Source organism: Salmo trutta, chromosome 38, assembly GCF_901001165.1.
Source record: "Salmo trutta chromosome 38, fSalTru1.1, whole genome shotgun sequence".
Taxonomy (NCBI): Eukaryota; Metazoa; Chordata; class Actinopteri; order Salmoniformes; family Salmonidae; genus Salmo; species Salmo trutta.
Window position 1 is genome coordinate 34,034,076 of NC_042994.1, and position 62,159 is coordinate 34,096,234.

General features: G+C 43.5%; 2 protein-coding genes across 2 annotated transcripts; both read right to left on the reverse strand.

The window, feature by feature from the left end:
• Positions 1–20,316: 20,316 nt before the first annotated feature.
• Positions 20,317–33,990, reverse strand: LOC115178623 (gastrula zinc finger protein XlCGF57.1-like). The gene is made up of 3 exons (XM_029739876.1): positions 33,974–33,990; positions 31,435–31,484; positions 20,317–22,234 (listed from the first exon to the last, which is right to left on the reverse strand). The coding sequence occupies exons 1-3, from the start codon at positions 33,988–33,990 to the stop codon at positions 20,550–20,552; spliced, it is 1,752 nt and encodes a 583-aa protein (XP_029595736.1). The 3' UTR covers positions 20,317–20,549.
• A 3,393-nt stretch (positions 33,991–37,383) lies between these two features.
• LOC115178111 (gastrula zinc finger protein XlCGF26.1-like) lies at positions 37,384–49,085 on the reverse strand (the record flags this gene model as incomplete). The annotated part of the gene is made up of 2 exons (XM_029739140.1): positions 37,384–38,884; positions 49,067–49,085. Coding segments are annotated over 2 exons (1,500 nt in total), but the record flags the coding sequence as incomplete, so codon positions are not given.
• Between the last annotated feature and the right edge of the window lie 13,074 nt (positions 49,086–62,159).

Here is a 62,159-nt window from a genome sequence, read left to right on the forward strand (position 1 = left end):
CCATTATAATAAATCTACTGATGGATGGGGATGGTTGTCACTACCAACTCCATTATAATAAATCTACTGGTGGATGGGGATGGTTGTCACTACCAACTCCATTATAATAAATCTACTGGTGGATGGGGATGGTTGTCACTACCAACTCCATTATAATAAATCTACTGGTGGATGGGGATGGTTGTCACTATCGACTCCATTATAATAAATCTACTGGTGGATGGTTGTCACTACCAACTCCATTATAATACATCTACTGGTGGATGGGGATGGTTGTCACTATCGACTCCATTATAATAAATCTACTGGTGGATGGGGATGGTTGTCACTATTAACTCCATTATAATAAATCTACTGGTGGATGGGGATGGTTTTCACTACCGACTCCATTATAATACATCTACTGGTGGATGGGGATGGTTGTCACTACCAACTCCATTATAATGAATCTACTGGTGGATGGGGATGGTTGTCACTACCAACTCCATTATAATACATCTACTGGTGGATGGGGATGGTTGTCACTATCGACTCCATTATAATAAATCTACTGGTGGATGGGGATGGTTGTCACTATTAACTCCATTATAATAAATCTACTGGTGGATGGGGATGGTTTTCACTACCGACTCCATTATAATACATCTACTGGTGGATGGGGATGGTTGTCACTACCAACTCCATTATAATGAATCTACTGGTGGATGGGGATGGTTGTCACTACCAACTCCATTATAATACATCTACTGGTGGATGGGGATGGTTGTCACTATCGACTCCATTATAATAAATCTACTGGTGGATGGTTGTCACTACCAACTCCATTATAATACATCTACTGGTGGATGGGGATGGTTGTCACTATCGACTCCATTATAATAAATCTATTGGTGGATGGGGATGGTTGTCACTATTAACTCCATTATAATAAATCTACTGGTGGATGGGGATGGTTTTCACTACCGACTCCATTATAATACATCTACTGGTGGATGGGGATGGTTGTCACTACCAACTCCATTATAATGAATCTACTGGTGGATGGGGATGGTTGTCACTACCAACTCCATTATAATACATCTACTGGTGGATGGGGATGGTTGTCACTATCGACTCCATTATAATAAATCTACTGGTGGATGGTTGTCACTACCAACTCCATTATAATACATCTACTGGTGGATGGGGATGGTTGTCACTATCGACTCCATTATAATAAATCTACTGGTGGATGGGGATGGTTGTCACTATCAACTCCATTATAATACATCTACTGGTGGATGGGGATGGTTGTCACTATCAACCCCATTATAATGAATCTACTGGTGGATGGGGATGGTTGTCACTACCAACTCCATTATAATAAATCTACTGGTGGATGGGGATGGTTGTCACTATCGACTCCATTATAATAAATCTACTGGTGGATGGGGATGGTTGTCACTACCAACTCCATTATAATAAATCTACTGGTGGATGGGGATGGTTGTCACTATTAACTCCATTATAATAAATCTACTGGTGGATGGGGATGGTTGTCACTACCAACTCCATTATAATAAATATACTGGTGGATGGGGATGGTTGTCACTACCAACTCCATTATAATAAATCTACTGGTGGATGGGGATGGTTGTCACTATCGACTCCATTATAATAAATCTACTGGTGGATGGTTGTCACTACCAACTCCATTATAATACATCTACTGGTGGATGGGGATGGTTGTCACTATCGACTCCATTATAATAAATCTACTGGTGGATGGGGATGGTTGTCACTATTAACTCCATTATAATAAATCTACTGGTGGATGGGGATGGTTTTCACTACCGACTCCATTATAATACATCTACTGGTGGATGGGGATGGTTGTCACTACCAACTCCATTATAATGAATCTACTGGTGGATGGGGATGGTTGTCACTACCAACTCCATTATAATACATCTACTGGTGGATGGGGATGGTTGTCACTATCGACTCCATTATAATAAATCTACTGGTGGATGGTTGTCACTACCAACTCCATTATAATACATCTACTGGTGGATGGGGATGGTTGTCACTACCAACTCCATTATAATACATCTACTGGTGGATGGGGATGGTTGTCACTATCGACTCCATTATAATAAATCTACTGGTGGATGGTTGTCACTACCAACTCCATTATAATACATCTACTGGTGGATGGGGATGGTTGTCACTACCAACTCCATTATAATACATCTACTGGTGGATGGGGATGGTTGTCACTATCGACTCCATTATAATAAATCTACTGGTGGATGGTTGTCACTACCAACTCCATTATAATACATCTACTGGTGGATGGGGATGGTTATCACTACCAACTCCATTATAATAAATCTACTGGTGGATGGGGATGGTTGTTACTATCAACTCCATTATAATAAATCTACTGGTGGATGGTTGTAACTATCAACTCCATTATAATAAATCTACTGGTGGATGGGGATGGTTGTCACTACCAACTCCATTATAATAAATCTACTGGTGGATGGGGATGGTTGTCACTACCAACTCCATTATAATAAATCTACTGGTGGATGGGGATGGTTGTCACTACCAACTCCATTATAATAAATCTACTGGTGGATGGGGATGGTTGTCACTATCGACTCCATTATAATAAATCTACTGGTGGATGGTTGTCACTACCAACTCCATTATAATACATCTACTGGTGGATGGGGATGGTTGTCACTACCAACTCCATTATAATACATCTACTGGTGGATGGGGATGGTTGTTACTATCAACTCCATTATAATAAATCTACTGGTGGATGGGGATGGTTGTCACTATTAACTCCATTATAATAAATCTACTGGTGGATGGGGATGGTTTTCACTACCGACTCCATTATAATACATCTACTGGTGGATGGGGATGGTTGTCACTATCGACTCCATTATAATACATCTACTGGTGGATGGGGATGGTTGTCACTATCAACTCCATTATAATAAATCTACTGGTGGATGGGGATGGTTGTCACTACCAACTCCATTATAATGAATCTACTGGTGGATGGGGATGGTTGTCACTACCAACTCCATTATAATAAATCTACTGGTGGATGGGGATGGTTGTCACTATCGACTCCATTATAATAAATCTACTGGTGGATGGGGATGGTTGTCACTATTAACTCCATTATAATAAATCTACTGGTGGATGGGGATGGTTGTCACTATCAACTCCATTATAATAAATCTACTGGTGGAGGGGGATGGTTGTCACTTCCAACTCCATTATAATGAATCTACTGGTGGATGGGGATGGTTGTCACTACCAACCCCATTATAATAAATCTACTGGTGGATGGGGATGGTTGTCACTACCAACTCCATTATAATAAATCTACTGGTGGATGGGGATGGTTGTCACTATCGACTCCATTATAATAAATCTACTGGTGGATGGTTGTCACTACCAACTCCATTATAATACATCTACTGGTGGATGGGGATGGTTGTCACTACCAACTCCATTATAATACATCTACTGGTGGATGGGGATGGTTGTCACTATCGACTCCATTATAATAAATCTACTGGTGGATGGTTGTCACTACCAACTCCATTATAATACATCTACTGGTGGATGGGGATGGTTGTCACTACCAACTCCATTATAATACATCTACTGGTGGATGGGGATGGTTGTCACTATCGACTCCATTATAATAAATCTACTGGTGGATGGTTGTCACTACCAACTCCATTATAATACATCTACTGGTGGATGGGGATGGTTATCACTACCAACTCCATTATAATAAATCTACTGGTGGATGGGGATGGTTGTTACTATCAACTCCATTATAATAAATCTACTGGTGGATGGTTGTCACTATCAACTCCATTATAATAAATCTACTGGTGGATGGGGATGGTTGTCACTACCAACTCCATTATAATAAATCTACTGGTGGATGGGGATGGTTGTCACTACCAACTCCATTATAATAAATCTACTGGTGGATGGGGATGGTTGTCACTACCAACTCCATTATAATAAATCTACTGGTGGATGGGGATGGTTGTCACTATCGACTCCATTATAATAAATCTACTGGTGGATGGTTGTCACTACCAACTCCATTATAATACATCTACTGGTGGATGGGGATGGTTGTCACTACCAACTCCATTATAATACATCTACTGGTGGATGGGGATGGTTGTCACTATCAACTCCATTATAATAAATCTACTGGTGGATGGGGATGGTTGTCACTATTAACTCCATTATAATAAATCTACTGGTGGATGGGGATGGTTGTCACTATCAACTCCATTATAATACATCTACTGGTGGATGGGGATGGTTGTCACTATCAACTCCATTATAATAAATCTACTGGTGGATGGGGATGGTTGTCACTACCAACTCCATTATAATGAATCTACTGGTGGATGGGGATGGTTGTCACTACCAACTCCATTATAATACATCTACTGGTGGATGGGGATGGTTGTCACTATCGACTCCATTATAATAAATCTACTGGTGGATGGGGATGGTTGTCACTATTAACTCCATTATAATAAATCTACTGGTGGATGGGGATGGTTGTCACTATCAACTCCATTATAATAAATCTACTGGTGGAGGGGGATGGTTGTCACTTCCAACTCCATTATAATAAATCTACTGGTGGATGGGGATGGTTGTCACTACCAACCCCATTATAATAAATCTACTGGTGGATGGGGATGGTTGTCACTACCAACTCCATTATAATAAATCTACTGGTGGATGGGGATGGTTGTCACTATCGACTCCATTATAATAAATCTACTGGTGGATGGTTGTCACTACCAACTCCATTATAATACATCTACTGGTGGATGGGGATGGTTGTCACTACCAACTCCATTATAATACATCTACTGGTGGATGGGGATGGTTGTCACTATCGACTCCATTATAATAAATCTACTGGTGGATGGTTGTCACTACCAACTCCATTATAATACATCTACTGGTGGATGGGGATGGTTGTCACTACCAACTCCATTATAATACATCTACTGGTGGATGGGGATGGTTGTCACTATCGACTCCATTATAATAAATCTACTGGTGGATGGTTGTCACTACCAACTCCATTATAATACATCTACTGGTGGATGGGGATGGTTATCACTACCAACTCCATTATAATAAATCTACTGGTGGATGGGGATGGTTGTTACTATCAACTCCATTATAATAAATCTACTGGTGGATGGTTGTCACTATCAACTCCATTATAATAAATCTACTGATGGATGGGGATGGTTGTCACTACCAACTCCATTATAATAAATCTACTGGTGGATGGGGATGGTTGTCACTACCAACTCCATTATAATAAATCTACTGGTGGATGGGGATGGTTGTCACTACCAACTCCATTATAATAAATCTACTGGTGGATGGGGATGGTTGTCACTATCGACTCCATTATAATAAATCTACTGGTGGATGGTTGTCACTACCAACTCCATTATAATACATCTACTGGTGGATGGGGATGGTTGTCACTATCGACTCCATTATAATAAATCTACTGGTGGATGGGGATGGTTGTCACTATTAACTCCATTATAATAAATCTACTGGTGGATGGGGATGGTTTTCACTACCGACTCCATTATAATACATCTACTGGTGGATGGGGATGGTTGTCACTACCAACTCCATTATAATGAATCTACTGGTGGATGGGGATGGTTGTCACTACCAACTCCATTATAATACATCTACTGGTGGATGGGGATGGTTGTCACTATCGACTCCATTATAATAAATCTACTGGTGGATGGGGATGGTTGTCACTATTAACTCCATTATAATAAATCTACTGGTGGATGGGGATGGTTTTCACTACCGACTCCATTATAATACATCTACTGGTGGATGGGGATGGTTGTCACTACCAACTCCATTATAATAAATCTACTGGTGGATGGGGATGGTTGTCACTACCAACTCCATTATAATACATCTACTGGTGGATGGGGATGGTTGTCACTATCGACTCCATTATAATAAATCTACTGGTGGATGGTTGTCACTACCAACTCCATTATAATACATCTACTGGTGGATGGGGATGGTTGTCACTATCGACTCCATTATAATAAATCTATTGGTGGATGGGGATGGTTGTCACTATTAACTCCATTATAATAAATCTACTGGTGGATGGGGATGGTTTTCACTACCGACTCCATTATAATACATCTACTGGTGGATGGGGATGGTTGTCACTACCAACTCCATTATAATGAATCTACTGGTGGATGGGGATGGTTGTCACTACCAACTCCATTATAATACATCTACTGGTGGATGGGGATGGTTGTCACTATCGACTCCATTATAATAAATCTACTGGTGGATGGTTGTCACTACCAACTCCATTATAATACATCTACTGGTGGATGGGGATGGTTGTCACTATCGACTCCATTATAATAAATCTACTGGTGGATGGGGATGGTTGTCACTATCAACTCCATTATAATACATCTACTGGTGGATGGGGATGGTTGTCACTACCAACTCCATTATAATACATCTACTGGTGGATGGGGATGGTTGTCACTACCAACTCCATTATAATAAATCTACTGGTGGATGGGGATGGTTGTCACTATCGACTCCATTATAATAAATCTACTGGTGGATGGGGATGGTTGTCACTACCAACTCCATTATAATAAATCTACTGGTGGATGGGGATGGTTGTCACTATTAACTCCATTATAATAAATCTACTGGTGGATGGGGATGGTTGTCACTACCAACTCCATTATAATAAATATACTGGTGGATGGGGATGGTTGTCACTACCAACTCCATTATAATAAATCTACTGGTGGATGGGGATGGTTGTCACTATCGACTCCATTATAATAAATCTACTGGTGGATGGTTGTCACTACCAACTCCATTATAATACATCTACTGGTGGATGGGGATGGTTGTCACTATCGACTCCATTATAATAAATCTACTGGTGGATGGGGATGGTTGTCACTATTAACTCCATTATAATAAATCTACTGGTGGATGGGGATGGTTTTCACTACCGACTCCATTATAATACATCTACTGGTGGATGGGGATGGTTGTCACTACCAACTCCATTATAATGAATCTACTGGTGGATGGGGATGGTTGTCACTACCAACTCCATTATAATACATCTACTGGTGGATGGGGATGGTTGTCACTATCGACTCCATTATAATAAATCTACTGGTGGATGGTTGTCACTACCAACTCCATTATAATACATCTACTGGTGGATGGGGATGGTTGTCACTATCGACTCCATTATAATAAATCTACTGGTGGATGGGGATGGTTGTCACTATTAACTCCATTATAATAAATCTACTGGTGGATGGGGATGGTTTTCACTACCGACTCCATTATAATACATCTACTGGTGGATGGGGATGGTTGTCACTACCAACTCCATTATAATGAATCTACTGGTGGATGGGGATGGTTGTCACTACCAACTCCATTATAATACATCTACTGGTGGATGGGGATGGTTGTCACTATCGACTCCATTATAATAAATCTACTGGTGGATGGTTGTCACTACCAACTCCATTATAATACATCTACTGGTGGATGGGGATGGTTGTCACTACCAACTCCATTATAATGAATCTACTGGTGGATGGGGATGGTTGTCACTACCAACTCCATTATAATAAATCTACTAGTGGATGGGGATGGTTGTCACTTCCAACTCCATTATAATAAATCTACTGGTGGATGGGGATGGTTGTCACTATTAACTCCATTATAATAAATCTACTGGTGGATGGGGATGGTTGTCACTACCAACTCCATTATAATACATCTACTGGTGGATGGGGATGGTTGTCACTACCAACTCCATTATAATAAATCTACTGGTGGATGGGGATGGTTGTCACTACCGACTCCATTATAATACATCTACTGGTGGATGGGGATGGTTGTCACTATCGACTCCATTATAATAAATCTACTGGTGGATGGGGATGGTTGTCACTACCAACTCCATTATAATAAATCTACTGGTGGATGGGGATGGTTGTCACTATCAACTCCATTATAATAAATCTACTGGTGGATGGGGATGGTTGTCACTACCAACTCCATTATAATACATCTACTGGTGGATGGGGATGGTTGTCACTACCAACTCCATTATAATAAATCTACTGGTGGATGGGGATGGTTGTCACTACCAACTCCATTATAATACATCTACTGGTGGATGGGGATGGTTGTCACTACCAACTCCATTATAATAAATCTACTGGTGGATGGGGATGGTTGTCACTACCAACTCCATTATAATACATCTACTGGTGGATGGGGATGGTTGTCACTACCAACTCCATTATAATACATCTACTGGTGGATGGGGATGGTTGTCACTACCAACTCCATTATAATAAATCTACTGATGGATGGGGATGGTTGTCACTATTAACTCCATTATAATACATCTACTGGTGGATGGGGATGGTTGTCACTATTATCTCCATTATAATAAATCTCATGGTGGATGGGGATGGTTGTCACTATAAACTCCATTATAATAAATCTACTGGTGGATGGGGATGGTTGTCACTATCAACACCATTATAATACATCTACTGGTGGATGGGGATGGTTGTCACTATCGACTCCATCATAATACATCTACTGGTGGATGGGGATGGTTGTCACTACCAACTCCATTATAATACATCTACTGGTGGATGGTTGTCACTACCAACTCCATTATAATAAATCTCATGGTGGATGGGGATGGTTGTCACTACCAACTCCATTATAATAAATCTACTGGTGGATGGGGATGGTTGTCAATATCAACACCATTATAATACATCTACTGGTGGATGGGGATGGTTGTCACTATCGACTCCATCATAATACATCTACTGGTGGATGGGGATGGTTGTCACTACCAACTCCATTATAATACATCTACTGGTGGATGGTTGTCACTACCAACTCCATTATAATAAATCTCATGGTGGATGGGGATGGTTGTCACTACCAACTCCATTATAATAAATCTACTGGTGGATGGGGATGGTTGTCACTATCGACTCCATTATAATACATCTACTGGTGGATGGGGATGGTTGTCACTATCGACTCCATTATAATACATCTACTGGTGGATGGGGATGGTTGTCACTATCAACTCCATTATAATAAATCTACTGGTGGATGGGGATGGTTGTCACTACCAACTCCATTATAATACATCTACTGGTGGATGGGGATGGTTGTCACTATCGACTCCATTATAATACACCTACTGGTGGATGGGGATGGTTGTCACTATCGACTCCATTATAATAAATCTAATGGTGGATGGTTGTCACTACCAACTCCATTATAATAAATCTACTGGTGGATGGGGATGGTTGTCACTACCAACTCCATTATAATACATCTACTGGTGGATGGTTGTCACTATCAACTCCATTATAATACATCTACTGGTGGATGGGGATGGTTGTCACTATCAACTCCATTATAATAAATCTACTGGTGGATGGGGATGGTTGTCACTACCAACTCCATTATAATACATCTACTGGTGGATGGGGATGGTTGTCACTACCAACTCCATTATAATAAATCTACTGGTGGATGGGGATGGTTGTCACTACCAACCCCATTATAATACATCTACTGGTGGATGGGGATGGTTGTCACTACCAACTCCATTATAATACATCTACTGGTGGATGGGGATGGTTGTCACTACCAACTCCATTATAATACATCTACTGGTGGATGGGGATGGTTGTCACTATCGACTCCATTATAATACATCTACTGGTGGATGGGGATGGTTGTCACTACCAACTCCATTATAATACATCTACTGGTGGATGGGGATGGTTGTCACTATCGACTCCATTATAATAAATCTACTGGTGGATGGGGATGGTTGTCACTATCAACTCCATTATAATAAATCTACTGGTGGATGGTTGTCACTATCAACTCCATTATAATACATCTACTGGTGGATGGTTGTCACTATCAACTCCATTATAATACATCTACTGGTGGATGGGGATGGTTGTCACTATCAACTCCATTATAATACATCTACTGGTGGATGGTTGTCACTATCAACTCCATTATAATACATCTACTGGTGGATGGTTGTCACTATCGACTCCATTATAATACATCTACTGGTGGATGGTTGTCACTATCGACTCCATTATAATACATCTACTGGTGGATGGGGATGGTTGTCACTATCAACTCCATTATAATACATCTACTGGTGGATGGGGATGGTTGTCACTATCAACTCCATTATAATACATCTACTGGTGGATGGGGATGGTTGTCACTACCAACTCCATTATAATACATCTACTGGTGGATGGGGATGGTTGTCACTATCAACTCCATTATAATAAATCTACTGGTTGATGGGGATTGTTGTCACTACCAACTCCATTATAATACATCTACTGGTGGATGGTTGTCACTATTAACTCCATTATAATACATCTACTGGTGGATGGTTGTCACTATCAACTCCATTATAATACATCTACTGGTGGATGGTTGTCACTACCAACTCCATTATAATACATCTACTGGTGGATGGGGATGGTTGTCACTATCGACTCCATTATAATACATCTACTGGTGGATGGGGATGGTTGTCACTACCAACTCCATTATAATACATCTACTGGTGGATGGGGATGGTTGTCACTATCGACTCTATTATAATACATCTACTGGTGGATGGGGATGGTTGTCACTATCGACTCCATTATAATACATCTACTGGTGGATGGTAAATGTAAGCCAACAGTTTACCCACCGTTTGTTTTCCTAAAAGTTTAGAGAGACTGAGAGGGGGGGGTACTGTATATAGAGGGAGAGAGGGTTAGAGGGAGAGAGGGTACTGTATATAGAGGGAGAGAGGGTTAGAGGGAGAGAGGGTCAGAGGGAGAGAGGGTTAGAGGGAGAGAGGGTACTGTATATAGAGGGAGAGAGTGTTAGAGGGAGAGAGGGTTAGAGGGGGGGGTACTGTATATAGAGGGAGAGAGGGTTAGAGAGAGAGAGGGTTAGAGGGAGAGAGGGTTAGAGGGAGAGAGGGGACTGTATATAGAGGGAGAGAGGGTTAGAGAGAGAGAGGGTTAGAGGGAGAGAGGGTTAGAGGGAGAGAGGGGACTGTATATAGAGGGAGAGAGGGTTAGAGAGAGAGAGGGTTAGAGGGAGAGAGGGTTAGAGGGAGAGAGGGGACTGTAGATGGAGAGAGAGGGTACTGTATATAGAGGGAGAGAGGGTCAGAGAGAGAGGGAGAGAGGGTACTGTATATAGAGAGAGAGGGTACTGTATATAGAGAGAGAGGGTACTGTATATAGAGGGAGAGAGGGTACTGTATATAGAGAGAGAGGGTACTGTATATAGAGGGAGAGAGGGTCAGAGAGAGAGAGGGAGAGAGGGTACTGTATATAGAGAGAGAGGGTACTGTATATAGAGGGAGAGAGGGTCAGAGAGAGAGAGGGAGAGAGGGTACTGTATATATAGAGAGAGAGAGGGTACTGTATATAGAGAGAGAGAGGGTACTGTATATAGAGGGAGAGAGGGTACTGTATATAGAGAGAGAGAGGGTACTGTATGGAAAAAGTGAAGGGGTCTGAATACTTTCTGAATGTACTGTGTATACTTTTTCCACATTTTGTTACGTTACAGCATTATTCTAAAATGGATGAAATAAAATAGGGGCAGTACTCAGTGACATCACTTCCTGAAACAGGAGGTACAAATGTACTGTATATATAGGGGCAGTACTCAGTGACATCACTTCCACTTCCTGAAACAGGAAGTACAAATGTACTGCTATATATAGGGGCAGTACTCAGTGACATCACTTCCACTTCCTGAAACAGGAAGTACAAATGTACATAGAGCCATGACTACACTATTTCACATCAGGTAATTTACAGTACATTCAGAAAGTATTCAGACCCCTTCACTTTTTCCACATTTTGTTACGTTACAGCATTATTGTCACGGTTGTCGTCTGTAATGGAGGACCAAGGCGCAGTGGAAGTGTGGATACTCATATTTTATTTCCCCAACAAAAGGAGTAAAGCATCCACCTGAAAACAAAAACCCACGACAGCAGCAGCAACAGTTTGCAGGCTTAAAAAACACAGTGCAAAACAATTCCCCACAACCCCAAAGACAAACACACACACCTATATAGGACTTCCAATCAAAGGCAACTATACACACACCTGCCTTCAATTGGAAGTCCCAATCATCAACCCAACATTTAACAAACACAAACCTGCCACGTCCTGACCCCAAAATTAAAACACTAGCCCCATCTGCTGGTCAGGACGTGACAGTACCCCCCCTCAAGGTGCAGTCCCCGGAATGCACCTACCAACAGAAAACACCAACAAAAAACCCCTAAACAATAACCCCTAAACAATAAGGGAGGGAAGGGAGGGTGGCTGCCGTCACCGACGGCACTGTGCTACACCCTCCCTCCCCAACCCACCTATCCTGGAGGTGGCTCCGGTTCTGGCTGTTCCAGGCAGTCGGGCCACTCTGGCAGTTCGGGGCAGTCTGGCCAGTCTGGCAGCTCGGGGCAGTCTGGCAGCTCGGGACAGTCTGGCAGCTCGGGACAGTCTGGCAGCTCGGGACAGTCTGGGCAGTCTGGCAACTCGGGACAGTCTGGGCAGTCTGGCAGCTCGGGACAGTCTGGGCAGTCTGGCAGCTCGGGACAGTCTGGGCAGTCTGGCAGCTCGGGACAGTCTGGGCAGTCTGGCAGCTCGGGACAGTCTGGGCAGTCTGGCAGCTCCGGCAGTTCAGGGCAGTCTGGCCGCTCCGGCAGTTCAGGGCAGTCTGGCCGCTCCGGCAGTTCAGGGCAGTCTGGCCGCTCCGGCAGTTCAGGGCAGTCTGGCCACTCCGGCAGTTCAGGGCAGTCTGGCCACTCCGGCAGTTCAGGGCAGTCTGGCCACTCCGGCAGTTCAGGGCAGTCTGGCCACTCCGGCAGTTCAGCGCAGTCTGGCCACTCCGGCAGTTCAGCGCAGTCTGGCCACTCCGGCAGTTCAGGGCAGTCTGGCCACTCCGGCAGTTCAGCGCAGTCTGGCCACTCCGGCAGTTCAGGGCAGTCTGGCCACTCCGGCAGTTCAGGGCAGTCTGGCCACTCCGGCAGTTCAGGGCAGTCTGGCCACTCCGGCAGTTCAGGGCAGTCTGGCCACTCCGGCAGTTCAGCGCAGTCTGGCCACTCCGGCAGTTCAGCGCAGTCTGGCCACTCCGGCAGTTCAGCGCAGTCTGGCCACTCCGGCAGTTCAGCGCAGTCTGGCCACTCCGGCGACTGTTGACTGGCGGGCAGCTCCGACGACTGTTGACTGGCGGGCAGCTCTGACGACTGTTGACTGGCGGGCAGCTCTGGCGACTGTTGACTGGCGGGCAGCTCCTGCTCCGTCACACAGCCCTTGTGCCCCCCCCTAAAAAATTCTTGGGGGTGCTTCTCGGTCTCCCAGTCCTTGCCAGCCTTCTTCCGCTGCTTGGTCCTGTGAAGGTGGGGAATTCTGTCACGGTTGTCGTCTGTAATGGAGGACCAAGGCGCAGTGGAAGTGTGGATACTCATATTTTATTTCCCCAACAAAAGGAGTAAAGCATCCACCTGAAAACAAAAACCCGCAGCAGCAACAGTTTGCAGGCTTAAAAAACACAGTGCAAAACAATTCCCCACAACCCCAAAGACAAACACACACACCTATATAGGACTTCCAATCAAAGGCAACTATACACACCTGCCTTCAATTGGAAGTCCCAATCATCAACCCAACATTTAACAAACACAAAACTGCCACGTCCTGACCCCAAAATTAAAACACTAGCCCCATCTGCTGGTCAGGACGTGACAATTATTCTAAAATGGATGAAATAAAATGTTCTTCCTCATCAATCTACACATAATACTCCATAATGACAAAGCGAAAACACGTTTTTAGAAATGTTTGCAAATGTATAAAAAAAATGGTTTCCATTGATCATCCTTGAGATGTTTCAACAACTTGATTGTCCACCTGTGGTAAATTCAAGTGATTGGACATGATTTTGGAAAGGCACACACACCTGTCTATACAAGGTCCCACAGTTGACAGTGCATGTCAGAACAAAAACCGAGCCGTGAGGTAGAAGGAATTGTCCGTAGAGTTCCGAGACAGGATTGTGTCGCGGTACAGATCTGGGGAAGGGTACTAAAACATTTCTGCAGCATTGAAGGTCCCCAAGAACATCAGTAAAATGGCCTCAGTAAAAAACACGAGAGCCCACTTTTTCACAAGCATCTCGCTACAATTGCATTAACATCTGCTAACTATGTGACCATGTGACCAATACCATCTGCTAACCATGTGACCATGTGACCAATAACATCTGCTAACCATGTGACCAATAACATCTGCTAACCATGTGACCATGTGACCAATAACATCTGCTAACCATGTGACCAATAACATTTGATTTGATTTGAATTTTGCCAAAAGGCACCCAAAGGACTCTGACGATGAGAAACAAGATTCTCTAGTCTGATGAAACCAAGATTGAACTCTTTAGTCTGAATGCCAAGAGTCACGTCTGGAGGAAACCTGGCACCATCCCTACGGTGAAGCATGGTGGTGGCAGCATCATGCTGGGGGGATGTTTTTCAGCAGCAAGGACTGGGAAACTAGTCAGGATTGAGGGAAAGATGAACAGAGCAAAGTACATAGAGATCCTTGACGAAAACCTGCTCCAGAGAGCTCAGGACCTCCCATTTCCATTACATTTTACATTTACATTTTAGTCATTTAGCATACGCTCTTATCCAGAGCGACTTACAGTAGAGTGCATACATTTTTATTACATTACACCTTTAGTTTGAAAACTAGTACACTGTCACGATGTGGCCGTTTGGGGGTGGATATCATTCCCCGCCCCCCCCCCTCCCCCTCCTCGGACAGGGGGAATAAACCTATGGAACAAAGAGCTTCTCTTTGGGGTTTTTAACCTTTATTTAACTAGGCAAGTCAGTTAAGAACACATTCCTTTTTTCAATGACGGCCTATGAACTGTGGGTTAATTGCCTTGTTCAGGGGCAGAAAGACAGATTTCTACTTTGACAGCTCGGGGGTTTGATCTAGCAACCTTTCGGTTACGGGTCCAACGCTCTAACCACTAGGCTACCTGCCACACGATTTGTTCAACATTTTACATTTTAGTCATTTAGCAGACACTCTTGTCCAGAGCGACTTACAGTAGTGAATGCATACATTTCATGCATTTTTTTTTTTTTTTTGTACTGGCCCCCCGTGGGAATCGAACCCAAAACCACACACCATGCTGGCGTTGCAAACACCATGCTCTACCAACTGAGCAACTCTTATTCCCCAAAATTGGAGGATTAAACAATATTTCTATTTTTGAGAAGAACAATCCTGTCAAAAGTTGTTTTATTTTTTGTGACATCAGGAAGAACGGTAGCTTTGGGAAGTGTACATTTTCTCAGTGATTAGTTTTCTACCTGAATGTTGTGTAAAATATATGATTGAATATGAAACTATTTTGTGAGAAGATGTAATGGCCCTTCTAAACGAGATACTAAACCTTCAAAAGTTCCATAATGGAGCCAAAAATGTCAGCCATCTTGGTCAGGGAGAAAATCCAGAACCAGTCTAATTGGAATGAATGGCAGTCGAGGCATCGGTGATGGATTTCCTGCTTTTGCTTACGCAGGAAAATGTGTGGGTTGGACTAGCGGCCATTTTACTGGAAGTAATTGGAAGCAGAGAGGATCTATTATATTGACAAGATAGTCGAGTGACCACTCTAGCAATTTAAATACATGTCCTCAAAGACGGACAAAAATACTTGTTTAGTTCTAAAGTTTTAGCTAGTCAGTGGCCACAGCCCCGTCAGAGAACCCCGGGACAGAGTCCCGACGTTGGAACGGATACAATTCTATAGACCATTAGACAGCTGTAGTTTTGGCTACACGGCTGGAAAGGGTTAAACTCTGAGACTAATCGATCACTACAGAAGAAGGAGCAAATTCTAGACGACACGAATTACTAGTCTGAAGCTTAGAAATGACGTAAACCTAGAACGAGAATACGGACAACCGTCGAAGCATCTATTCTATGGGAACATTTCTGAATGGTACTCTGAAGTATCCATTCTAACCACCTACAACCATGAAATAAATTGTGACTTCTGGGAAAGTTAACCAGAGACTCTGATGATCTCTACAGGACGATCGAGTGTTTTCAACCGAGAGACAACAACGACGACATAAAAGCGTAAATATGTACATTGCAATTTCTTTCAGAATGAGCGGCCCGTTCACGTGCAAAGTTCTAGCATGTCCATGAGTATAATTATCCACTGTGTGTAGTGAATAGATATAGAGTCTATAGATAGTGAATCCATGTTGTCTTTCTCGCTCTTTCTAAGTCCCCACCCCTTTCCTTTGTCTACCAAGCTTGGTCCGCTAGGGACTTTTTCCTTGTATCATGTTAGTAACCCAAATATCTACTGTTTGTCTGTTATGTCATTCTGTGTGATTATTTAGTTAGTTAGTAAATAAATAATGAAACCAATTTGTATATCGCTGATTCATGATTTAGGCTAGGGTTCGAGCAGATATCCAAGGGTTTGCGACATTCAGTAATGAGAACTGATGAGGTAATAATAACAATTCATTAATAGGCAACTGTTTTGATAAGATATTAAAATACCTGATGAGTTCTATTCGGGAAATTGACATTCTATAAACAACATTTTTCCATGGTGCCCCCGACTTCCGAGTTAAAGTTTACATGATTAGTTTAATCACGTAATAATAATTACACACAGAGAATTGATTTGATAAATAAGTATTTTAATGATAGTCACAGACACGACAACACAAATTAACTCAATGAAACAAAGCAACTAAATTGACAAGTTTTTTCAAGGTTAGAATCAAGAAATACACATTCTAATACATCTATTTAATAAAATCTACAACTTTCCAAATCAAATCATGAACATCTAAGGGGTTCATACTTGTATTCAATCAAATCCAAATCCATAATCAAAATAAAATACACATTTTAAAATGCTAAATCTCGAGAGGAAAAAAACTCAAGTAGGACGATTTTTTTTTTGTAATAATGCGACATCAACAAAAACACAAATTCTCAGTCGAAAACATGTCAGAACACAGGCCCCCTCTATTATCTTATTGTAGGTCCTGTGTCCTGGAAAATGTGGAAGGTCTTATCTTCCCCTGTGTATTCTCTCTCATGTGTTTTCAGATTCCCTAACTGGGTAAAACATTCGCTGATTCTGAACATTTTGCAAATTTGGGGGATTTTCTATTGGACAAAATTCTGGTAAGTCCCTTCCCATTTCGTTCCCATTTGTTTCCGTTTAAGAAATGCTTTGGAATGAATAAACCCCAGGGGTTGGAATGAATACACCCCAGGGGTTGGAATGAATAAACCCCAGGGGTTGGAATGAATACACCCCAGGGGTTGGAATGAATACACCCCAGGGGTTGGAATGAATACACCCCAGGGGTTGGAATGAATAAACCCCAGGGGTTGGAATGAATACACCCCAGGGGTTGGAATGAATACACCCCAGGGGTTGGAATGAATACACCCCAGGGGTTGGAATGAATACACCCCAGGGGTTGGAATGAATAAACCCCAGGGGTTGGAACCAAAATGTTATTACAAATGTCTTTTGTTCTGAACAAAACCACAATTAAAAAAAAAAAGATAAAAGGTGTGAAATCATATATATATATATTTTTTACATTTAGCTCATTTAATTCCGCACCAATCAGTGTGGACAGAGCAGCTCGCTATGGAGCAAAAGCTAGTTGTTTACATGCGTGATGGACAGACAAGTGTAGAGGGGATCGGAGAGAGAGCGAGAGGGAGGAGGAAGAGAAGGAGGAGGAGAGAGAGCGAGAGAGGGGGGAGGAGCAGAGGAGGAGGAGGAAGAGAAAAGCTAGTTGTTTACATGCGTGATGGAGACACGTGTAGAGGGGATCGGAGAGAGAGCGAGGAGGAAGAAGAGAGAGAGCGAGAGAGGGAGGAGGAGGAAGAGGAGGAGGAGGAGGAGAGGAGGAGAGAGAGCGAGAGGGAGGAGGAGGAGGCTTGGCTTGAAGCGCCTAGCATCTTGTTGTAGCATATCATTATCTGAATTAGACCCACAGAATTATACCTACGGAGGAGGAGGAGGAGGAGGACAGAGGAGGAGGAAGAGGAGGAGGGAGGAGGAGGAGGAGAGGAGGAGGAGGAGAGGAGGAGGAGGAGGAGAGAGAGGAGGAGGAGGAAGGGGAGGAGGAGGAGGAGGAGAGAGGAGGAGGAGGAAGGGGAGGAGGAGGAGAGAGGAAGAGGAGGAGAGAGGAGGAAGAGGAGGAGAGAGGAGGAGGCTTGAAGACGATAATAATAAGATAATACGTTTATATGGCGTATAAAAATTTTAACAAATATTATTTCCTTTATTCTATTTTTTTTTAATACCCTTTTTTCTCCCCAATTTCATGGTATCCAATTGGTAGTTACAGTCTTGTCCCATCGCTGCAACTCCCGTACGGACTCGGGAGAGGAGGTCGAGAGCCGCGCGTCGTCCGAAACACAACCCAGCCAAGCCGCACTGCTTCTTGACACAATGCCCGCTTAACCAGGAAGTCAGCCGCACCGATGTGGTGGAGGAAACACCGTACACCTGGAGACCGTGTCAGCGTGCACTGCGCCCGGCCCGCCACAGGAGTCGCTAGTGCGACAAAACCTGGACTAGAACCAGGATCTCTAGTGGCACAGCTAGCACTGAGACAGAACCTGGACTAGAACCAGGATCTCTAGTGACACAGCTAGCACTGAGACAGAATCTGGACTAGAACCAGGATCTCTAGTGACACAGCTAGCACTGAGACAGAACCTGGACTAGAACCAGGATCTCTAGTGGCACAGCTAGCACTGAGACAGAACCTGGACTAGAACCAGCTAGCACTGAGACAGAACCTGGTCTAGAACCAGCTAGCACTGAGACAGAACCTGGACTAGAACCAGCTAGCACTGAGATAGAACCTGGACTAGAACCAGGATCTCTAGTGGCACAGCTAGCACTGAGACAGAACCTGGACTAGAACCAGGATCTCTAGTGTCACAGCTAGCACTGAGACAGAACCTGGACTAGAACCAGGATCTCTAGTGACACAGCTAGCACTGAGACAGAACCTGGACTAGAACCAGCTAGCACTGAGACAGAACCTGGACTAGAACCAGCTAGCACTGAGACAGAGCCTGGACTAGAACCAGCTAGCTAGATCTCTAGTGACACGGCTAGCAGTGCGATGCCTTAGACCGCTGCGCCACTCCGGAGGCCCTGTAACTGCCTGGAACTTAAAGTAAGTGCCCAGTGTTTCCAGATTTCTATGAAATATGACCTATAATTATTTATAATATGAGTGAAATACTTTCCTTCCAATCTTTTTTTATTTATTAAGTATGTGTTAAAAGCCGGTTCTCTGTGTTGGAAAGGTGTGGGTCGTACCCCAACAAGAGAATGGTGTGGGTCGTACCCCAACAACAGAACGGTGTGGGTCGTACCCCAACAACAGAACGGTGTGGGTCGTACCCCAACAACAGAACGGTGTGGGTCGTACCCCAACAACAGAACGGTGTGGGTCGTATCCCAACAACAGAACAGTGTGGGTCGTACCCCAACAACAGAAAGGTGTGGGTCATATCCCGACAACATAATGGTTTGGGTCGTACCCCAACAACAGAACGGTGTGGGTCGTACCCCAACAACAGAACGGTGTGGGTCGTACCCCACATTCAGAATGGTGTGGGTCACATCCCAACAACAGAATGGTGTGGGTTGTACCCCAACAACAGAATGGTGTGGGTCGTATCCCAACAACAGAATGGTGTGGACGTACCCCAACAACAGAATGGTGTGGGTCGTATCCCAACAACAGAATGGTGTGGGTCGTATCCCAACAACAGAACGGTGTGGGTCGTACCCCAACAACAGAATGGTGTGGGTCGTATCCCAACAACAGAATGGTGTGGGTCGTACCCCAACAACAGAATGGTGTGGGTCGTATCCCAGCAACAGAACGGTGTGGGTCGTACCCCAACAACAGAATGGTGTGGGTCGTACCCCAAGAACAGAATGGTGTGGGTCGTACCCCAACAACAGAATGGCCAGCTCATCCTCCGCAGGGAGATAACATGTTCTATGAGGAAATAGTATTTTTTTTAAAACAGTCTGTTTGAGATACAAGTATAGGATGTCTCAACACTATTTCGATGAGTTAACAGAATATTAAAGTTTTTTTTTAAAGTTAATAAGATTTTCCACGGGACAGTTACTTTTAAAATAACGTTATTAACCGGTTACCATACTTTTAAAATAACGGTTCTGTTCCAGAACTGTAGAGATCACTTTCTTTCCCGGTTCGGTTTCTGTTTCTTCATTTTTTTTGTTCTTACGCGGTTTTCTGTTCTGTTTTCTGAACTGGTTCCAACTCCTGGGGTTAAAACTGTGTGTGTTTTCTCATGCCTTTTCAGGTTCACTAATTGGGTAAAATCCTTTCCACACTGCGGACAATGGAAAGACTTCTCTCCTGTGTGTATTTTCTCATGCCTTTTCAGGTTCCCTATCTGGGTAAAACCCTTTCCACATTGGGAGCATTGGAAAGGTTTCTCTCTTGTGTGTGTTCTTTTATGGTCCTTCAGATTCCCTAACCGTGTAAAACCCTTTCCACACTGGGTGCATTGGAAAGGCTTCTTTCCTGTGTGTAATTTTTCATGTTTTGTTAGGTTCCCTAACTTGGTAAAATTCTTTCCACACAGAGAGCAATGGTAAGCTGTCTCCCATGTGTGTATCCTTTCATGCTCCTTCAAGCTCCCTAACCTTTTAAAACTATTTCCACACTTGGAACATTGGAAAGGCTTCTCTCCTGTGTGTGTTCTCTCATGCTTTTTCAGGTTCCCTAACCACGTAAAATTCTTTCCACACTGGGAACATTGGAATGGCTTCTCTCCTGTGTGTACTCTTTTATGATCCTTCAGGTTCCCTAACCGTGTAAAACCCTTCCCACACTGGGAGCATTGGAAAGGTTTCTCTCCTGTGTGTAATTGTTTATGTTTTTTTAGGTTCCCTAACTTGGTAAAATTCTTTCCACACAGAGAGCAATGGTAAGATCTCTCCCCTGTGTGTGCCCTTTCATGCACCTTCAAGCTCCCTAACTGCGTAAAACTCTTTCCACAGTGGGAGCATTGGAACGGCTTTTCTCCTGTGTGTGTTCTCTCATGCTTTTTCAGGCTCCCTAACAGGGTAAAACCCTTTCCACACTGGGAACATTGGAAACGTTTCTCTCCTGAGTGTACTAATTTATGTTCGTTCAGGCTCCGTAACCTTGTAAAACTCTTCCCACACTGGGAGCATTGGAAAGGCTTTTCCCCTGTGTGTATTCTTTTATGGTCCTTCAGATTCCCTAACCGTGTAAAACCCTTCCCACACTGGGAGCATTGGAAAGGCTTCTCTCCTGTGTGTAATTCTGTATGTTTTATCAGGTTCCTTAACTTGGTAAAATCCTTTCCACACAGGGAGCAATGGTAAGATGTCTCCCCTGTGTGTATCCTTTCATGCTCCTTCAAGCTCCCTAACTGTGTAAAACCCTTCCCACACTGGGAGCATTGGAACGGTTTCTCTCCTGTGTGTGTTCTCTCATGCTTTTTCAGGTTCCCTAACCACCTAAAGCCCTTTTCACACCGGGAGCATTGGAAAGGCTTCTCTCCTGTGTGTATTATTTTATGTTCTTTCAAGCTCCCTAACCGTGTGAAACTCTTTCCACATTGGGAGCATTGGAACGGTTTCTCTCCTGTGTGTATTCTCTCATGCCTTTTCAGGTTCGCTAACCGTGTAAAACTCTTCCCACATTGGGAACATTGTGAAGTCTTCTTTCCTGTGTCTGTTCTATCGTGCCTTTTCAGGTTCCATAACCACTTAAAACTCTTTTTACACTGGGACCAGTGGTGTCGTCTCGCTGGTTTGGGCGTCTCTGGGTCTGGTTCCGCTGAAGGACTCTTCCTGCCGTCAGAGTGAGAGTCTGGTATCTCTCCTGCCAAAGACAAACAGAGTATTTGGTTAAACAGAGAGACCTAAATGAAATTTCCACATGATAAAACAGTCTTCCTATGAGGTTAAATCTAGACTAGATCCCTCATTATAAAACAGTACATTTGGATCGTGGATACTGATTGGTTAATAGCCGTTAGATATTCATGATGATCCCTGGGTAATGCCTGTTAACAATTGTATTTGAATTATCCCTATACATCCACTGTCCCACAGCCAAGCCAGGCAATTTATAAACTAATCTTCACTGTCCCACAGCCCTGCCAGGCAATTTATAAACTAATCTCCACTGTCCCACAGCCCTGCCAGGCAATTTATAAATTAATCTCCACTGTCCCACAGCCCTGCCAGGCAATTTATAAACTAATCTCCACTGGACAAAATAATCTAGACATTATTACCCCCCGTGCATCTAGTCCAGCATACCATCAATATCAATTACAACCTGTTTTACCATCAATATCAATTACAACCTGTTTTACCGTCAATATCAATTACAACCTGTTTTACCATCAATATCAATTACAACCTGTTTTACCATCAATATCAATTACAACCTGTTTTACCATCAATTACAACCTGTTTTACCATCAATATCAATTACAACCTGTTTTACCATCAATTACAACCTGTTTTACCGTCAATATCAATTACAACCTGTTTTACCATCAATTACAACCTGTTTTACCATCAATATCAATTACAACCTGTTTTACCATCAATATCAATTACAACCTGTTTTACCATCAATATCAATTACAACCTGTTTTACGTCAATATCAATTACAACCTGTTTTACCATCAATATCAATTACAACCTGTTTTACCATCAATATCAATTACAACCTGTTTTACCATCAATATCAATTACAACCTGTTTTACTATCAATATCAATTACAACCTGTTTTACCATCAATATCAATTACAACCTGTTTTACCATCAATTACAACCTGTTTTACCATCAATATCAATTACAACCTGTTTTACCATCAATATCAATTACAACCTGTTTTACCATCAATTACAACCTGTTTTACCATCAATATCAATTACAACCTGTTTTACCATCAATATCAATTACAACCTGTTTTACCATCAATATCAATTACAACCTGTTTTACCATCAATATCAATTACAACTTGTTTTACCATCAATTACAACCTGTTTTACCATCAATTACAACCTGTTTTACCATCAACATCAATTACAACCTGTTTTACCATCAATATCAATTACAACCTGTTTTACCATCAATTACAACCTGTTTTACCATCAATATCAATTACAACCTGTTTTACCATCAACATCAATTACAACCTGTTTTACCATCAATATCAATTACAACCTGTTTTACCATCAATATCATCAGTGTAGATGAAGGGGAGGAGACGGGTTAAAGAAGGATTTTTAGGCCTTGAGACAACCGAGACATGGATTGTGTATGTATGTCATTCAGAATGTGAATAGGCAAGACTAAATACTTAAGTGTCTTTGAACAGGGTATGGTAGTAGGCACAAAGCACACTGGTTCGTGTCAAGAACTGCAACGCTGCAGGGTTTTTAAAAACTCAACAGTTTCCTGTGTTTATCAAGAATGGTCCACCACCCAAAAGGACATCCAGACAAATTTGACACACCTGTGGGAAGCGGGGCAGCAACCCTGTGGAACGCTTTCGACACCTTGTAGAGTCCATGCCCCGATATACAGCGCCTTCAGAAAGTATTCAGACCCCGAGACTTTTTTCCACATTTTGTTACGTTACAGCCTTATTCTAAAATTGATTAAATAAATACAAATCCATAGCAATCTAAACACAATACCCCATAATGACAAAGCAAAAACAGGTTTTTAGACATTTTTGCAAATTTATTACAAATAAAAAACAGAAATACCTTTTTACATAAGTATTCAGACCCTTTGCTACGATACTTCGAAATTGAACTCAGGTGCATCCAGTTTCCATTGATCATCCTTGAGATGTTTCTACAACTAGATTGGAGTCCACATGTGGTAAATTCAATTGATTGGACCTGATTTGGAAGGCACACACCTAGGGTTGCCCATTTTGGGGAATATTCAGAGGTGGAAACTTTCCGTGGGAATATATGGGAATTAACGGGAATATATGCAAATGTATATTAATACAGTGGCTTGCGAAAGTACTCACCCCCCTTGGCACTTTTCCTATTTTGTTGCCTTACAACCTGGATTTAAAATATATTTTGGGGGGTTTGTATCATTTGATTTACACAACATGCCTACCACTTTGAAGCAAAATATTTTTTATTTTCAAACAAACAAGAAATAACACAAAAAACTGAAAACTTGAACTTGCATAACTATTCACCCTCCCAAAGTCAACACTTTGTAGAGCCACCATTTGCAGCAATTACAGCTGCAAGTCTCTTGGGGTATGTCTCTATAAGCTTGGCACATCTAACCACTGGGATTTTTGCCCATTCTTCAAGGCAAAACTGCTCCAGCTCCTTGAAGTTGGATGGGTTCCGCTGGTGTACAGCAATCTTTAAGTTATACCACAAATTCTCAAGTGGTTTGAGGTCTGGGATTTGACTAGGTCATTCCAAGACATTTAAATGATTCCCCTTAAACCACTCAAGTGTTGCTTTAGCAGTATGCTTAGGGTCATTGTCCTGCTGGAAGGTGAACTTCCGTCCCAGTCTCAAATCTCTGGAAGACTGAAACAGGTTTCCCACAATAATTTCCCTGTATTTAGCGCCATCCATTATTCCTTAAATTCTGACCAGTTTCCCAGTCCCTGCCGATGAAAAACATCTCCACAGCATGATGCTGCCACCACCATGCTTCACTGTGGGGATGTTGTTCTCGGGGTGATGAGAGGTGTTGGGTTTGCGGCATACATAGCGTTTTCCTTGATGGCCAAAAAGCCCAATTTTAGTCTCATCTGAACAGAGTACCTTTTTCCATATGTTTGGGGAGGCTCCCACATGTCTTTTGGCGAAACACCAAACGTGTTTGCTTATTTTTTTCTTTTAGCAATGGCTTTTTCTGGCCACTCCTCCATAAAGCCCAGCTCTGTGGAGTGTACGGCTTAAAGTGATCCTATGGACAGATACTCCAATGTTCGCTGTGGAGCTTTGCAGCTCCTTCAGGGTTATCTTTGGTCTCTTTGTTGCCTCTCTGATTAATGCCCTCCTTGCCTGGTCTGTGAGTTTTGGTGGGCAGCCCTCTCTTGGCAGGTTTGTTGTGGTGCCATACTCTTTCCATTTTTTAATAATGGATTTAATGGTGCTCCGTGGGATGTTCAAAGTTTTGTATATTTTTTTTAACCCAACCCTGATCTGTACTTCTCCACAACTTTGTCCCTGACCTGTTTGGAGAGCTCCTTGGTCTTCATAGTGCTGCTTGCTTGGTGGTACCCCTTGCTTAGTGGTGTTGCAGACTCTGGGCCCTTTCAGAACAGGTGTATATACACTGAGATCATGTGACACTTAGATCGCACACAGGTGGACTTTATTTAACTAATTATGTGACTTCTGAAGGTAATTGGTTGCACCAGATCTTATTTAGGGGCTTCATAGCAAAGGGGGTGAATACATATACACACACCACTTTTTATTTTTTATAATTTTAAATAAGTTATTTTTTTTCATTTCACTTCACCAATTTGGACTATTTTGTGTTTATGTCCATTACATGAAATCCACATAGAAATCCATTTAAATTACAGGTTGTAATGCAACTAAATAGGAAAAACGCCAAGGGGGATGAATACTTTTGCAAGGCGCTGTACTATTTAAAATGTAGATGTTTTTTTGCATTGGATATATTTACCATATCATACGGAGACAGAAACATAAACTTTTACCTTTATCATAAGTACTGTAGACATAATTGCAAATTATTAAATCCTTCCAATAGAAATAAAAAAACAATTTAGTTATGAATTGAACTTTAATTAAATTAGTTGACTCTTCACATGGGATGATTTCACTGAACAACAGAAGAAAGGGAATATTGAATGATCCCCAATGATCCATCGCATCTCCCAAAAAACCCATTTTCAACAATGATCTAGAAACTAAAGCTTTGGTTGTCTTCCTCTCAGGCTTCCATGTCTTCTCCCTGGACCTCCTCAATGTCCACCTACTGAACATCAGACTCTGAAGGCCTCATCTTCACTCTCACTTTCCAACCTTGTTGAGGATGGCTCGTTGTCAGGCTCAAAAAGCCTCTAATTTGCCCGGATGGCCACCAATTTTTCGACCATTGTATTGGTATTTGGTGTGTGTGTTCCCAAACAAGGACCAGTTGAGCTCTGAGGCGGCTGATGTTGGTGGGATTTGGAGGATGATGGAGGCAACAGGGGAAAGAGCCTCAGATCCACAAAGTCCCTTCCACCAGGTGGCTGATGAGATCTGTTGGCACGACTGCCATATTGCATCTCCATCCCAAAGCCCTTGCTTGGAAGTGTACTTCGCCAGACTGCCAAGAACCTTGCCCTCATCCAGGCCAAGGTGGCGAGACACGGTATTGATGACACCATAGGCCTTGTTGATCTCTGCACCAGACAGCAGGCTCTTGCCAGCATACCTGGGGTCCAACATGTACACTGCGGCGTGTATGGGATTCAGGCAGAAGTCTTCACGCTTTCTGATGTATTTCAGAACTGCAGTTTCCTCTGCTTGGATCAACAGTGAAGTGGGCAGTGGGCAGTACGGATTTCTTCTCTTACATCTGCAAGCAGAGTCTGAACATCAGACCGGATGGCGTTGTCTCCCTCAATCTGTGCAATGGCTACTGCTATAGGTTTCAGGAGTTTCAGGCTGCTTACCACTCTCTCCCAAAATACATCATCCAGGAGGATCCTCTTGATGGGGCTGTCCATGTCGGCAGACTGTGATATGGCCATTTCTTGGAGAGACTTCTCCCCTCCAGGAGACTGTCAAACATGATGACAACACCACCTCAACAGGTGTTGCTGGGCAGCTTCAATGTGGTGCTCTTATTCTTCTCACTTTGCTTGGTGAGGTAGATTGCTGCTATAACTTGATGACCCTTCACATACCTAACCACTTCCTTGGCTCTCTTGTAGAGTGTATCCATTGTTTTCAGTGCCATGATGTCCTTAAGGAGCTGATTCAATGCATCAGCAGCACAGCCAATGGGTGTGATGTGAGGGTAAGACTCCTCCACTTTAGACCAAGCAGCCTTCATGTTCGCAGCATCGTCCGTCACCAGTGCAAATACCTTCTGTGATCCAAGGTCATTGACGACTTGCCTTCAGCTCATCTGCAATGTAGAAACCGGTGTGTCTGTTGTCCCTTGTGTCTGTGCTCTTGTAGAATACTGGTTGAGGGGTGGAGATGACGTAGTTAATTATTGCTTGCCTACGAACATTCGACCACCCATCAGAGATGATTGCAATACAGTCTGCTTTCTCTATGATTTGCTTGACCTTCACTTGAACTCTGATTTGGTGCAGTATTTGCAGATGTACACAGCTTTTCCTTCTACATTAGCTGCAGTGAAATGTCTCCACACATCAGATGGGGCCCGTGCCATTTTCCTGGAAAGATGAAGACAAAAATGAGTAAAAAAAACAACAAATACAATTCCATGTACAGATAAATAGTTAAGCAGTTAGATTAAACAACTCCTTCGTAAGATAAATGTTGTAAAATGAAACATGTATGGAAACAGGTGAATTAACACTCCTCAGTTAGCAGGCTCAAGCAAGCTAAAACCCACATGGTAGCAAAAACTAACTAGCAGAAAGTTAAAAAAATGATTTAAACACATTTTGCTGTAGGCTACTATTTACTAGTTAACAAAAAATTATGTATGTCCTATAAAATATATTCACCCCACCCAGTATAGTAATCAAAACTTACCAGAAAGCATGTAGTCCTTGGCTCAGACAGTGTAGTAGTGTGGGCTCAATAGCATCTCATTAGTGTGCAAGATCTTGAGAATCCGCTGTACATGTGATGGTAGAATGCACTGTGCATGCAGAGGGTTGCAGTTCCATTGAATTGGGGATAAATTAACCAAAATATGCCACAAGACCTAGAATTGCCTTATGTGTATCCCACAAAAAAGGTTCACTTGTTATAAGCTAACTTTTTCTTTTAATGAATTTAAGCAAAATTCCCGGGCTTAACTTACCGGAGAATATCCAGAAATGTACCGGAAAGTTTCAGACCTTTTGCAACCCTACACACACTTGTCTATACAAAATCCCACAGTCGACAGTGCATGTCAGAGCAAAAACCAAGCCATGAGGTCAAAGCAATTGTCCGTAGAGCTCCGAGACAGGATTCTGGTGGAAGCATCATGCTGTGGGGATGTTTTTCAGCAGCAGGGACTGGGAGACTAGTCAGGATCGAGGGAAATATGAAAAGAGCAAAGTACAGAGATATCCTTGATGAAAACCTACTCCAGAGCACTCAGGACCTCAGAATGGGGTGAAGACTCACCTTCCAACAGGTCAACAACCCTAAGCACACAGTCAAGACAGTGCAAGAGTGGCTTCGGGACAAGTCTCTGAATGTCCTTGAGTGGCCCAGCCAGAGCCCGGACTTGAACCCGATCGAACATCTCTGGAGAGACCTGAAAATAGCTGTGCAGCGACACTCCCCATCCAACCTGACAGAGCTTGAGAGGCTCTGCAAAGTAGAATGGGAGAAACTCCCCAAATACAGGTGTACCAAGCTTGTAGCGTCATACCCAAGAAGACTCGAGGCTGTAATCGCTGCCAAAGGTGTTTCAACAAAGTACTGAGTAAAGGGTCTGAATACTTTATGGAAATGTGACATTAACGTTTTTTATTTTAATAGATTTGGAAAAATTGTCATTATGGGGTATTGTGTGTTGATTGATGAGGGGAATTTTTTTTAAATCAATTTTAGAATAAGGCTGTAACATAACAAAATGTGGAAAACGTCAAGGGGTCTGAATACTTATCCGTACTGAATATATACAGTACCAATCAAACGTTTGGACACACCATTATATGTTTCATACAGTGACAAGGGTTTTGCCACCAAGTACTAAGTCATGTTTTGCAGAGGGGGGTCAAATACTTATTTCCCTCATTAAAATGCAAATCAATTTATAACATTTTTGACATGCGTTTTTCTGGATTTTTTGTTGTTGTTATTCTGTCTCTCACTGTTCATATAAACCTACAATTAAAATTATAGATTGATCATTTCTTTGTCAGTGGCAAACGTACAAAATCAGCAGGGGATCAAATACTTTTTTCCCTCACTGTAGTTTTGATGTCTTCACTACTATTATTCTACAATGTAGAAAATAGTAAAAAATAAAGAAAAACCCTTGAATGAGCAGGTGTGTCCAAACGTTTGATTGGTCCTGTATATATCCTGTGTGTCTCTAGGAAGGGAATCTGTCTGGGTGTCCTAAAGTTCGCAGCGCCCTAAAAAATAGTCTGTCCTCGGTTGCAACATTCACTACCGAGTTCCAAACTGCCTCTGGAAACAACGTCTCTTGTCCATCTGTCGGCCCGATCAAAACGCAACGCAATCTACAACGGTCATAGAAGGATGAATAAAATACATTTACTCAATAAAATAAAAGTTCATGACGTACATGTTGTTCATCTTTAAAACAATTAAAAAATATAAATATATAACTGTTTTATGAAGAAAGAAGACAGTCAAACCCATGTTATTGTGAAACTCTCCACGTCATCCTTAAGAACAGCCCTTAGTGTGTTAGAACATTACAGAACATTCCAGAACATTCCTCTTAGTAGTGTGTTAGAACATTAACAGAACATTCCAGAACATTAACAGATCATTCCAGAACATTCCAGATCACTCCTCTTAGTAGTGTGTTAGAACATTAACAGATCATTCCAGAACATTCCAGAACATTAACAGAACATTCCAGATCTCTCCTTGTCTTGATTCTGTCCTCTTCATCATTTGAAATCAGACATGAGATGGCTGTAATATATGATATGGTATCATAGATGTTTAAAATCAGGTCAGTCTGCCTGAAAATTATAACTGAACAACTATGGACCTAAACACTTTTTGATATTTAATCATGTTTTTTTTTTAAATAATAACTTTTATCTCATGTAATATTGAGCAAAAGCACTACAGAAAGAGATATTCAGAGACGTTTCAAAATAAATAAAAGCATTTGATCCATTAACGTTTTGTTGACTCTTTGTAGCTTTTTCAATTCCTACAGTACAGAAACAACATATCCAAGACAATAATGTCCTTTTAAAATCACACATTAGTTCAACAACTGCAGTTTGTCCCCCTGTTAAGAGAGTACTCACTGAATTTACTGGTGTTAATCAGATCAATGTCCCTGTTTTATTAGATAGTACTCACTGTATTTACTGGTGTTAATCAGATCAATGTCCCTGTTTTATTAGATAGTACTCACTGTATTTACTGGTGTTAATCAGATCAATGTCCCTGTTTTATTAGATAGTACTCACTGTATTTACTGGTGTTAATCAGATCAATGTCCCTGTTTTATTAGATAGTACTCACTGTATTTACATGTGTTAATCAGATCAATGCCCCTGTTTTATAAGATAGTACTCACTGTATTTACTGGTGTTAATCAGATCAATGCCCCTGTTTTATTAGATAGTACTCACTGTATTTACTGGTGTTAATCAGATCAATGTCCCTGTTTTATTAGATAGTACTCACTGTATTTACTGGTGTTAATCAGATCAATGTCCCTGTTTTATTAGATAGTACTCACTGTATTTACTGGTGTTAATCAGATCAATGTCCCTGTTTTATTAGATAGTACTCACTGTATTTACTGGTGTTAATCAGATCAATGTCCCTGTTTTATTAGATAGTACTCACTGTATTTACTGGTGTTAATCAGATCAATGTCCCTGTTTTATTAGATAGTACTCACTGTATTTACAGGTGTTAATCAGATCAATGCCCCTGTTTTATAAGATAGTACTCACTGTATTTACTGGTGTTAATCAGATCAATGCCCCTGTTTTATTAGATAGTACTCACTGTATTTACTGGTGTTAATCAGATCAATGTCCCTGTTTTATTAGATAGTACTCACTGTATTTACTGGTGTTAATCAGATCAATGTCCCTGTTTTATTAGGTAGTACTCACTGTATTTACTGGTGTTAATCAGATCAATGTCCCTGTTTTATAAGATAGTACTCACTGTATTTACTGGTGTTAATCAGATCTCCAGTCTTCTGTGCTTCTTCGTCCTCCTCTAATGTGACAGTAATCTCCCCCTCTTCATCCTTCTCTTCAAAAATGTCTTCCTCCTCTTTCACTGTGACAGTCATGTCCCCTTCCTCCTCCTTCATTACAAAAACGTCTTCCTCCTCTTTCACTGTGACAGTCATGTCCCCTTCCTCCTCCTTCTCTTCAAAAACGTCTCCCTCTTCTTTCACTGTGACAGTCATATCATCCTCTTCCTTTATGCCAAAACCTGCACCTTCCTCTTCTTTCACGGTAGTCAACATCCTCCTCCTCTTTCACTCTGAAAGCGTCTTTCTCGTATTCTTCTTTCACTGTAACAGCCTCCTGTTCCCTTCTCCTCTTTCACGAAACCTTCTTTCTCCGTCCAGCTGAGCTCTTCTTTAGCAGCTGGGAGAGTAGCTTAGTGAGTTTATGTTCGGGGGATGTTAGCTAGCTAGCTAGTTAGCGTTAGCCAAGTCCTACTGCTAAGTTAACCAGCTAGCTAGATGTCTAAAAACGTAAATATTACATTAAATGGGGGTGATGACCAAAAAAAATACTAATGTTTAAAACACAGTGGCTTATATATACGTCGAAAACTTCTAAAGAGCTCCAATATTTCGGCTATGTTAGCTAGTAAGCTACCGAGGTGGCTGGCTAACTGTTCTTGTTATTGTTGAAGACTCGTTCCGTCCACTAGATTATACGTCACACCGGTAGCGTCGCCTGAATGACGCACATCGCTATCTGCTGCCTGGAGTGGGGTTAACGCAGTTCAGAGAAGTTGTATTTTATTTCGATAACATTTTTTTATTTTACATTTATTTTATTAAATAATATTAATGTATTGAGACGTACAAAGGAAAGCGCGTGTTTGATTGATTGGTTCCTGATTTGTAATGAGTGGGATGATAGTGCAAAGCAAACCAAACTACATCCCCAGTCCCTGGTATATCATCAGACTGTACAAACCTAACTACATCCCCAGTCCCTGGTATATCATCAGACTGTAAAAACCTAACTACATCCCCAGTCCCTGGTATATCATCAGACTGCATACAAACCTAACTACATCCCCAGTCCCTGGTATATCATCAGACTGTACAAACCTAACTACATCCCCAGTCCCTGGTATATCATCAGACTGTACAAACCTAACTACATCCCCAGTCCCTGGTATATCACCAGACTGTAAAAACCTAACTACATCCCCAGTCCCTGGTATATCACCAGACTGCATACAAACCTAACTACATCCCCAGTCCCTGGTATATCACCAGACTGTAAAAACCTAACTACATCCCCAGTCCCTGGTATATCATCAGACTGTAAAAACCTAACTACATCCCCAGTCCCTGGTATATCACCAGACTGCATACAAACCTAACTGCATCCCCAGTCCCTGGTATATCATCAGACTGCATACAAACCTAACTGCATGTCCAGTCCCTGGTATATCATCAGACTGCATACAAACCCAACTACATCCCCAGTCCCTGGTATATCATCAGACTGTACAAACCTAACTACATCCCCAGTCCCTGGTATATCATCAGACTGTACAAACCTAACTACATCCCCAGTCCCTGGTATATCATCAGACTGTACAAACCTAACTACATCCCCAGTCCCTGGTATATCATCAGACTGTACAAACCTAACTACATCCCCAGTCCCTGGTATATCATCAGACTGTACAAACCTAACTACATCCCCAGTCCCTGGTATATCATCAGACTGTACAAACCTAACTACATCCCCAGTCCCTGGTATATCATCAGACTGCATACAAACCTAACTGCATGTCCAGTCCCTGGTATATCATCAGACTGCATACAAACCCTAACTACATCCCCAGTCCCTGGTATATCATCAGACTGTACAAACCTAACTACATCCCCAGTCCCTGGTATATCATCAGACTGTACAAACCTAACTACATCCCCAGTCCCTGGTATATCTTCAGACTGTACAAACCTAACTACATCCCCAGTCCCTGGTATATCATCAGACTGTACAAACCTAACTACATCCCCAGTCCCTGGTATATCATCAGACTGTACAAACCCAACTACATCCCCAGTCCCTGGTATATACAGTTGGGGCGGCAGGGTAGCCTAGTGGTTAGAGCGTTGGACTAGTAACCGAAAGGCTGCAAAATCGAATCCCCCGAGCTGACAAGGTAAAAAAAATCTGTCGTTCTGCCCCTAGAACAAGGCAGTTAACCCACTGTTCCTAGACCGTCAGTGAAAATAAGAATTTGTTCATAACCGACTTGCCTAGTTAAATAAAGGTTTAAGAAAAAAACAAATATATATATATATATAATAATATCATCACACTGCACACAAGTTATACTATACCCCAATAATTATATTTTCTGTTGTAATGAAAGGAACTCCTTTGATCAATGAAACAGTGTTCTAGAATGTTTCGAGAAGATTAAAGAACTGTTGTTGTGATGAAGCTCCGCCTCGAATGGGGTCCTGTTCTCCTCTGATAGGCTATCAGACCTGTTGGCCACTCCCATAGCAACAGGTAGTTACAGGTTGTGTTTGTTGCAAACTGGTATCATGAAATACACGCACCAGAAATTACTGATGTTGTGGTTCATTAGGGAAAACCCGACATTAGGGTAAGCATTGTTGGGTCGTTGAATCAATCAGACCACGGCCGTTTCAAGCTTATCAAAAATTTGTAAAAAAATATTTATGTTATTTCAGAATATTTAGGCAAGTACAGTGAGGGGAAAAAAGTATTTGATCCCCTGCTGATTTTGTACGTTTGCCCACTGACAAATCAAATCAAATTTATTTATATAGCCCTTCTTACATCAGCTGATATCTCAAAGTGCTGTTACAGAAACCCAGCCTAAAACCCCAAACAGCAAGCAATACAGGTGTAGAAGCACGAAGAAATGATCAGTCTAATTTTAATGGTACGTTTATTTGAACAGTGAGAGACAGAATAACAACAACAAAAATCCAGAAAAACGCATGTCTAAAATGTTATAAATTGATTTGCATTTTAATGAGGGAAATGTAAGCTGGCAATAGACATTGATCTTTACAGTAAAACCTTTACAGTAAAACCTTTACAGTAAACACCTCAGAGGATATGAGCTCTCCTACACACACACACACACACACACACACACACACACACACACACACACACACACACACACACACACACACGCTCTTCAATATTTAAATTGTATTATTTCATGAATTAAAGGAAAAAGATTCCGGAGAGTAACAAAGTTACTCTGGTCATTTACAGTCCTGTAAGTACTATCCATTTAATGTGTCCCGGTTGTCGTAGGGATTAGACCAGAATGCAGCGGGAATGTGTTTTCTCATCTTCTTTTTATTAGGCAGAAAGAAGGAAAAACCAAAACAAACACGTATACAAAAACAACGACCAAACAGTTCTGTAAGGCCCTGTAACTGCCTGGAACTTAAAGTAAGTGCCCAGTATTTCCAGATTTCAATGAAATATGACCTATAAATATTTATATTTATTTAATTATTTATAGTTATTTCTAATATGAGTGAAATACTTTCCTTACAATCTTTTTTTATTATTAAGTAGGTTAATGGCGTGGGTCGTACCCCAACAACAGAATGGTGTGGGTCGTATCCCAACAACAGAATGGTGTGGGTCGTAGCCCAACAACAGAATGGTGTGGGTCGTACCCCAACAACAGAATGGTGTGGGTCGTACCCCAACAGAATGGTGTGGGCGTACCCCAACAACAGAATGGTGTGGGTCCTATCCCAACAACAGAATGGTGTGGGTCGTATCCCAACAACAGAATGGTGTGGGTCGTATCCCAACAACAGAATGGTGTGGGTCGTACCCCAACAACAGAATGCTGTGGGTCGTACCCCAACAACAGAACGGTGTGGGTCGTACCCCCAACAACAGAATGGGGCGTATCCCGTACCCCAACAACAGAATGGTGTGGGTCGTACCCCAACAACAGAATGGTGTGGGTCATACCCCAACAACAGAATGGTGTGGGTCGTACCCAAACAACAGAAAGGTGTGGGTCGTATCCCAACAACAGAATGGTGTGGGTCGTATCCCAACAGAATGGTGTGGCTCGTATCCCAACAACAGAATGGTGTGGGTCGATCCCCAACAACAGAATGTTGTGGGTCGTACCCCAACAACAGAATGGTGTGGGTCGTAGCCAAACAACAGAATGGTGTGGGTCATACCCCAACAACAGAATGGTGTGGGTCGTATCCCAACAACAGAATGGTGTGGGTCGTACCCCAACAACAGAATGGTGTGGGTCGTACCCCAACAGAATGGTGTGGGCGTACCCCAACAACAGAATGGTGTGGGTCCTATCCCAACAACAGAATGGTGTGGGTCGTATCCCAACAACAGAATGGTGTGGGTCGTATCCCAACAACAGAATGGTGTGGGTCGTATCCCAACAACAGAATGGTGTGGGTCGTATCCCAACAACAGAATGGTGTGGGTCGTACCCCAACAACAGAATGGTGTGGGTCGTACCCCAACAACAGAATGGTGTGGGTCGTACCCCAACAACAGAACGGTGTGGGTCGTACCCCAACAACAGAATGGGGCGTATCCCGTACCCCAAAAACAGAATGGTGTGGGTCGTACCCCAACAACAGAATGGTGTGGGTCATACCCCAACAACAGAATGGTGTGGGTCGTACCCAAACAACAGAAAGGTGTGGGTCGTATCCCAACAACAGAATGGTGTGGGTCGTATCCCAACAGAATGGTGTGGGTCGTATCCCAACAACAGAATGGAGTGGGTCGTTCCCCAACAACAGAATGTTGCGGGTCGTACCCCAACAACAGAATGGTGTGGGTCGTAGCCAAACAACAGAATGGTGTGGGTCATACCCCAACAACAGAATGGTGTGGGTCGTACCCCAACAACAGAATGGTGTGGGTCGTACCCCAACAACAGAATGGTGTGGGTCGTACCCCAACAGAATGGTGTGGGCGTACCCCAACAACAGAATGGTGTGGGTCCTATCCCAACAACAGAATGGTGTGGGTCGTATCCCAACAAAGGAATGGTGTGGGTCGTATCCCAACAACAGAATGGTGTGGGTCGTATCCCAACAACAGAATGGTGTGGGTCGTATCCCAACAACAGAATGGTGTGGGTCGTACCCCAACAACAGAATGGTGTGGGTCGTACCCCAACAACAGAATGGTGTGGGTCGTATCCCAACAACAGAATGGTGTGGGTCGTACCCCAACAACAGAATGGTGTGGGTCGTACCCCAACAACAGAATGGTGTGGGTCGTACCCCAACAACAGAATGGTGTGGGTCGTATCCCAACAACAGAATGGCGTGGGGCGTATCCCAACAACAGAATGGCGTGGGTTGTATCCCAACAACAGAATGGCGTGGGTCGTATCCCAACAACAGAATGGCGTGGGTCGTACCCCAACAACAGAATGATGTGGGTCGTACCCCAACAGAATGGTGTGGGCGTACCCCAACAACAGAATGGTGTGGGTCGTACCCCAACAACAGAATGGTGTGGGTCGTACCCCAACAACAGAATGGTGTGGGTCGTATCCCAACAACAGAATGGTGTGGGTCGTACCCCGACAACAGAATGGTGTGGGTCGTATCCCAACAACAGAATGGTGTGGGTCGTATCCCAACAACAGAATGGTGTGGGTCGTACCCCAACAACAGATTGGCCAGCTCATCATCCGCAGGGAGATAACATGTTCTATGAGGAGATAGTATTTTTTTTAAAACAGTCTGTTTGAGATACAAGTATAGGATGTCTCAACGCTATTTCGATGAGTTAACAGAATATTCACTTTTTAAAGTTAATAAGATCTTCCACCGGACAGTTACTTTTAAAATAAAGGTTCTGTTCCAGAACTGTAGAGATCACTTTCTTTCCGGTTCGGCTTCTGTTTCTTCATTTTTTTGTTCTTACGCGGTTTCCTGTTCTGTTTTCTGAACTGGTTCCAACTCCTGGGGTCATTGTTAAAACTGTGTGGGTTCTCTCATGCCTTTTCAGGTTCTGTAACAGGGTAAAACCCTTTCCACATTGGGAGCATTGGAAAGGTTTCTCTCTTGTGTGTGTTCTTTTATGGTCCTTCAGATTCCCTAACCGTGTAAAACCCTTTCCACACTGGGAGCATTGGAAAGGCTTCTTTCCTGTGTGAAATTCTGTATGTTTTTTTAGGTTCCCTAACTTGGTAAAATTCTTTCCACACAGAGAGCAATGGTAAGCTGTCTCCCATGTGTGTATCATTTCATGCTCCTTCAAGCTCCCTAAACTTTTAAAACTATTTCCACACTGGGAACATTGGAAAGACTTCTCTCCTGTGTGTATTTTCTCATGCTTTTTCAGGTTCCCTAACAGGGTAAAACCTATTCCACACTGGGAGCATTGGAAACGTTTCTCTCCTGTGTGTACTCTTTTATGATCCTTCAGGTTCCCTAACAGTGTAAAACCCTTCCCACACTGGGAGCATTGGAAAGGTTTCGCTCCGGTGTGTAATTGTTTATGTTTTTTTAGGTTCCCTAACTTGGTAAAATTCTTTCCACACAGAGAGCAATGGTAAGATGTCTCCCCTGTGTGTGCCCTTTCATGCACCTTCAAGCTCTTTAACTGTGTAAAAATCTTTCCACAGTGGGAGCATTGGAACGGCTTTTCTCCTGTGTGTGTTCTCTCATGCTTTTTCAGGCTTCCTAACAGGGTAAAACCCTTTCCACACTGGGAACATTGGAAACGTTTCTCTCCTGTGTGTACTAATTTATGTTCGTTCAGGCTCCGTAACCGTGTAAAATTATTTCCACACTGGGAGCATTGGAAAGGTTTCTCTCCTGTGTGTACTCTTTCATGGTCCTTCAGATTCCCTAACCGTGTAAAACCCTTCCCACACTGGGTGCATTGGAACGGCTTCTCTCCTGTGTGTGTTCTCTCATGCTTTTTCAGGCTCCCTAACAGGGCAAAACTATTTCCACACTGGGAACATTGGAAAGGCTTCTCCCCTGTGTGTAACCTTTCATGCTCCTTCAAGCTCCCTAACTGTGTAAAACCATTCCCACACTGGGAGCATTGGAACGGTTTCTCTGCTGTGTGTGTTCTCTCATGCTTTTTCAGGTTCCCTAACCACCTAAAGCCCTTTTCACACTGGGAGCATTGGAAAGGTTTCTCTACTGTGTGTATTATTTTATGTTCTTTCAAGTTCCCTAACCGTGTGAAACTCTTTCCACATTGGGAGCATTGGAAAGGTTTCTCTCCTGTGTGTATTCTCTCATGCCTTTTCAGGTTCCCTAACCGTGTAAAACTCTTCCCACATTGGGAACATTGTGAAGTCTTCTCTCCTGTCTTCTGTCCTTCCTCTGAAGGACTCTTCCTGCCGTCAGAGTGAGAGTCTGGTCTCTCTCCTGCCAAAGACAAACAGTATCTAGTTAAACAGAGACCTGAATGAAACCTCCAGAGTATCCCGTTTAACAGAGACCTGAATGAAATCTCCATTAAATAAAACTGTCTTCTTATGAGGTTTAATCTAGACTAGATCCCTCATTATAAAACAGTACATTTGGATCGTAGATACTGATTGGTTAATAGCCGTTAGATATTCATGATGAACCCTGGGTAATGCCTGTTAAACTCTCTGGGACATGTGGGACGCTAGCGAAATAGCAGGGCTGCAAATTCAAAACAACAAAAATCTCATAATTCAAATTTCTCAAACATACAACTATTATATCCCATTTTAAAGATACACTTCTCATTAATCCAACCACATTGTCCGATTTCAAAAAGGCTTTACGGCGAAAGCATAACATTAGATTATGTTAGGACAACGCTGAGACAACAAAAACCACACAGCCATTTTCCAAGCAAGGAGAGGCGTCACAATAACCAGAAATACAGCTAAAATTAATCACTAACCTTTGACGATCTTCATCAGATGACACTCCCAGGACTCAATGTTACACAATACATGTATGTTTTGTTCGATAAAGTTCATATTTATATCCAAAAACCCCATTTTACATTGGCGCATGATGTTCAGAAAATGTATTGCCTCCAAAACTTCCGGTGAATGAGCACATCAATTTACAAAAATACTCATCATAACATTTACAACAGTTATTGAAAGAATTATAGATACACTTCTCCTTAATGCAACCGCTGTGTCAGATTTCAAAATCGCTTTACGGCGAAAGCACATTTTTCAATATTCTGAGTACAGAGCTTATCCATCAAAGCAAGCTATACAGTTACCCGCCAAGTTCTGGAGTCAACTAAAGTCAGAAATAGTATTATAAAACTTCACTTACCTTTGCTGATCATCGTCGGAATGCACTCCCAGAAGAAATGTTTGTTTTGTTCGATAAACTCCATATTTATGTCCAAATACCTCCTTTGTTTGCGCGTTCAGATCACTATCCAAAGGCAAAATGAGCGAGCGCAAAACCCTAGATGAAAAGTCAAAATGTTCCATTACCGTTCATAGAAACATGTCAAACGATGTTTACAATCAATCCTTAGGGTCTTTTTAACATAAATATTCGATAATATTCCAACCGGACAATAGCGTATTCATTACTGAAGAAAAAGAAGGAATGGCGTGCCTGCGCAGTAAACAACTCATTGGCCTCAGGCAGTCCACTTGTTGAGTCAGCTCTTATTCTCTCCCCAGTAACAGTAGAAGCATGAAACAAGGTTCTAAAGACTGTTGACATCTAGTGGAAGCCTTAGGAAGTGCAAAATGAACCCTAAGTCACTGTATACTGGATAGGGAATCACTTGAAAAACTACAATCCTCAGATTTCCACACTTCCTGGTTGGATTTTTCTCAGGTTTTTGCCTACCATATGAGTTCTGTTATACTCACAGACATCATTCAAACAGTTTTAGAAACTTCAGAGTGTTTTCTATCCAAATCTACTAATAATATGCATATCCTACCTTCTGGGCCCGAGAAAGCAGGCAGTTTAATTTTGGCACGTCATTCACCTGAATTTCTGAATACTGCCCCTTGTCACTAAAAAGTTAACAGTTGTATTTGAATTATCTCTATACATCCACTGTCCCAAGGCCAAGCCAGGCAATTTATAAACTCATCTCCACTGTCCCACAGCCCTGCCAGGCAATTCATAAACTAATCTCCACTGTCCCACAGCCCTGCCATGAAATTCATGAACTCATCTCCACTGTCCCACAGCCCTGCCAGGCAATTTATAAACTCATATCCACTGTCCCACAGCCCTGCCAGGCAATTCATAAACTAATCTCCACTGTCCCACAGCCCTGCCATGAAATTCATGAACTCATCTCCACTGTCCCACAGCCCTGCCAGGCAATTTATAAACTCATCTCCACTGTCCCACAGCCCTGCCAGGCAATTTATAAACTAATCTCCACTGTCCCACAGCCAAGCCAGGCAATTTATAAACTAATCTCCACTGTCCCACAGCCCTGTCAGGCAATTTATAAACTAACCTCCACTGGACAAAATAATCTAGACATTATTACCCCCCGTGCATCTAGTCCAGCATGGTTCACCACCATGCTTCACTGTGGGGATGGTGTTCTCGGGGTGATGAGAGGTGTTGGGTTTGCGCCATACATATATTTTTCTTAAGGGCCAAAAAGTTCAATTTTAGTCTCATCTGACCAGAGTACCTTCTTCCATATGTTTGGGGAGTCTTCCACATACCTTTTGGCAAACACCAAACGTGTTTGCTTTTATTTATTTTTAAGCAATGGCTTTTTTCTGGCCACTCTTCTGTAAAGCCCAGCTCTGTGGAGTGTACGGCTTAAAGTGGTCCTATGGACAGATACTCCAATCTCCGCAGTGGAGCTTTGCAGCTCCTTCAGGGTTATCTTTGGTCTCTTTGTTGCCTCTCTGATTAATGCTCTCCTTGCCTGGTCCGAGAGTTTTGGTGGGCAGCCCTCTCTTGGCAGGTTTGTTGTGGTGCCATATTCATTCCATTTTTTAATAATGGATTTAATGGTGCTCCATGAGATGTTCAAAGTTTTGTATATTTTTTATAACCCAACCCTGATCTGTTCTTCCCCACAACTTTGTCCCTGACCTGTTTGGAGAGATCCTTGGTCTTCATAGTGCCGCTTGCTTGGTGGTGCCCCTTGCTTAGTGGTGTTGCAGACTCTGGGGCCTTTCAGAACAGGTGTATATATACTGAGATCATGTGACACTTAGATTGCACACAGGTGGACTTTATTTAACTAATAATGTGACTTCTGAAGGTAATTGGTTGCACCAGATCTTATTTAGGGGCTTCATAGCAAAGGGGGTGAATACATATACACGCACCACTTTTTATTTTGAAACAAGTTATTTCTTTTCATTTCACTTCACCAATTTAGACTATTTTGTGTTTTTGTCCATTACATGAAATCCAAATAAAAATCCATTTAAATTACAGGTTGTAATGCAACTAAATAGGAAAAACGCCAAGGGGGATGAATACTTTTGCAAGGCACTGTACTATTTAAATGTAGATGTTTTTTTGCATTTGATATATACTGCTCAAAAAAATAAAGGGAACACTTAAACAACACATCCTAGATCTGAATGAAAGAAATAATCTTATTAAGTACTTTTTTCTTTACATAGTTGAATGTGCTGACAACAAAATCACACAAAAATAATCAATGGAAATCCAATTTATCAACCCATGGAGGTCTGGATTTGGAGTCACACTCAAAATTAAAGTGGAAAACCACACTACAGGCTGAACCAACTTTGATGTAACGTCCTTAAAACAAGTCAAAATGAGACTCAGTAGTGTGTGTGGCCTCCACGTGCCTGTATGACCTTCCTACAACGCCTGGGCATGCTCCTGATGAGGTGGCGGATGGTCTCCTGAGGGATCTCCTCCCAGACCTGGACTAAAGCATCCACCAACTCCTGGACAGTCTGTGCAGCAACGTGGCGTTGGTGGATGGAGCGAGACATGATGTCCCAGATGTGTTCAATTGGATTCAGGTCTGGGGAACGGGCGGGCCAGTCCATAGCATCAATGCCTTCCTCTTGCAGGAACTGCTGACACACTCCAGCCACATGAGGTCTAGCATTGTCTTGCATTAGGAGGAACCCAGGACCAACCGCACCAGCATATGGTCTCACAAGGGGTCTGAGGATCTCATCTCGGTACTTAATGGCAGTCAGGCTACCTCTGGCGAGCACATGGAGGGCTGTGCGGCCCCCCAAAGAAATGCCACCCCACACCATGACTGACCCACCTCCAAACCGGTCATGCTGGAGGATGTTGCAGGCAGCAGAACGTTCTCCACGGCATCTCCAGACTCTGTCATGTCTGTCACGTGCTCAGTGTGAACCTGCTTTCATCTGTGAAGAGCACAGGGCGCCAGTGGCAAATTTGCCAATCTTGGTGTTCTCTGGCAAATGCCAAACGTCTTGCACGTTGTTGGGCTGTAAGCACAACCCCCACCTGTGGACGTTGGGCCCTCATACCACCCTCATGGAGTCTGTTTCTGACCGTTTGAGCAGACACATGCACATTTGTGGCCTGCTGGAGGTCATTTTGCAGGGCTCTGGCAGTGCTCCTCCTGCTCCTCCTTGCACAAAGGCGGAGGTAGCGGTCCTGCTGCTGGGTTGTTGCCCTCCTACGGCCTCCTCCACGTCTCCTGATGTACTGGCCTGTCTCCTGGTAGCGCCTCCATGCTCTGGACACTACGCTGACAGACACAACAAACCTTCTTGCCACAGCTCGCATTGATGTGCCATCCTGGATGAGCTGCACTACCTGAGCCACTTGTGTGGGTTGTAGACTCCGTCTCATGCTACCACTAGAGTGAAAGCACCGCCAGCATTCAAAGTGACCAAAACATCAGCCAGGAAGCATAGGATCTGAGAAGTGGTCTGTGGTCCCCACCTGCAGAACCACTCCTTTATTTGGGGTGTCTTGCTAATTGCCTATAATTTCCACCTGTTGTCTATTCCATTTGCACAACAGCATGTGAAATTTATTGACAATCAGTGTTGCTTCCTAAGTGGACAGTTTGATTTCACAGAAGTGTGATTGACTTGGAGTTACATTGTGTTGTTTAAGTGTTCCCTTTATTTTTTTGAGCAGTGTATTTACCATATCATATGGAGACAGAAACATAAACCTTTTACCTTATCATAAGTAGACATAATTGTAAATGATTAAATCCTTCCAATAGAAAAAAACAAAAAAACAATTTAGTTACAAATTGAACTTTAATTAGATGAGTTGGGATGATTTCACTGAACAACAAAATAAAGGGAATATTGAATGATCCCCAATGATCCATCGCATCTCCCAAAAAAAGCATTTTCAACAATGATAGTCTAGAAACTAAAGCTTTGGTTGTCTTCCTCTCAGGCTTCCATGTCTTCTCCCTGGACCTCCTCAATGTCCACCTACTGAACATCAGACTCTGAAGGCCTCATCTTCACTGTCACTTTCCAAGCTTGTTGAGGATGGCTCGTTGTCAGGCTCAAAAAGACTCAAATTTGCCCGGATGGCCACACATTTTTCGACCATTGTATTGGTATTTGGTGTGTGTGTTCCCAAACAAGGACCAGTTGCGCTCTGAGGCGGCTGATGTTGGTGGGATTTGGAGGATGATGGAGGCAACATGGGAAAGAGCCTCAGATCCACAAAGTCCCTTCCACCAGGTGGCTGATGAAATATGTTGGCACGACAGCCATATTGCATCTCACATTTACATTTAAGTCATTTAGCAGACGCTCTTATCCAGAGCGACTTACAAATTGGTGCATTCACCTATAATATCCAGTAGAACAACCACTTTACAATAGTGCATCTAAATCTTTTAAAGGGGGGGGGGGGGTTAGAAGGATTACTTTATCCTATCCCAGGTATTCCTTAAAGAGGTGTACCTAATCCATCCCAAAGCCCTTGCTTGGAAGTATAAAGAACCTTGCCCTCATCCAGGCCAAGGTGGCGAGACACGGTAGTGATGACACCATAGGCCTTGTTGATCTCTGCACCAGACAGGAGGCTCTTGCCAGCATACCTGGGGTCCAACATGTACACTGCGGCATGTATGGGATTCAGGCAGAAGTCTTCACGCTTTCTGAGGTATTTCAGAACTGCAGTTTCCTCTGCTTGGATCTTTTGACTTGCCTTCAGCTCATCTGCAATGTAGAGACCGGTGTGTCTGTTGTCCCTTGTGTCTGTGCTCTTGTAGAATACTGGTTGAGGGGTGGAGATGATGTAGTTAATTATTCCTTACCTACGAACATTCGACCACCCATCAGAGATGACTGCAATACAGTCTGCTTTCTCTATGATTTGCTTGACCTTCACTTGAACTCTGTTGAACTCTGCATCCAGGAAATGAGTAGATAAAGCATGTCTGGTTGGAGGGGTGTCTGCTGGACGAAGAACATTCAGAAATCTCTTCCAATACACATTGCCTGTGAGCATCAGAGGTGAACCAGTTGCATACACAGCTCGAGCAAGACATTCATCAGCATTTCTCTGACTACATTCCTCCATTGAATCAAAAAAACTTCTGATTCCAGGAGGACCATGAGCTGTTGCTATCGATAAGGTGTCTGATTCATCATTTTCACCTCGAATAGAAGTAGAGGGACTTTTGTCAGAGGTTGCTTGTTGTGAGCGCTGAGGGAACTTTATGCCCTTGGCCAGATGATTCTGCATCTTTGCTGCATTCTTCACATATGATTTGGTGCAGTATTTGCAGATGTACACAGCTTTTCCTTCTACATTAGCTGCAGTGAAATGTCTCCACACATCAGATAGTGCCCGTGCCATTTTCCTGGAAAGATGAAGACAAAAATGAGTAAAAAAAACAACAAATACAATTCCATGTACAGATTAATAGTTAAGCAGTTAGATTAAACAACTCCTTCGTAAGATAAATGTTGTAAAATGAAACATGTATGGAAACAGGTGAATTAACACTCCTCAGTTAGCAGGCTCAAGCAAGCTAAAACCCACATGGTAGCAAAAACTAACTAGCAGAAAGTTAAAAAACGATTTAAACACATTTTGCTGTAGGCTACTATTTACTAGTTAACAAAAAATAATGTATGTCATATAAAATATATTCACCCCACCCAGTATTGTAATCAAAACTTACTAGAAAGGATGTAGTCCTTGGCTCAGACAGTGTAGTAGTGTGGGCTCAATAGCATCTCATTAGTGTTCAAGATCTTGAGAATCAGCTGTACATGTGATGGACGAGTGCACAGTGCATGCAGAGGGCTGCAATTCCATTGAATTGGGGATAAATTAACCAAAATATGCCACAAGACCTAGAATTGCCTTATGTGTATCCCACAATAAAGGTTCACTGTTATAAGATAACTTTTTTGATGAATTTAAGCAAAATTCCCCAAATTCCCGGGCTTAACTTCCCGGAGAATATACCGGAAATTTACCGGAAAGTTTCCGACCCTTTGCAACCCTACACAAAGAGAAAACACGTTTTTATACATTTTTGCAAATGTAAACAAAATAAAAAACAGAAAAACCTTTTTTACATCAGTATTCAGACCCTTTGCTATGAGACTCTAAATTGAGCTCAGGTGCATCCTGTTTCCATTGATCATCCTTGAGATGTTTCTACAACTTGATTGGAGTCCACCTGTGGTAAATTCAATTGATTGGACATTATTTTGGAAAGGCACACACCTGTCTATATAAGGTCCCACAGATTACAGTGCATGTCAGAGCAAAAACCAAGCCATGAGGTCGAAGCAATTGTCCGTAGAGCTCCGAGAAAGGATTGTAGTGGAAGCATCATGCTGTGGGGATGTTTTTCAGCAGCAGGGACTGGGAGACTAGTCAGGATCGAGGGAAAGATGAACGGAGCAAAGTGCAAAGATATCCTTGATGAAAGACCTGCTCCAGAGCGCTCAGGACCTCAGACTGGGGTGAAGGGTCACCTTCCAACAGGACAACAACCCTAAGCACACAGTCAAGACAGTGCAAACAGAGCCCGGACTTGAACCCGATCGAACATCTCTGGAGAGACCTGAAAATAGCTGTGCAGCGACGCTCCCCATCCAACCTGACAGAGTTTGAGAGGATCTGCAGAGAAGAAATGGGAGAAACTCCACAAATACAGGTGTGCCAAGCTTGTAGCGTCATACCCAAGAAGACTGGAGGCTGTAATCGCTGCCAAAGATGCTTCAACAAAGTTCTGCGTAAAGGGTCTTAATACTTATGGAAATGTGATATTTCAGTTTGGAAATATTATCATTATGGGATATTGTGTGTAGATTGATGAGGGGATTTTTTTTTTTTAATCAATTTTAGAATAAGGCTGTAACATAACAAAATGTGGAAAAAGTCAAGGGGTCTGAATACTTTCCGCACTCACTGTATATATACAGTACCAATCAAACGTTTGGACACACCATTAAATGGTTTTCTTTATCTTTACTATTTTCTACATTGTAGAATAATAGTGAAGACATCAAACTATGAAATAACACATATGGACTCATGTAGTAACCAAAACATTTTCAGGTGACTACCTCATGAAGCTGGTTGAGAGAATGCCAAGAGTGTTCAAAGCTGTCATCAAGGCAAAGGGTGGCTACTTTGAAGAATCTAAAATATATATTTTGATTTAACACTTTTTTGGTTACTACATGATTCCATGTGTTTCATACAGTGACAAGGGTTTTGCCATTAAGTACTAAGTCATGTTTTGCAGAGGGGTCAAATACTTATTTCCCTCATTAAAATGCAAATCAATTTATAACATTAATGACATGCGTTTTTCTGGATTTTTGTTGTTGTATTTCTGTCTCTCACTGTTCAAATAAACCTACAATTAAAATTATAGACTGATTATTTCTTTGTCAGTGGGCAAACGTACAAAATCAGCAGGGGATCAAATACTTTTTTCCCTCACTGTAGTTTTGATGTCTTCACTACTATTATTCTACAATGTAGAAAATAGTAAAAAATAAAGAAAAACCCTTGAATGAGTAGGTGTGTCCAAACGTTTGATTGGTCCTGTATATATCCTGTGTGTCTCCAGGAAGGGAATCTGTCTGGGTGTCCTAAAGTTCGCAGCGCCCTAAAAAATAGTCTGTCCTCGGTTGCAACATTCACTACCGAGTTCCAAACTGCCTCTGGAAACAACGTCTCTTGTCCATCTGTCGGCCCGATCAAAACGCAACACAATCTACACCGGTCATAGAAGGATGAATAAAATACATTTACTCAAGAAAATAAAAGTTCATGATGTACATGTTGTTCATCTTTAAAACAATTAAAAAATATAAATATATAACTGTTTTATGAAGAAAGAAGACAGTCAAACCCATGTTATTGTGAAACTCTCCACGTCATCCTTAAGAACAGCCCTTAGTGTCTTAGAACATTACAGAACATTCCAGAACATTCCTCTTAGTAGTGTGTTAGAACATTAACAGATCATTCCAGAACATTCCAGAACATTAACAGAACATTCCAGATCTCTCCTTGTCTTGATTCTGTCCTCTTCATCATTTGAAATCAGACATGAGTTGGCTGTAATATATGATATGGTATCATAGATGTTTAAAATCAGGTCAGTCTGCCTGAAAATTATAACTGAACAACTATGGACCTAAACACTTTTTGATATTTAATCATGTTTTTTTTTTTAAATAATAACTTTTATCTCATGTAATATTGAGCAAAAGTACTACAGAAAGAGATATTCAGAGACGTTTAAAAATAAATAAAAGCATTTGATCCATTAACGTTTTGTTGACTCTTTGTAGCTTTTTCAATTCCTACAGTACAGAAACAACATATCCAAGACAATAATGTCCTTTTAAAATCACACATTAGTTCAACAACTGCAGTTTGTCCCCCTGTTAAGAGAGTACTCACTGAATTTACTGGTGTTAATCAGATCAATGTCCCTGTTTTATTAGATAGTACTCACTGTATTTACTGGTTTTAATCAGATCAATGTCCCTGTTTTATTAGATAGTACTCACTGTATTTACTGGTGTTAATCAGATCAATGCCCCTGTTTTATAAGATAGTACTCACTGTATTTACTGGTGTTAATCAGATCAATGTCCCTGTTTTATTAGATAGTACTCACTGTATTTACTGGTGTTAATCAGATCAATGCCCCTGTTTTATAAGATAGTACTCACTGTATTTACTGGTGTTAATCAGATCAATGTCCCTGTTTTATTAGATAGTACTTACTGTATTTACTGGTGTTAATCAGATCAATGTCCCTGTTTTATAAGATAGTACTCACTGTATTTACTGGTGTTAATCAGATCAATGTCCCTGTTTTATTAGATAGTACTCACTGTATTTACTGGTGTTAATCAGATCAATGTCCCTGTTTTATTAGATAGTACTCACTGTATTTACTGGTGTTAATCAGATCAATGCCCCTGTTTTATAAGATAGTACTCACTGTATTTACTGGTGTTAATTAGATCAATGTCCCTGTTTTATTAGATAGTACTCACTGTATTTACTGGTGTTAATCAGATCAATGTCCCTGTTTTATAAGATAGTACTCACTGTATTTACTGGTGTTAATCAGATCAATGTCCTGTTTTATTAGATAGTACTCACTGTATTTACTGGTGTTAATCAGATCAATGTCCCTGTTTTATTAGATAGTACTCACTGTATTTACTGGTGTTAATCAGTTCTCCAGTCTTCTGTGCTTCTTCGTCCTCCTCTAATGTGACAGTAATCTCCCCCTCTTCATCCTTCTCTTCAAAAATGTCTTCCTCCTCTTTCACTGTGACAGTCATGTCCCCTTCCTCCTCCTTCATTACAAAAATGTCTTCCTCCTCTTTCACTGTGACAGTCATGTCCCCTTCCTCCTCCTCCTCTTCAAAAATGTCTCCCTCTTCTTTCACTGTGACAGTCATATCATCCTCTTCCTTTATGCCAAAAACTGCATCCTTCTCTTGTTTCACGGTAGTCAACATCCTCCTCCTCTTTCACTCTGAAAGCGTCTTTCTCGTATTCTTCTTTCACTGTAACAGCCTCCTCTTCCCTTCTCCTCTTTCACGAAACCTTCTTTCTCCGTCCAGCAGAGCTCTTCTTTAGCAGCTGGGAGAGTATCTTAGTGAGTTTATGTTCGGGGGATGCTAGCTAGCTAGCTAGTTAGCGTTAGCCAAGTCCTACTGCTAAGTTAACCAGCTAGCTAGATGTCTAACAACGTAAATATTACATTAAATGGGGGTGATGACCAAAAAAAATACTAATGTTTAAAACACAGTGGCTTATATATACGTCGAAAACTTCTAAAGAGCTCCAATATTTCGGCTATGTTAGCTAGTAAGCTACCGAGGTGGCTGGCTGGCTAACTGTTCTTGTTATTGTTGAAGACTCGTTCCGTCCACTAGATTATACGTCACACTCTGGCAGCGTCGCCTGAATGACGCACATCGTCATCTGTTGACTGGAGTGGGGTTAACGCAGTTCAGAGAAGTTTTATTTTATTTCGATAACATTTTATTTTAATTTTACATTTCTTTCATTAACAGACACGGTGCTGTTACCATGGAAACAGACACGGTGATGTTACCGTACTGATTAACACACACACACACACACACACACACACACACACACACACACACACACACACACACACACACACACGGTGGTGTTACCATGGTAACAGACACGGTGGTGTTACCATACTGATTAACAGACATGGTGATGTTACCATGGAAACAGACACGGTGATGTTACAATACTGATTAACAGACACGGTGGTGTTACCATAGTGATTAACAGACGCGGGGATGTTACCATGGAAACAGACACGGTGATGTTACCATACTGATTAACAGACACTGTGATGTTACCATGGAAACAGACACGGTGATGTTACCATACTGATTAACAGACACGGTGGTGTTACCATGGAAACAGACACGGTGGTGTTACCATAGTGATTAACAGACGCGGGGATGTTACCATGGAAACAGACACGGTGATGTCACCATACTGATTAACAGACACAGTGATGTCACCATGGAAACAGACACGGTGATGTCACCATACTGATTAACAGACACAGTGATGTCACCATGGAAACCGACACAGTGATGTCACCATACTGAATAACAGACACGGCTCTATGTTACCATGGAAACAGACACGGTGGTGTTACCATACTGATTAACAGACACTGTGGTGTTACCATGGAAACAGACGCGGGGATGTTACCATGGAAACAGACACGGTGATGTTACCATACTGATAAACAGACACGGTGATGTTACCATGGAAACAGACACGGTGGTGTTACCATGGAAACAGACACGGTGGTGTTACCATACTGATTAACAGACACGGTGGTGTTACCATGGAAACAGACACGGTGATGTTACCATGGAAACAGACACGGTGATGTTACCATACTGATTAACAGACACGGTGATGTTACCATGGAAACAGACACGGTGATGTTACCATACTGATAAACAGACACGGTGATGTTACCATGCTGATTAACATGGAATAGTACCAGACATCTGGAAACAGGTGATGTGTTCTAATTTGATTGGGATGTTTATGAAAACAGTTATTTGGAGTTTATCTCAAAGGAGCCCATGGAGATGTTTTCAGATGTATTTCACTGTATTTTAATGTAATATCCATCTGTAGGTGTTTGTAATGTATTTTAATGTATTATCCATCTGTAGGTGTTTGTAATGTATTTTATTGTATTATCTGTCACGAATCCCACCGAAGGTGTCTCCCCTGCCTGCTCGGGCGGCGCTCGGCGGTCGTCGTCACCGACCTACTAGCCGCCGCTGATCCCTTTTTCCTTTTCGTTTGGTATGTCTTATTGTTTGCACCTGTCCCTCATTTGGTCTTTTGATTTTGGTTATTTAAGCCTGGTTAGCCCGCCCAGTGTTGTGCGGGATTATTTTAGCGTCAGGTTGTATTTGATCGTTGGATGGGCTGGCGATTTATTACTTATTATTAATTGCATGCTGTGCACCTGTTTTGGGCACTTGGCAATTTTCCCACGCCGTTTGTGTTGGCGTTTATCGTGTTGTTTTTTTGTTCAAAATAAACACGAAGTTCTGTACCTCTGCTCTCTGCGCCTGACTCCTGCCACCACTCCTAGCAACATTGTGACAGAATCCCGCACCAGCTATGGAGTCAGCAGGAGCAGCCTCCCCTCCTCTCCCATCGATGGAGGAACGGGTCCTTCACCATACCACCATCCTCCACCGAATCGGCTCAGCGATGGAGCAGATGATGGAAAGGATGGACCGATGGGAGAGGAGTGGCCTCCCTACCGCATCCCCAGCACCAAATCCCCCTCCACCATCTACCCCTCCACCGACGTCCGGACCCGGAGCCCTACGCCTGGCTCTCCCCAGGGAGTACGATGGAGCGGCGGCTGGGTGCCAGGGGTTCCTGCTACAGTTGGATTTGTACCTGGCTACCGTTCATCCAGCTCCCTCGGGAGAGGAGAGCGTAAGCGTCCTCGTCTCCTGCTTAACGGGACGTGCCCTGGAGTGGGCCAACGCAGTGTGGTATGGCCCAGACTCGGCAAGGGATCATTACCCCGAGTTCACCCGCCGTTTCCGGGCCGTGTTCGACCACCCAGCAGAAGGCCGGGCGGCGGGTGAACGGCTGTTCCACCTGCGTCAGGAGACGAGGAGCGCACAGGACTTTGCTCTGGAGTTCCGGACCTTGGCTGCTGGAGCGGGGTGGAACGACAGGGCCCTGATGGACCACTATAGGTGTAGCCTCCGGGAGGACGTCCGCCGTGAGCTAGCCTGTCGGGACACTACCCTGTCACTAGATGAACTGATCGACATGTCCATTCGTCTCGACAATCTGCTGGCTGCGCGCGGGCGTCCAGACGGGGCCCTGTTGGTTCCACCTCCAGGTCCTCCAGCTCCCATACCTATGGAGCTAGGGGGGGCCGCGTCCAGGGAACCGGAGGAGGAGGCTCCCCTTGTCCCCAGTGTGGTCGGAGAGGACACACTACCGACCGGTGCTGGGGGAGCTCCTCTGGGAATCGGGATGGCAGGCGGAGCACTCCTCGTCCATCTCAGGTGAGTAAGCACCAACCTCACCCAGAGCCCCCTGTTGGTCACATGTTCGTTTTAGTAACTTTCCCCTTGTTTTCTCCCTCTTTCCAGCATAAGGCGCTAGTCGATTCAGGCGCAGCTGGAAACTTTATGGATCGTGGGCTCGCATTAAGGCTAGGGATTCCCCTGGTATCGTTGGACCAACCTTTCCCCGTGCACTCCTTAGATAGCCGACCATTAGGGTCAGGACTGGTCAGGGAGGCCACGGTGCCACTGGACATGGTAACGCAGGGGGATCATGGGGAACGGATTAGTCTCTTCCTCATTGATTCTCCTGCGTTTCCAGTGGTGCTGGGGATTCCCTGGCTGGCCAATCACAATCCCAATATTTCGTGGAGACAGGGGGTTCTCAGAGGGTGGTCAGAGGAGTGCTCAGGCAGGTGTAAGGGAGTTTCCATCGGTGCGACGACGGTGGAGAGTCCAGACCAGGTTTCCACAGTGCACATTCCCTCAGAATATGCCGATTTGGCTATCGCCTTCTGTAAAAAGAGGGCGACCCGATTACCACCTCATCGACGAGGGGATTGCGTGATAAATCTCCAGGTAAACGCTGCACTTCCCAGGAGTCATGTGTACCCATTGTCACAGGAGGAGACGTTGGCTATGGAGACATATGTCACGGAATCTCTGAGACAGGGGTATATACGGCCCTCCATGTCACCCGTCTCCTCGAGTTTCTTTTTCGTGAAGAAAAAGGATGGAGGTTTGCGCCCGTGCATTGATTATAGAGGTCTAAATTCCATCACAGTAGGGTTCAGTTACCCACTACCTCTCATCGCTATGGCGGTGGAATCATTTCACGGCGCGCGTTTTTTCACGAAACTGGACCTCAGGAGCGCTTACAATCTGGTGCGTATCCGGGGAGGAGACGGGTTAAAGAATGCTCCAGCCGTCTTTCAATCCTTTGTTGACGAGATTCTCAGGGACCTGCACGGGCAGGGGGTGGTGGTGTATATTGACGACATCCTGATTTATTCCGCCACCCGCGCCGCGCATGTCTCCCTGGTGCGCAAGGTGCTTGGGCGACTGCTGGAGAATGACCTGTACGTCAAGGCTGAGAAATGTGAGTTTTTCAAACGAGCCGTTTCCTTCCTGGGGTATCGCATTTCCACCTCGGGGGTGGTGATGGAGGATGACCGCGTTAAAGCCGTGCGTAATTGGCCGACTCCGACCACGGTAAAGGAGGTGCAGCGGTTTTTATGGTTTGCCAATTACTACCGGAGGTTTATCCGGGGCTTTGGTCAAGTTGCGGCTCCCATTACCTCACTGCTGAAGGGGGGTCCGGCGCGCTTGCGCTGGTCAACAGAGGCGAACAGAGCGTTCAGTCGCCTGAAGGAGCTGTTTACCGTTGCTCCAGTGCTGGCTCATCCGGATCCCTCTTTGGCATTCATAGTGGAGGTGGACGCGTCCGAGACTGGGGTGGGGGCCGTGCTATCACAGCGCTCGGGCACGCCACCCAAACTCCGCCCGTGCGCTTTCTTTTCTAGGAAGCTGGGGCCGGCGGAGCAGAACTATGACGTGGGTGACAGGGAGTTGTTAGCTGTGGTCAAGGCTCTGAAGGTGTGGAGACATTGGCTTGAGGGGGCTAAGCACCCTTTCCTCATCTGGACTGACCACCGTAATCTCGAGTACATCCGGGCAGCTAGGAGACTGAATCCGCGTCAGGCCAGGTGGGCCATGTTCTTTACCCGTTTCCGGTTCACGATCTCTTATCGGCCAGGTTCACAGAACACGAAGGCCGACGCACTGTCCCGCCTATATGACACCGAAGAGAGGGCCATCGATCCGGCTCCCATTCTTCCGGCGTCGTGTTTGGTAGCTCCGGTGGTATGGGAGCTGGACGCGGAGATCGAGCGGGCGTTACGGTCGGAACCTGCACCATCGCAGTGTCCGGCAGGTGTTCAGTACGTACCGCTTGGTCTCCGTGATCGATTGATTCGATGGGCCCATAATCTCCCCTCTTCGGGTCACCCTGGGATTGAGAGGACAGTGCGGAACCTGAGGGGAATGTACTGGTGGCCCACCTTGGGTAAGGACGTGCGGTTCTATGTTTCCTCCTGCTCGGTGTGCGCTCAGAGCAAGGCTCCTCGACACCTGCCCAGAGGGAAATTACACCCCCTCCCCGTTTCACAGCGGCCGTGGTCACACTTGTCAGTGGACTTCCTCACTGACCTTCCCGTATCTCAGGGGAACACCACTATCCTGGTCGTTGTGGATCGGTTCTCGAAGTCCTGTCGTCACATCCCGTTGCCCGGTCTCCCTACGGCTCTGCAGACTGCGGAGGCACTGTTTACCCATGTCTTCCGGCACTACGGGGTGCCCGAGGACATCGTTTCTGATCGGGGTCCCCAGTTCACGTCCAGAGTTTGGAGGGCGTTCATGGAACGTTTGGGGGTCTCGGTCAGCCTGACCTCGGGTTTCCACCCCGAGAGTAATGGGCAGGTGGAGAGGGTGAACCAAGAGGTGGGTAGGTTTCTAAGGACGTATTGCCAGGACCGGCCCAGAGAATGGGCGAGATACGTGCCATGGGCGGAATTAGCCCAAAGTTCTCTACGGCACTCATCTACCAACATGTCCCCGTTCCAGTGCGTGTTGGGCTACCAGCCGGTCCTGGCTCCATGGCACCAGAGCCAGACCGAGGCTCCTGCGGTGGAGGATTGGGTGCAGCGCTCGAAGGACACCTGGAGAGCCATCAAGGACGCACTCACAAAGGCGAGTGGACGGCAAAAGAAGAGCGCTGACCAGCACCGCAGTGAGACCCCTGTGTTTGCACCGGGGGATCGAGTCTGGCTCTCGGCTAGAAACCTGCCCCTCCGCTTGCCCTGCCGGAAGCTGGGCCCGCAGTGTGTAGGGCCGTTTAAAGTCCTGAGGAGGATAAACGAGGTGTGTTACCGATTACAACTTCCATCTTACTACCGTATTAACCCCTCGTTTCATGTGTCTCTCCTCAGGCCGGTGGTGGCTGGTCCCATGCAGGAAGGTGAGGTGCCGGAGGTTCCTCCCCCCCGCTGGACATTGGGGGGTCCCCGGCGTATAGGATACGCGCCATTCTGGACTCCAGACTTCGGGGGGGGGGGGGCCTACAGTACCTCGTCGACTGGGAGGGGTACGGCGCGGAGGAGAGGTGTTGGGTACCCAGGAGGGACATTTTGGACCCCCCACTACTGAGGGAGTTCCACCGCCTTCATGGGGATCGCCCTGCGCCTCGTCCTCCGGGTCGCCCTCGAGGTCGGTGGCGGCGCGCTGCGGGAGCCGCGCGTCAGGAGGGGGGTACTGTCACGAATCCCACCGAAGGTGGCTCCCCTGCCTGCTCGGGCGGCGCTCGGCGGTCGTCGTCACCGACCTACTAGCAGCCGCTGATCCCTTTTTCCTTTTCGTTTGGTATGTCTTATTGTTTGCACCTGTCCCTCATTTGGTCTTTTGATTTTGGTTATTTAAGCCTGGTTAGCCCGCCCAGTGTTGTGCGGGATTATTTTAGCGTCAGGTTGTATTTGATCGTTGGATGTGCTGGCGATTATTACTTATTATTAATTGCATGCTGTGCACCTGTTTTGGGCACTTGGCAATTTTCCCACGCCGTTTGTGTTGGCGTTTATCGTGTTGTTTTTTTGTTCAAAATAAACACGAAGTTCTGTACCTCTGCTCTCTGCGCCTGACTCCTACCACCACTCCTAGCAACATTGTGACAATTATCCATCTGTAGGTGTTTGTAATGTATTTTAATGTATTATCCATCTGTAGGTGTTTGTAATGTATTTTAATGTATTATCCATCTGTAGGTGTTTGTAATGTATTTTAATGTATTATCCATCTGTAGGTGTTTGTAATGCATTTTAATGTATTATCCATCTGTAGGTGTTTGTAATGTATTATCCATCTGTATCCATCTGTAGGTGTTTGTAATGTATTTTAATGTATTATCCATCTGTATGTGTTTGTAATGTATTTTAATGTAATATTCATCTGTCAAACCACAGGGACATCTGTCAAACCACATGGCATCTGTCAAACCACATGGCATCTGTCAAACCACAGGACATCTGTCAAACCACACTGCATCTGTCAAACCACAGGACATCTGTCAAACCACAGGACATCTGTCAAACCACATGGCATGCTGTCAGGGACGTGACATGTTAAGGTACCATGTTAAGGTACCATGTTAATGTACCATGTTAATGTACCATGTTAATGTACAATGTTAAGGTACCATGTTAAGGTACCATGTCAAAATGAGCCCTCTTCACCTAAATGACTCAAATCTAACTGTCTGTAGCTCAGGACCAGAAGCAGGGATATGAGCCCCCTTCACCTAAATTATATACCTACATTAGATCTGGTAAAAGACAATACAAACAAACAAAAAGTTCCCTGAGATCATGGCTCTGTATAATACTGTGGTGGGAGTTCCCTGAGATCATGGCTCTGTATAATTCTGTGGTGGGAGTTCCCTGAGATCATGGCTCTGTATAATACTGTGGTGGGAGTTCCCTGAGATCATGGCTCTGTATAATACTGTGGTGGGAGTTCCCTGAGATCATGGCTCTGTATAATACTGTGGTGGGAGTTCCGTGAGATCATGGCTCTGAATAATACTGTGGTGGGAGTTCCCTGAGATCATGGCTCTGTATAATACTGTGGTGGGAGTTCCCTGAGATCATGGCTCTGTATAATACTGTGGTGGGAGTTCCCTGAGATCATGGCTCAATATAATACTGTGGTGGGAGTTCCCTGAGATCATGGCTCTGTGTAATACTGTGGTGGGAGTTCCCTGAGATCATGGCTCTGTATAATACTGTGGTGGGAGTTCCCTGAGATCATGGCTCTGTATAATACTGTGGTGGGAGTTCCCTGAGATCATGGCTCTGTATAATACTGTGGTGGGAGTTCCGTGAGATCATGGCTCTGAATAATACTGTGGTGGGAGTTCCCTGAGATCATGGCTCTGTATAATATTGTGGTGAGAGTTCCCTGAGATCATGGCTCTGTATAATACTGTGGTGGGAGATGCCTGAGATCATGGCTCTGTATAATACTGTGGTGGGAGTTCCCTGAGATCATGGCTCTGAATAATACTGTGGTGGGAGTTCCCTGAGATCATGGCTCTGTATAATACTGTGGTGGGAGTTCCCTGAGATCATGGCTCTGTATAATTCTGTGGTGGGAGATCCCCGAGATCATGGCTCTGTATAATACTGTGGTGGGACTTCCATGAGATCATGGCTCTGTATAATACTGTGGTGGGAGTTCCCTGAGATCATGGCTCTGTATAATACTGTGGTGGGAGATCCCTGAGATCATGTCTCTGTATAATACTGTGTTGGGAGTTCCCTGAGATCATGGCTCTGTATAATACTGTGGTGGGAGTTCCCTGAGATCATGGCTCTATATAATACTGTGGTGGGAGTTCGGAGTTCCCTGAGATCATGGCTCTGTATAACACTGTGGTGGGAGTTCCATGAGATCATGGCTCTGTATAACACTGTGGTGGGAGTTCCCTGAGATCATGGCTCTGTATAACACTGTGGTGGGAGTTCCATGAGATCATGGCTCTGTATAACACTGTGGTGGGAGTTCCCTGAGATCATGGCTCTGTATAATACTGTGGTGGGAGTTCCCTGAGATCATGGGTCTATATAATACTGTGGTGGGAGTTCGGAGTTCCCTGAGATCATGGCTCTGTATAACACTGTGGTGGGAGTTCCATGAGATCATTGCTCTGTATAACACTGTGGTGGGAGTTCCCTGAGATCATGGCTCTGTATAACACTGTGGTGGGAGTTCCATGAGATCATGGCTCTGTATAACACTGTGGTGGGAGTTCCCTGAGATCATGGCTCTGTATAATACTGTGGTGGGAGTTCCCTGAGATCATGGCTCTCTATAATACTGTGGTGGGAGTTCCCTGAGATCATGGCTCTGTATAATACTGTGGTGGGAGTTAAGTGAGATCATGGCTCTGTATAATAATGTGGTGGGAGTTCCCTGAGATCATGGCTCTGTAAAATACTGTGGTGGGAGTTCCCTGAGATCATGGCTCTGTATAATACTGTGGTGGGAGTTCAATGAGATCATGGCTCTGTATAATACTGTGGTGGGAGTTCCCTGAGATCATGGCTCTGTATAATACTGTGGTGGGAGTTCCCTGAGATCATGGCTCTCTATAATACTGTGGTGGGAGTTCCCTGAGATCATGGCTCTGTGTAATACTGTGGTGGGAGTTCCCTGAGATCATGGCTCTGTATAATACTGTGGTGGGAGTTCCCTGAGATCATGGCTCTATATAATACTGTGGTGGGAGTTCCCTGAGATCATGGCTCTGTGTAATACTGTGGTGGGAGTTCCCTGAGATCATGGCTCTGTATAATACTGTGGTGGGAGTTCCCTGAGATCATGGCTCTGTATAATACTGTGGTGGGAGTTCCCTGAGATCATGGCTCTGTATAATACTGTGGTGGGAGTTCCCTGAGATCATGGCTCTGTATAATACTGTGGTGGGAGTTCCCTGAGATCCTGGCTCTGTATAATACTGTGTTTGGAGTTCCCTGAGATCATGGCTCTGTATAATACTGTGGTTGGAGTTCCCTGAGATCATGGCTCTGTATAATTCTGTGGTGGGAGATCCCCGAGATCATGGCTCTGTATAATACTGTGGTGGGACTTCCATGAGATCATGGCTCTGTATAATACTGTGGTGGGAGTTCCTTGAGATCATGGCTCTGTATAATACTGTGGTGGGAGATCCCTGAGATCATGTCTCTGTATAATACTGTGTTGGGAGTTCCCTGAGATCATGGCTCTGTATAATACTGTGGTGGGAGTTCCCTGAGATCATGGCTCTATATAATACTGTGGTGGGAGTTCGGAGTTCCCTGAGATCATGGCTCTGTATAACACTGTGGTGGGAGTTCCATGAGATCATGGCTCTGTATAACACTGTGGTGGGAGTTCCCTGAGATCATGGCTCTGTATAACACTGTGGTGGGAGTTCCATGAGATCATGGCTCTGTATAACACTGTGGTGGGAGTTCCCTGAGATCATGGCTCTGTATAATACTGTGGTGGGAGTTCCCTGAGATCATGGGTCTATATAATACTGTGGTGGGAGTTCGGAGTTCCCTGAGATCATGGCTCTGTATAACACTGTGGTGGGAGTTCCATGAGATCATGGCTCTGTATAACACTGTGGTGGGAGTTCCCTGAGATCATGGCTCTGTATAACACTGTGGTGGGAGTTCCATGAGATCATGGCTCTGTATAACACTGTGGTGGGAGTTCCCTGAGATCATGGCTCTGTATAATACTGTGGTGGGAGTTCCCTGAGATCATGGCTCTCTATAATACTGTGGTGGGAGTTCCCTGAGATCATGGCTCTGTATAATACTGTGGTGGGAGTTACGTGAGATCATGGCTCTGTATAATAATGTGGTGGGAGTTCCCTGAGATCATGGCTCTGTAAAATACTGTGGTGGGAGTTCCCTGAGATCATGGCTCTGTATAATACTGTGGTGGGAGTTCAATGAGATCATGGCTCTGTATAATACTGTGGTGGGAGTTCCCTGAGATCATGGCTCTGTATAATACTGTGGTGGGAGTTCCCTGAGATCATGGCTCTCTATAATACTGTGGTGGGAGTTCCCTGAGATCATGGCTCTGTGTAATACTGTGGTGGGAGTTCCCTGAGATCATGGCTCTGTATAATACTGTGGTGGGAGTTCCCTGAGATCATGGCTCTATATAATACTGTGGTGGGAGTTCCCTGAGATCATGGCTCTGTGTAATACTGTGGTGGGAGTTCCCTGAGATCATGGCTCTGTATAATACTGTGGTGGGAGTTCCCTGAGATCATGGCTCTGTATAATACTGTGGTGGGAGTTCCCTGAGATCATGGCTCTGTATAATACTGTGGTGGGAGTTCCCTGAGATCATGGCTCTGTATAATACTGTGGTGGGAGTTCCCTGAGATCATGGCTCTGTATAATACTGTGGTGGGAGTTCCCTGAGATCATGGCTCTGTATAATACTGTGGTTGGAGTTCCCTGAGATCATGGCTCTGTATAATACTGTGGTTGGAGTTCCCTGAGATCATGGCTCTGTATAATACTGTGGTGGGAGTTCCCTGAGATCATGGCTCTGTATAATACTGTGGTGGGAGATCCCTGAGATCATGGCTCTGTATAATACTGTGGTGGGAGTTCCCTGAGATCATGGCTCTGTATTTATAATACCAGTTTATTTACCCCCCCCATTCTGATACTGGAACTCTGTATTTATAATACCAGTATATTATACCCCCCCCCCCATTCTGATACTGGAACTCTGTATTTATAATACCAGTTTATTATCCCCCCCCCATTCTGATACTGGAACTCTGTATTTATAATACCAGTTTTTTATACCCCCCCCATTCTGATACTGGAACTCTGTATTTATAATACCAGTTTATTATACCCCCCCATTCTGATACTGGAACTCTGTATTTATAATACCAGTTTATTATACCCCCCCCCATTCTGATACTGGAACTCTGTATTTATAATACCAGTTTATTATACCCCCCCCCCCATTCTGATACTGGAACTCTGTATTTATAATACCAGTTTATTATACCCCCCCATTCTGATACTGGAACTCTGTATTTATAATACCAGTTTATTATACCCCCCCCCATTCTGATACTGGAACTCTGTATTTATAATACCAGTTTATTATACCCCCCCATTCTGATACTGGAACTCTGTATTTATAATACCAGTTTATTATACCCCCCCCATTCTGATACTGGAACTCTGTATTTATAATACCAGTTTATTATACCCCCCCCATTCTGATACTGGAACTCTGTATTTATAATACCAGTTTATTATACCCCCCCCCATTCTGATACTGGAACTCTGTATTTATAATACCAGTTTATTATACCCCCCCATTCTGATACTGGAACTCTGTATTTATAATACCAGTTTATTATACCCCCCCCATTCTGATACTGGAACTCTGTATTTATAATACCAGTTTATTATACCCCCCCATTCTGATACTGGAACTCTGTATTTATAATACCAGTTTATTATACCCCCCCCCCATTCTGATACTGGAACTCTGTATTTATAATACCAGTTTATTATCCCCCCCCCATTCTGATACTGGAACTCTGTATTTATAATACCAGTTTATTATACCCCCCCCATTCTGATACTGGAACTCTGTATTTATAATACCAGTTTATTACCCCCCCCCATTCTGATACTGGAACTCTGTATTTATAATACCAGTTTATTATACCCCCCCCCCCCCATTCTGATACTGGAACTCTGTATTTATAATACCAGTTTATTATACCCCCCCCCATTCTGATACTGGAACTCTGTATTTATAATACCAGTTTATTATACCCCCCCCATTCTGATACTGGAACTCTGTATTTATAATACCAGTTTATTATACCCCCCCCCATTCTGATACTGGAACTCTGTATTTATAATACCAGTTTATTATACCCCCCCCCATTCTGATACTGGAACTCTGTATTTATAATACCAGTTTATTATACCCCCCCCCATTCTGATACTGGAACTCTGTATTTA

Bases quoted from the DNA above. Each gene is read 5' to 3' on its own strand.
- LOC115178623 (XM_029739876.1), bottom strand. The intron at 22,235-31,434 runs GTGAGTACTATC...TGTCTTTGGCAG, and splicing joins GATTAACACCAGTAAATACA to GAGAGATACCAGACTCTCAC.